The 66,476-nt window shown below is 31.7% G+C and overlaps 3 protein-coding genes and 6 non-coding genes across 10 annotated transcripts; 5 read left to right on the top strand and 4 right to left on the bottom strand.

Annotated features, from left to right (window-relative positions):
- Positions 1–2,644: 2,644 nt before the first annotated feature.
- On the bottom strand, positions 2,645–2,716 carry Trnad-guc. The gene has a single exon. It is a non-coding gene; the product is annotated as a tRNA-Asp (tRNA).
- A 794-nt stretch (positions 2,717–3,510) lies between these two features.
- Trnad-guc lies at positions 3,511–3,582 on the bottom strand. The gene has a single exon. It is a non-coding gene; the product is annotated as a tRNA-Asp (tRNA).
- A 203-nt stretch (positions 3,583–3,785) lies between these two features.
- Trnad-guc lies at positions 3,786–3,857 on the bottom strand. The gene has a single exon. It is a non-coding gene; the product is annotated as a tRNA-Asp (tRNA).
- Positions 3,858–18,028: 14,171 nt separating this feature from the next.
- Positions 18,029–18,100, top strand: Trnad-guc. Its single transcript has one exon. It is a non-coding gene; the product is annotated as a tRNA-Asp (tRNA).
- A 223-nt stretch (positions 18,101–18,323) lies between these two features.
- Positions 18,324–18,395, top strand: Trnad-guc. Its single transcript has one exon. It is a non-coding gene; the product is annotated as a tRNA-Asp (tRNA).
- Positions 18,396–18,644: 249 nt separating this feature from the next.
- On the top strand, positions 18,645–18,716 carry Trnad-guc. Its single transcript has one exon. It is a non-coding gene; the product is annotated as a tRNA-Asp (tRNA).
- A 15,628-nt stretch (positions 18,717–34,344) lies between these two features.
- Positions 34,345–46,680, top strand: LOC119613525 (myb-like protein AA). Its single transcript, XM_037969550.1, has 5 exons — positions 34,345–34,907; positions 43,418–44,085; positions 45,255–45,878; positions 45,946–46,391; positions 46,465–46,680. Exons 1-5 carry the CDS (start codon positions 34,717–34,719, stop codon positions 46,600–46,602), a joined length of 2,067 nt encoding a protein of 688 aa, XP_037825478.1. The 5' UTR covers positions 34,345–34,716; the 3' UTR covers positions 46,603–46,680.
- A 505-nt stretch (positions 46,681–47,185) lies between these two features.
- Positions 47,186–49,809, bottom strand: LOC119613526 (zinc finger protein 572-like). 2 transcript variants are annotated; one of them, XM_037969552.1, is made up of 4 exons: positions 49,475–49,809; positions 49,316–49,408; positions 47,706–49,252; positions 47,186–47,641 (listed from the first exon to the last, which is right to left on the bottom strand). In XM_037969552.1, the coding sequence occupies exons 1-4, from the start codon at positions 49,676–49,678 to the stop codon at positions 47,359–47,361; spliced, it is 2,127 nt and encodes a 708-aa protein (XP_037825480.1). In that variant the 5' UTR covers positions 49,679–49,809; the 3' UTR covers positions 47,186–47,358. The 2 variants fall into 2 exon arrangements, with proteins under 2 accessions (XP_037825480.1, XP_037825479.1); XM_037969551.1 differs by having other exon boundaries at positions 47,706–49,408.
- Positions 49,810–50,618: 809 nt separating this feature from the next.
- LOC119613527 (zinc finger protein weckle) lies at positions 50,619–54,113 on the top strand. The gene is made up of 5 exons (XM_037969553.1): positions 50,619–51,013; positions 51,078–52,145; positions 52,354–52,706; positions 52,774–53,415; positions 53,946–54,113. Exons 1-5 carry the CDS (start codon positions 50,822–50,824, stop codon positions 54,013–54,015), a joined length of 2,325 nt encoding a protein of 774 aa, XP_037825481.1. The 5' UTR covers positions 50,619–50,821; the 3' UTR covers positions 54,016–54,113.
- The last annotated feature ends 12,363 nt before the right edge of the window (positions 54,114–66,476 follow it).

The following is a 66,476-nucleotide window of genomic DNA, read 5'->3' as shown; positions in this document are numbered from 1 at the left end:
TTTTCCTTTAAAAGACTACAATACCAATTAAATCAAATATTATCAAACGAAGAAATAATTTAATATCAAGCAAAAATAACAAAAAAAAAGGACATCATCGACAACATTAACAAACATTCCTCTTTGCAATCAAAAATCTTGATAGGAAAATGAGTAATTCAAGCATAAAGAGAATAAAGTAGGGTTTCAAAAACAAAAAGCCTAAAAAAGGTGTTGAAAACAAAATTTAATAATAGTAACACAATAATAGTAGTGTAAAATGACAGAAAAAAAAATTAAAGAAAAATAACTATAGTTGAAAATTATCAAAAACCATTTGGTAGTCAGAGTCCTTTATTATTATGCAAATTGTTTTGACACCTAAGCTTCTGCTGCTGCTGCTACAGCCTGAAAGTATACTCTAAACAAAGCAAAAAACAATTTAGCATTTTATACAATAGGTAACAAACAAAAAGAGCAGAACAACTCATACCTCATCCTCCTTTTTTGTAATGGAGATCAAATTCTAAACAAAAGACCAAATCATTTTTAACAAAAAAATGCTTGGACAGACTCTTTCCTTCTCTTCTCTACCCATGGTTTCATAATCAGTATTCATTTACACTGTTTTTGTGGATATTAAACATTTTTAATCCTTAATGGTTTTTGTTACTGAACAAAATTGAAGACAAAAACTTTTCAAGCAGTGATTGGCAAAATGTGAATCTGCTGCTCGTAAATTTTTTTAAGAAACTTTTCCGATTCTGGGGTTTATTTTCTTTAAGCTTGTTTAATATATTATGATTTTTACTCGGCTCCTAATCACTAACAGAGCCGAGCACTACCTTATATTTGCTTCACACCTTAAAACACTGTATTGAACTCTAAAAAAGCTTGTTTGGTTTCTGTATACGTTTTGAGTTAGTAAAAATTTTCAGTTTGAGAGCATTAATGTTGGAAAAGGTTTTATTGTAAATAATAATTAACTATTGTTTGTTCTATTGTAGTTTTTCTATTGATCTTGATAATGTATCCGACTTGTGGTTGGGAGAACAGGTGTAATTACATTTACTACATTTTCAAAAGGGTAATTTGTTAACGGGAGTAAACAAAAAATAAAATTAGATGAAAGAATGTTGTGCGATAAGAGTCAAGGTTACTGAACTGAATTAATAAACAGTAACTTTTTAATTAAACATTTTTTAAAACATAAACTTAAGTAGAACTAAACTAGAACTGATCTAGAAGAACTGAAGAAGAACTGAACAGGAACAGAAGTAGAACCGAAATAGAACTGAAGTAGAAATAAACTAAAACTAAACTAGAACTGAACTAGAACTGAACTAGAACTGAACTAGAACTGAACTAGAACTGAACTAGAACTGAACTAGAACTAAAGTAGAACTGAACTAGAACTGAACTAGAACTGAAGTAGAACTGAACTAGAACTGAACTAGAACTGAACTAGAACTGAACTAGAACTGAACTAGAACTGAACGAGAACTGAACTAGAACTAAGCTAGAACTGAACTAGAACTGAAGTAGTTAGTTAGTTAGTTAGTTAGTTAGTTAGTTAGTTAGTTAGTTAGTTAGTTAGTTAGTTAGTTAGTTAGTTAGTTAGTTAGTTAGTTAGTTAGTTAGTTAGTTAGTAGTTAGTTAGTTAGTTAGTTTAGTTAGTTAGTTAGTTAGTTAGTTAGTTAGTTAGTTAGTTAGTTAGTTAGTTAGTTAGTTAGTTAGTTAGTAGTTAGTTAGTTAGTTAGTTAGTTAGTTAGTTAGTAGTTAGTTAGTTAGTTAGTTAGTTAGTTAGTTAGTTAGTTTAGTTAGTTAGTAGTTAGTTAGTTAGTTAGTTAGTTAGTTAGTTAGTTAGTTAGTTAGTTAGTTAGTTAGTTAGTTAGTTAGTTAGTTAGTTAGTTAGTTAGTTAGTTAGTTAGTTAGTTAGTTAGTTAGTTAGTTAGTTTAGTAGTTAGTTAGTTAGTTAGTTAGTTAGTAGTTAGTTAGTTAGTTAGTAGTTAGTTAGTAGTTAGTTAGTTAGTTAGTTAGTTAGTTAGTTAGTAGTTAGTTAGTTAGTTAGTTAGTTAGTTAGTTAGTTAGTTAGTTAGTTAGTTAGTTAGTTAGTTAGTTAGTTAGTTAGTTAGTTAGTTAGTTAGTTAGTTAGTTAGTTAGTTAGTTAGTTAGTTAGTTAGTTAGTTAGTTAGTTAGTTAGTTAGTTAGTAGTTAGTTAGTTAGTTAGTTAGTTAGTTAGTTAGTAGTTAGTTAGTTAGTTAGTATTAGTTAGTTAGTTAGTTAGTTAGTTAGTTGTTAGTAGTAGTTAGTTAGTTAGTTAGTTAGTAGTTAGTTAGTTAGTTAGTTAGTTAGTTAGTTAGTTAGTTAGTTAGTTAGTTAGTTAGTTAGTTAGTTAGTTAGTTAGTTAGTTAGTTAGTTAGTTAGTTAGTTAGTTAGTTAGTTAGTTAGTTAGTTAGTTAGTAGTTAGTTAGTTAGTTAGTTAGTTAGTTAGTTAGTTAGTTAGTTAGTAGTTAGTTAGTTAGTTAGTTAGGTTAGTTAGTTAGTTACTTAGTTACTTAGTTACAAAGTAGTACAAAGTAGTACAAAGTAATAGAAAAGTGGAAGATTATCTCTCTACCCGTAGTTACTAAAGAATAAGAAATTAGTACAAAAAATCAACATTCTCCCCGACGGGGAATTGAACCCCGGTCTCCCGCGTGACAGGCGGGGATACTAACCACTATACTATCGAGGATGCATAGAGAGCTGTTGTTACTTTAAACATTATAAATCAAGCGCACGTATTTGAACAGGTACAAAAATCAGTCCATATGAAAATATTAAGCCCCTGAAGTCCTTTAAACCCCATAAATTTCTCATACATGCAAAATATATTACAATGTACACTATTAGAACATTGTACCCAGGAAAAACTTACATTGAAAAGTAATGAGTTAAATAGCTAATAAAACCTCTTTTCACTACTTCTTCATTAGCATTTTAAGTCATTATTTTAACACGGTGATGTCATTGGAGGCAAGTACTTCTACGCACGCTTACAAATAGGGACTTAAAGAAGTACTTGCAATTTCCCTTCCAAAACCGTTGTTGAGTAAGTTGTTTTGTTTTTTAATAATAAAAAGAGCCAGCTAGAATACGAACCAGGGGCTTCGGTTTGTTAGTCAAATGTTCTACACACTGCACCACTGCTTAGCTATTTTATTGCGCGTCAAATAATGGTTTTCACAAACAAAACTAATTTTTTTTTATTTTTTTAAAACACAATTCTTAAAACGCAATTAAATAAAATGTGCAAACAAAATGACAAAGCCGAAAATAAAGTACTTCTATATCAGATTATAAGAAAGTCATTACTAGAGTATTTCTATGTAATGCAGACGGTAAGTAATAGTCATTGAAAAGTAAGTGGTTATGGAAGTACAACCCATTACCGAGTTTTTGCTGGGGTAGCTTTCCTGTTGTATCTGGCATTTAGCTCCTTAAAGATGGTCTTAACAGGAAAGGAAACAAAAATCTTATTTATCTTATCTCCCCGACGGGGAATTGAACCCCGGTCTCCCGCGTGACAGGCGGGGATACTGACCACTATACTATCGAGGATACATAAGAAAGATGGTGTTACTATTGAAACTGTAAGATAGAACTTTTGATTAGGGGCCATGTTAAGGGATTTTTCTGTTGAACTCATTATATAGTCCGAAACAATGAAGTTAGATCCGTAGAATTGATATAAAGATTTTTATTTTAATTAATTGTAAAAAAAGTTTAAATTCTTGAGAATTTAAAACAAAAAACCTTTTGTCCTCCCCGACGGGGAATTGAACCCCGGTCTCCCGCGTGACAGGCGGGGATACTGACCACTATACTATCGAGGATATATTTAGGATTTGCTTCATTAGTAATAAAAAGCAAAGAACAAAAATACGCTAATGTTCGTAAAAGAATTTTCTTAAATTTCCATCAGTATCATATTGCTAATTCACGGATCCTTCTACTTAAAGTTAGGATATCAGGTTATAAGTAGTATCTAAATTAAATTGCACTCCTTTCCATTTTTCCATAACAAAGTATTTACTTTGTAAACATATTAAATCCCTTTAAAAAATATATGCACATATGATTTTATATCTAAATGCCCAATATAAATAGTTGTAGTTTAGTACTATTTAAGTATTTGTACATATCCGTTTTAAGTATCCGACAATAATAAAGGCAACAACTAAAACAACAACGCTAGAAAAATATAACACTAAATACTCATTCAGCTTATGAAAGTTTAAAGTAACTGGGTACTTGAAAATGTTATAAGTACAAAGTGCTTTTAACTAAACTTTACTTACATACATACATACATACATACATACATACATACATACATACACAGTACAACTACAAATGAACAGATAAAAATCTAAATTACTTTTGTTGTTCAACAATAATTCTATATATTTGTAGGCAAATGCACTGCAAACTTCTATATATACAAGAGTACACAGCACGCATTAAAAAAATCTAAACTAAAACTATGGGCTTGAATTAAACAAATGTAGAGGGATTAAGAAATGGCAATATATAAACACTGAAAGAAATAAAGTGAGAGAAATTTTGGAATTAGCTAAGTATAAAGTTGAAACAGTAGTTGAGACTATAGCAGGGTAGTCGGGTCTATGATCGAGTCTATAGTTTAGTATATAGTCCAGTCAAGACTATGGTATATAGAATATAATCCAGTCTAGAGTCAAGACTACGATCCAGTCCATAGTCAAAACTTGACTATAGACTGGACTATAGTCTTGACTATAGACTGGACTATAGTGTTGACTATAGACTGGACTATAGTGTTGACTATAGACTGGACTATAGTGTTGACTATAGACTGGACTATAGTCTTAACTATAGACTGGACTATAGTCTTGACTATAGACTGGACTATAGTCTTGACTATAGACTGGACTATAGTCTTGACTATAGACTGGACTATAGTCTTGACTATAGACTGGACTATAGTCTTGACTATAGACTGGACTATAGTCTTGACTATAGACTGGACTATAGTGTTGACTATAGACTGGACTATAGTCTTGACTATAGACTGGACTATAGTCTTGACTATAGACTGGACTATAGTCTTGACTATAGACTGGACTATAGTCTTGACTACTATAGTCTTGACTATAGACTGGACTATAGTCTTGACTATAGACTGGACTATAGTCTTGACTATAGACTGGACTATAGTCTTGACTATAGACTGGACTATAGTCTTGACTATAGACTGGACTATAGTCTTGACTATAGACTGGACTATAGTCTTGACTATAGACTGGACTATAGTCTTGACTATAGACTGGACTACAGTCTTGACTATAGACTGGACTATAGTCTTGACTATAGACTGGACTATAGTCTTGACTATAGACTGGACTATAGTCTTGACTATAGACTGGACTATAGTCTTGACTATAGACTGGACTATAGTCTTGACTATAGACTGGACTATAGTCTTGACTATAGACTGGACTATAGTCTTGACTATAGACTGGACTATAGTCTTGACTATAGACTGGACTATAGTCTTGACTATAGACTGGACTATAGTCTTGACTATAGACTGGACTATAGTCTTGACTATAGACTGGACTATAGTCTTGACTATAGACTGGACTATAGTCTTGACTATAGACTGGACTATAGTCTTGACTATAGACAGGACTATAGTCTTGTCTATAGTCCTGACTATAGACTTGTCTATAGTCCTGACTACAGACTTGTCTATAGTCCTGACTATAGTCTTGACTATAGACTGGACTATAGTCTTGACTATAGAATGGACTATAGTCTTGACTATAGAATGGACTATAGTCTTGACTATAGACTGGACTATAGTCTTGACTATAGACTGGACTATAGTCTTGACTATAGACTGGACTATAGTGTTGACTATAGACTGGACTATAGTCTTAACTATAGACTGGACTATAGTCTTGACTATAGACTGGACTATAGTCTTGACTATAGACTGGACTATAGTCTTGACTATAGACTGGACTATAGTCTTGACTATAGACTGGACTATAGTCTTGACTATAGACTGGACTATAGTCTTGACTATAGACTGGACTATAGTCTTGACTATAGACTGGAATATAGTCTTGACTATAGACAGGACTAAAGTCTTGACTATAGACAGGACTATAGTCTTGTCTATAGTCCTGACTATAGACTTGTCTATAGTCCTGACTACAGACTTGTCTATAGTCCTGACTATAGTCTTGACTGTAGACTGGACTATAGTCTTGACTATAGACTGTACTATAGTCTTGACTGTAGAATGGACTATAGTCTTGACTATAGACTGGACTATAGTCTTGACTATAGACTGGACTATAGTCTTGACTATAGACTGGACTATAGTCTTGACTATAGACTGGACTATAGTCTTGACTATAGACTGGACTATAGTCTTGACTATAGACTGGACTATAGTCTTGACTATAGACTGGACTATAGTCTTGACTATAGACTGGACTATAGTCTTGACTATAGACTGGACTATAGTGTTGACTATAGACTGGACTATAGTGTTGACTATAGATTGGTCTTGACTGTAGACTGGTTTATAATCTTGACTATAGACTGGTTTACAGTCTTGACGATAGACTGGTCTATAGTCTTGAATATAGACTGTACTATAGTCTTGAATATAGACTGTACTATAGTCTTGACTATAGACTGGACTATAGTCTTGACTATAGACTGGACTATAGTCTTGACTATAGACTGGACTATAGTCTTGATTATAGACTGGACTATAGTCTTGACTATAGACTGGACTATAGTCTTGACTATAGACTGGACTATAGTCTTGACTATAGACTAGACTATAATCTTGACTATAGACTAGACTATAGTCTTGACTATAAACTAGACTATAGTCTTGACTATAGACTGGACTATATTCTTGACTATAGACTGGACTATAGTCTTGACTATAGACTGGACTATAGTCTTGACTATAGACTGGACTATAGTCTTAACTATAGACTGGACTATAGTCTTGACTATAGACTGGACTATAGTCTTAACTATAGACTGGACTATAGTCTTGACTATAGACTGGACTATAGTCTTGACTATAGACTGGACTATAGTCTTGACTATAGACTGGACTATAGTCTTGACTATAGACTGGACTATAGTCTTGACTATAGACTGGACTATAGTCTTGACCATAGACTGGACTATAGTCTTGACTATAGACTGGACTATAGTCTTGACTATAGACTGGACTATAGTCTTGACTATAGACAGGACTATAGTCTTGTCTATAGTCCTGACTATAGACTTGTCTATAGTCCTGACTACAGACTTGTCTATAGTCCTGACTATAGTCTTGACTATAGACTGGACTATAGTCTTGACTATAGAATGGACTATAGTCTTGACTATAGAATGGACTATAGTCTTGACTATAGACTGGACTATAGTCTTGACTATAGACTGGACTATAGTCTTGACTATAGTCTTGACTATAGACTGGACTATAGTCTTGACTATAGACTGGACTATAGTCTTGACTATAGACTGGACTATAGTCTTGACTATAGACTGGACTATAGTCTTGACTATAGACTGGACTATAGTCTTGACTATAGACTGGACTATAGTCTTGACTATAGACTGGACTATAGTCTTGACTATAGACTGGACTATAGTCTTGATCGGACTTGTCGAGTCTGTATCTATATAATCCTGAGAGATCCAAAATTCAGAATTTTCACTAAAATCAGCTTTTTCACTAAAAATGCAATTTTTCACTAAAATTCCAATTTTTCACAAAAAATCTAATTTTTCACAAAAAATTCAATTTTTTTATTAAAAATTAAATTTTCACTAAAATTTCGATTTGTACTAAATTTTACATTTTTCACTAAAATTTTTCTCTCAATGTATTTAAAATAAATTGTATTTTAAAAACGCCTCTTTTTTTGTAAAAGTCTACACCCTACAATTTGAAACTGTTACTAGCATTGTTTTAGTTTTTTTTTTTTACATTTAGTTCCTTTTTAGTCTAATACATTTATTTGTATTTCTTGTTTAACTTTGTGTATATATTTAAAAATCATTTAGTATAGACTTTCATTTCAATTACTTCCTCTATTAGTTTTTTCCCTTTTATTTTATTATTTTTGTTTTTGCTCTAGTTCATTGCTTTGCATGTGTATTTGTTTAAATTAAATTTATATATAAATTTGTTTTTGTTTTTTTATTTTAAATAACGACCACCATTTTGTTTTTGCTTGTTTTACAATGTTGTATTTTTACAATACAATACTGTGGTTTTTAATTTACTTCTGTGTTCTTGTGTTTTTTTTTTTTCAATTCTTTTTGCATTTGATTAGGTTTATGTTTCAGAAGATTTCATGTGAAGTTAAGATTTTAATTAATTTTCTTAAGTTTTATTTAGTAGTAATGTTTTTTTGCTGATGTTGTTGTTGTTTTCTGTACTCGGTCAAAAAGTTTTTGTTTTATAAATATAAAGACTACGCGATTTGTAAATGTATAAAGAAGTAACATAAACAAGATTAAAATTCAAATTGGTTTCTGAAGTTGGTTTTGAAATTGGAATTTATAATGACAGAGAGTTTTTGTGTTTTCTGAAGTTATAATGAGAAAAAAAAAAATAAATTATTTTTGAAATTGTTGTAGATAGAGAAAGGGGGAAGAGGAGTTATAATTAAAATTAGAAAATATTTTTTATGAGTGTATTATAAAAACATATATTAAAGTCTATAGTCTAGTCTATAGTCTAGTCTATAGTCTAGTCTATAGTCTAGTCTATAGTCTAGTCTATAGTCTAGTCTATAGTCTAGTCTATAGTCTAGTCTATAGTCTAGTCTATAGTCTAGTCTATAGTCTAGTCTATAGTCTAGTCTATAGTCTAGTCTATAGTCTAGTCTATAGTCTAGTCTATAGTCTAGTCTATAGTCTAGTCTATAGTCTAGTCTATAGTCTAGTCTATAGTCTAGTCTATAGTCTAGTCTATAGTCTAGTCTATAGTCTAGTCTATAGTCTAGTCTATAGTCTAGTCTATAGTCTAGTCTATAGTCTAGTCTATAGTCTAGTCTATAGTCTAGTCTATAGTCTAGTCTATAGTCCTAGTCTATAGTCTAGTCTATAGTCTAGTCTATAGTCTAGTCTATAGTCTAGTCTATAGTCTAGTCTATAGTCTAGTCAATAGTTAGTCTATAGTCTAGGGTCTATAGTCTTAGTCTATAGTCTAGTCTATAGTCTAGGTCTATAGTAGTATAGTTTGTATAGTCTAGTCTATAGTCCTAGTCTATAGTCTAGTCTATAGTCTAGTCTATAGTCTAGGTCTATAGTCGAGTCTATAGTAACTAGTCTATAGTCCTAGTCTATAGTCTAGTCTATAGTCTAGTCTATAGTCTAGTCTATAGTCTAGTCTATAGTCTAGTCTATAGTCTAGTCTATAGTCTAGTCTATAGTCTAGTCTATAGTCTAGTCTATAGTCTAGTCTATAGTCTAATCTATAGTCTAGTCTATAGTCCTAGTCTATAGTCTAGTCTATAGTCTAGTCTATATTCTAGTCTATATTCCTAGTCTATAGTCTAGTCTATATTCTAGTCTATATTCTAGTCTATAGTCTAGTCGTATAGTCTAGTCTATAGTCTAGTCTATAGTTTAGTCTATAGTATAGTCTATAGTCTAGTCTATAGTCTAGTCTATAGTCTAGTCTATAGTCTAGTCTATAGTCTAGTCTATAGTCTAGTCTATAGTCTAGTCTATAGTCTAGTCTATAGTCTAGTCTATAGCCTAGTCTATAGTCTAGTCTATAGTCTAGTCTATAGTCTAGTCTATAGTCTAGTCTATAGTCTAGTCTATTGTCTAGTCTATAGTCTAGTCTATAGTCTAGTCTATAGTTTAGTCTATAGTCTAGTCTATAGTCTAGTCTATTGTCTAGTCTATAGTCTAGTCTATAGGCTAGTCTATAGTCTAGTCTATAGTCTAGTCTATAGTCTAGTCTATAGTCTAGTCTATAGTCTAGTCTATAGTCTAGTCTATAGTCTAGTCTATAGTCTGTCTATAGTCTAGTCTATAGTCTAGTCTATAGTCTAGTCTATAGTCTAGTCTATAGTCTAGTCTATAGTCTAGTCTATAGTCTAGTCTATAGTCTAGTCTATAGTCTAGTCTATAGTCTAATCTATAGTCTAGTCTATAGTCTAGTCTATAGTCTAGTCTATAGTCTAGTCTATAGTCTAGTCTATAGTCTAGTATATAGTCTAGTCTATAGTCTAGTCTATAGTCTAGTCTATAGTCTAGTCTATAGTCTAGTCTATAGTCTAGCCTATAGTCTAGTCTATAGTCTAGTCTATAGTCTAGTCTATAGTCTAGTCTATAGTCTAGTCTATAGTCTAGTCTATAGTCTAGTCTATAGTCTAGTCTATAGTCTAGTCTATAGTCTAGTCTATAGTCTAGTCTATAGTCTAGTCTATAGTCTAGTCTATAGTCTAGTCTATAGTCTAGTCTATAGTCTAGTCTATAGTCTAGTCTATAGTCTAGTCTATAGTCTAGTCTATAGTCTTGTCTATAGTCTAGTCTATAGTCTAGTCTATAGTCTAGTCTATAGTCTAGTCTATAGTCTAGTCTATAGTCTAGTCTAGTCTATAGTCTAGTCTATAGTCTAGTCTAGCCTAGTCTATAGTCTAGTCTATAGTCTAGTCTATAGTCTAGTCTAGTCTATAGTCTAGTCTATAGTCTAGTCTCTATAGTCTAGTCTATAGTCTAGTCTATAGTCTAGTCTATAGTCTAGTCTATAGTCTAGTCTATAGTCTAGTCTATAGTCTAGTCTATAGTCTAGTCTATAGTCTAGTCTATAGTCTAGTCTATAGTCTAGTCTATAGTCTAGTCTATAGTCCAGTCTATAGTCTAGTCTATAGTCTAGTCTATTGTCTAGTCTATAGTCTAGTCTATAGTCTAGTCTATAGTCTAGTCTATAGTCTAGTCTACAGTCTAGTCTATAGTCTAGTCTATAGTCTAGTCTATAGTCCAGTCTATATTCTAGTCTATAGTCTAGTCTATTCTATAGTCTATGCTACAGTCCTGTCTCTAGTCCAAACTCTAGACTAGACTGTAATCGAGATTACAGCCCAATGTATAATATAGCCTGTATTCCATACTATAGTCTATTCTTTACTCTAGATAATTCTGGAATAGTGGTTTTGATCGGTATGGTGAGTTAATAAACCTTATTCCTTTTCTTTCTTTTTACTACAATTTATTACACATTCCTTACATCGCTCGGCATTTAGTATATTTACAGTTTATTTCTTTTAAATGTGATATAATTTCCTAAATGCACCTTTTGCTTTTTACCAATTTAATTCGATTTATAAGTTATTTTTTGTTTAGTTTTTCTATTTCTTGAAACAGCAATTTATATCCTTTTTACCACTGACCGGATAATGGTTAAACATTTTATACAACTTCATCACAATTTCTAACCTACATTTAAATGCAATACTATTATATACATACATATCCCTGAATACACCCTGCAGTTTTGATAGTAAATATGATGACTTTATGGTGCAAAATTTTCACTTGCTTAATCAAGGAGATAAATCGTAAGGTTTTTCTCCTATCAGCAGAACTGCTGGTCTATAGTATAACGTTTCCAAAGTTTTATTTATTCATTTATTGGTGAAGATATTTTTTCAAATGTTCCACTCTGTTTATGACTGTGTGTGGGGTCTCCTGCTCTTCTACGTTTATATGTATTAAGTTTTGAATTATCTGTGTCTTACTTCCTCTATATAAAGGATTTCCTATAAATATTCTACCATATTTTTTTTCACTTTACCCACCTAGCAAGCACTCCTTGCTGTTAGCTCCTGTTTTCCTTGCGTTTCATGCTATTTTCCATGATGGTCTATTGCGGCATTTTCACACTTGTGTTTACATTTTAATTGAAAAAGTTTTTCCGTTTGGTTTTCAATTAGATTTGTTTTTGCTTTTTCTCATTCGTTTGTTGGTTTGTTATTTGTTTGTTCTATTTTTATTTCATTGTTATTTTTAACGGGTTTCGATTCTTTATTATTATTTTTTCTATTACTAAATTTATTTCTAAATTGTGTATGGATGTTGTTCAGCTTAAAAGGAAAATGAATTGAAGAAATCATTGGATGAATAAAAGCTCTTAAGTGAAAAATAACCGAAGAAGAATTAATTTCTGTTCGGTAAAAAGAGAGTTCAATAAGTAGACTAAATATTAGTTCAGTTCCAGTTCAATTCTAGTTCAGTTCTAGTTCAGTTCTATTTCAGTTCTAGTTCAGTTCTAGTTCAGTTCTAGTTCAGTTCTAGTTCAGTTCTAGTTCAGTTCTAGTTCAGTTCTAGTTCAGTTCTAGTTCAGTTCTAGTTCAGTTCTAGTTCAGTTCTAGTTCAGTTCTAGTTCAGTTCTAGTTCAGTTCTAGTTCAGTTCTAGTTCAGTTCTAGTTCAGTTCTAGTTCTCTAGTTCAGTTCTAGTTCAGTTCTAGTTCAGTTCTAGTTCAGTTCTAGTTCAGTTCTAGTTCAGTTCTAGTTCAGTTCTAGTTCAGTTCTAGTTCAGTTCTAGTTCAGTTCTAGTTCAGTTCTAGTTCAGTTCTAGTTCTGTTCTAGTTCAGTTCTAGTTCAGTTCTAGTTCAGTTCTAGTTCAGTTCTAGTTCAGTTCTAGTTCAGTTCTAGTTCAGTTCTAGTTCAGTTCTAGTTCAGTTCTAGTTCAGTTCTAGTTCAGTTCTAGTTTCTTTCTAGTTCAGTTCTAGTTCAGTTCTAGTTCAGTTCTAGTTCAGTTCTAGTTCAGTTCTAGTTCAGTTCTAGTTCAGTTCTAGTTCAGTTCTAGTTCAGTTCTAGTTCAGTTCTAGTTCAGTTCTAGTTCAGTTCTAGTTCAGTTCTAGTTCAGTTCTAGTTCAGTTCTAGTTCAGTTCTAGTTCAGTTCTAGTTCAGTTCTAGTTCAGTTCTAGTTCAGTTCTAGTTCAGTTCTGGTTCAGTTCTAGTTCAGTTCTAGTTCAGTTCTAGTTCAGTTCTAGTTCAGTTCTAGTTCAGTTCTGGTTCAGTTCTAGTTCAGTTCTAGTTCAGTTCTAGTTCAGTTCTAGTTCAGTTCTAGTTCAGTTCTAGTTCAGTTCTAGTTCAGTTCTAGTTTAGTTCTAGTTCAGTTCTAGTTCAGTTCTAGTTCAGTTCTAGTTCAGTTCTAGTTCAGTTCTAGTTCAGTTCTAGTTCAGTTCTAGTTCAGTTCTAGTTCAGTTCTAGTTCAGTTCTAGTTCAGTTCTAGTTCAGTTCTAGTTCAGTTCTAGTTCAGTTCTAGTTCAGTTCTAGTTCAGTTCTAGTTCAGTTCTAGTTCAGTTCTAGTTCAGTTCTAGTTCAGTTCTAGTTCAGTTCTAGTTCAGTTCTAGTTCAGTTCTAGTTCAGTTCTAGTTCAGTTCTAGTTCAGTTCTAGTTCAGTTCTAGTTCAGTTCTAGTTCAGTTCTAGTTCAGTTCTAGTTCAATTCTAGTTCAGTTATAGTTCAGTTCTAGTTCAGTTCTAGTTCAGTTCTAGTTCTAGTTCAGTTCTAGTTCAGTTCTAGTTCAGTTCTAGTTCAGTTCTAGTTCAGTTCTAATTCAGTTCTAGTTCAGTTCTAGTTCAGTTCTAGTTCAGTTCTAGTTCAGTTCTAGTTCAGTTCTAGTTCAGTCTAGTTCAGTTCTGTTCAGTTCTAGTTCAGTTCTAGTTCAGTTCTAGTTCAGTTCTAGTTCAGTTCTAGTTCAGTTCTAGTTCAGTTTCTAGTTCAGTTTTCTAGTTCAGTCTAGTCAGTTCTAGTTCATTTTGTCAATCAATACTATAGTTGATTCTTTAATTAGGACTACAGTCGGGTCAGTAGTTAGTTTTCTAGAAAAAGTAGAAGCAGTGTCAGTTCCCAACTGCTTGTATTACATACTTATTCGAATAAAATGAAAATAGAATATCTCTTATCTCCCCGACGGGAATTGAACCCGGTCCTCCCGCGTGACAGGCGGGGATACTGACCACTATACTATCGAGGATTGTTAATTGGTTTGCGAAACAAATATACTCTTTAATATTTCTATATATGTAAGTATATTACAACATTTTATCTTTAATTATTTATGAATTTTTTTTCATTACAGATTCGTCAGTTCTTTTTATTTTAAAATTTTTTAATGTAACAGTTGTTTTTTGGTTTTAATTAACTTAAAAAATATTTTTATTTTATTGATATGGTTTTCGGTTGTAAAGTGTAAAAAATCCCCTTTATAATTTAAGCACAAAAGTGCTAAATGTAAAAATAAAAAACAAAAATAAAATTATATATTTATTTTTTGATACAATTGTAGTAAAAGTATAATAAATTTACATTTAAATTCATGTATTGATTACCCATAAGCTCGTTTTTATGGCATTTTGTAGCTGAGTATGTAGATTTTATTTTAATAAAAAAATAATTCTACAAACAAACGGATAAATGTAGTTATAACAAGATTGTTTGGTTTATATTGTAAAATTTATATTTAAGTTTTTTTTAAACATACATGTGTATGTGTAAGGTTTTTTAATATGGGTCAATAAGGCCGGAAACAGCACATACATACAAGCTCAAACAGCCATACCCACTTGTCTGACGATAAGTGGGAGTTTTTCGCATTCATATAAGTTACAATATGTGTGAATATGTACTTGTATTGGTGTATGTAACCAACGGCCTTTTTAAATGCAGAAAATATGCCGGTTTATGAGGGGTCTGCAAACGTATTAAAACAATATTAAAAACAATTTTATTTTAATATGTTAATTAACACTAAAGTGGATTGTATGATGGCGGTCGATGGTCTGTGGGGCTGAATATTAATATGGAATTGTTATGAATTGAAATTAAATGAAATGTCCTTAGCAGTTTTTTATGTTTAAAAGGCGTTAGCTGTAAGTCCACGAACAGATGCAGGAAAATTAATAGACGACTTTTTATTTCAATATTAATTTCAGTGTATTAATTAAGAAATGAGAAGCATTTGTTGAAGACATTTAAATTAAAGTTTTTGTGAAGAAACCATTAAGGAAGCAAGGGCATTGTCTTGCTAACTAATTAACTAACTAACTAACTAACTAACTAACTAACTAACTAACTAACTAACTAACTAACTAACTAACTAACTAACTAACTAACTAACTAACTAACTAACTAACTAACTAACTAACTAACTAACTACTAACTAACTAACTAACTACTAACTAACTAACTAACTAACTAACTAACTAACTAACTAACTAACTAACTAACTAACTAACTAACTAACTAACTAACTAACTAACTAACTAACTAACTAACTAACTAACTAACTAACTAACTAACTAACTAACTAACTAACTAACTAACTAACTAACTAACTAACTAACTAACTAACTAACTAACTAACTAACTAACTAACTAACTAACTAACTAACCTAACTAACTAACTAACGAACTACTACTAACTAACTAACTAACTAACTAACTAACTAACTAACTAACTAACTAACTAACTAACTAACTAACTAACTAACTACTAACTAACTAACTAACTAACTAACTAACTACTAACTACTACTAACCTACTAACTAACTAACTACCTAACTAACTAACTAACTAACTAACTAACTAACTAACTAACTAACTAACTAACTAACTAACTAACTAACTACTAACTACTACTAACTAACTAACTAACTAAACTAACTAACTAACTAACTAACTAACTAACTAACTAACTAACTAACTAACTAACTAACTAACTAACTAACTAACTAACTAACTAACTACTAACTAACTAACTAACTAACTAACTAACTAACTAACTAACTAACTAACTAACTAACTAACTAACTAACTAACTACCTAACTAACTAACTAACTACTAACTAACTAACTAACTAACTAACTAACTAACTAACTAACTAACTAACTAACTAACTAACTAACTAACTAACTACTAACTAACTAACTAACTAACCTAACTAACTAACTACTAACTAACTAACTAACTAACTAACTAACTAACTAACTAACTAACTAACTAACTAACTAACTAACTAACTAACTAACTAACTAACTAACTAACTAAACTAACTAACTAACTAACTAACTAACTACTAACTAACTAACTAACTAACTAACTAACTAACTAACTAACTAACTAACTAACTAACTAACTAACTAACTAACTAACTAACTAACTAACTAACTAACTAACTAACTAACTAACTAACTAACTAACTAACTAACTAACTAACTAACTAACTAACTAACTAACTAACTAACTAACTAACTACCTAACTAAACTAACTAACTAACTAACTAACTAACTAACTAACTAACTAACTAACTACTAACTAACTACTAACTAACTAACTAACTAACTAACTACTAACTAACTAACTAACTAAACTAACTAACTAACAACTAAACTAACTAACTAACTAACTAACTAACTAACTAACTAACTAACTAACTAACTAACTAACTACTAACTAACTACTAACTACTGTTCAGTTCTAGTCATTTCTAGTTCAGTTCTAGTTCAGTTCTAGTTCAGTTCTAGTTCAGTTCTAGTTCAGTCTAGTTCAGTTCTAGTTCAGTTCTAGTTCAGTTCTAGTTCAGTTCTAGTTCAGTTCTAGTTCAGTTCTAGTTCAGTTCTAGTTCAGTTCTAGTTCAGTTCTAGTTCAGTTCTAGTTCAGTTCTAGTTCAGTTCTAGTTCAGTTCTAGTTCAGTTTTAGTTCAGTTCTATTTCAGTTCTAGTTCAGTTCTAGTTCAGTTCTAGTTCAGTTCTAGTTCAGTTCTACTTCGGTTCTAGTTCAGTTCTAGTTCAGTTCTAGTTCAGTTCTAGTTCAGTTCTAGTTCAGTTCTAGTTCAGTTCTAGTTCAGTTCTAGGTCAGTTCTAGTTCAGTTCTAGTGCAGTTATACTTTAGTTCTAGTCTGTTACTTGAATACATAGTCTAGTGAAGACCGAAATTAATTTGTTAATCAACTCCAATAGTTTCAAATTTTGTGAAGTCTACAGTTTCAAAAATTTCTAAATCTATAAGTTTCGAGTCTATAGTCTCGGCTGCAGACTCCTCTATAGTCGAGATTATAGTTCAAATTTACTAATGGAATACTAACAAACTTGTAATTGCTTCCTAAATCTATTTTCTCACCTAATAATCATTCTTAAGAATGGAATTCATTACCTATTATATTTTATTATTTTAAAAAGTTTTTAAATTAATCTTACTACCCTTAATTTAATATTTAAATCTCATTTTGACAAATTGTTAACTGTCCTATACTTTAAATAAATATTTAAACAAATTTAATATAAATCTGTAATTACGTAGAGTTTTTTTTATTATTTTTTTTAATTAAATTATTTGCCAGACTTATTGACTTAACGTTTTAAAAACAAATTTTTATTATGTTTTTTTTTTTTTCAACTATTGTTTAAGTAAATCAGTTTTTTGCAAACAATTGACAAAAAATGACACAACTACGGGAAAAAAAACTATAAATTGTTCTATAGAAATTGAAAACACTGGGAATTGCAACAGCTGTTAATATTTCCCCAAACCTGCAACAAAAATCCAAACGTTTTAATATGATTATGGAAAAATTAAATCTGTTAAATAAATGCATTTCAAGGCAACAAAAAAAATATTAAAACAAAATGCCTGTATTCCCATATGACTATAATGAAATGTATATTTTAAATTAAAATTAACAACTGAGAGAGAGAGAAAAAAATAATTTATTTTAATAGGTTTAATGCAGTTTTTTTATTATAAACTGTTTAATTAGCAACTTTAGTATTTAAAAAAATATAAAATAAAATTAAACAATATGTTTATGAGACATTTAAACCACAATTAATAATAAAAAATATTATTAATATTAAATTAAAAAAATTAATTAATTAAAAAATATATTTTTTTTTTTATTTGATTATTAAAAAGAATCAGAAAATGTAAAATATTTACTAGTTTTACAACAATCCTCGATAGTATAGTGGTCAGTATCCCCGCCTGTCACGCGGGAGACCGGGGTTCAATTCCCCGTCGGGGAGATTTTCACAAAAACTTTTTGCTATAAACAATTTCTAATATTCTTAACATCAGAACTATTTTAATAATTGAAAAACCTTATTAGAACCGATTTTTAAAAGAAAAAAGTTATTTATATTTTAGAAAAGTTTGTTCTAAAATTTACAATTAACTTTTCTTATTTTAGTTTAATATGAAAACTATATGAGACTTGTAAAAATAGAATATTCTCCAGCTTTTCGTACATCCTCGATAGTATAGTGGTCAGTATCCCCGCCTGTCACGCGGGAGACCGGGGTTCAATTCCCCGTCGGGGAGAACAAATATTTTTTTTTATTTTATATTTAAAATTAAAGAACAATTTCAATACAAATTAAATTTCTAATTCAAAATCAAATGTTTCACCTCAAAGTTACCGTTTTCCCATAAATCTCAAATATTCACCTCAAATTTCTTAATTCACCTCAATAATGTTCTTTCGTAAAATACGCATTTTTAATAGAACCATTAATATGGTTCTATAGGCATATATTTAACATCACTAAAATGTCTACAGTTTTTTATATATCCTCGATAGTATAGTGGTCAGTATCCCCGCCTGTCACGCGGGAGACCGGGGTTCAATTCCCCGTCGGGGAGAAAATTATTTTTTCTTTCTTCTTAATTATTAATTTACTCTTTTTATTAATTTATTTTATATTTTTCGGCTTAAACCGAACTAGAACTAGTACTGTTCTAGTTCTGTTCTAGTTCTGTTCTAGTTCTGTTCTAGTTCTGTTCTGTTCTAGTTCTGTTCTAGTTCGGTTCTAGTTCTGTTCTAGTTCTGTTCTAGTTCTGTTCTAGTTCTGTTCTAGTTCTGTTCTAGTTTTGTTCTAGTTCTGTTCTAGTTCTGTTCTAGTTCAGTTCTAGTTGAGTTCTAGTTGAGTTCTAGTTCAGTTCTAGTTCAGTTCTAGTTCAGTTCTAGTTCAGTTCTAGTTCAGTTCTAGTTCAGTTCTAGTTCACTTCCAGTTAACTTCTAGTTCAGTTCTAGTTCAGTTCTAGTTCAGTTCTAGTTCAGTTCTAGTTCGGTTCTAGTTCTAGTTCAGTTCTAGTTCAGTTCTAGTTCAGTTCTAGTTCAGTTCTAGTTCAGTTCTAGTTCAGTTCTAGTTCAGTTCTAGTTCAGTTCTAGTTCAGTTCTAGTTCAGTTCTAGTTCTAGTTCAGTTTCTAGTTCTAGTTCAGTTCTAGTTCTAGTTCAGTTCTAGTTCTAGTTCTAGTTCAGTTCTAGTTCAGTTCAGTTTCTAGTTCAGTTCTAGTTCAGTTCTAGTTCAGTTCTAGTTCAGTTTCTAGTTTCAGTTCTAGTTCAGTTCTAGTTCAGTTCTAGTTCAGTTTCTAGTTCAGTTCTAGTTCCAGTTCTAGTCAGTTCTAGGTCAGTTCTAGTTCAGTTCTAGTTTCAGTTCTAGTTCAGTTCTAGTTCAGTTCTAGTTCAGTTCTAGTTCAGTTCTAGTTCAGTTCTAGTTCAAGTTCTAGTTCAGTTCTAGTTCAGTTCTAGTTCAGTTCTAGTTCAGTTCTAGTTCAGTTTCTAGTTCAGTTCTAGTTCAGTTCTAGTTCAGTTCTAGTAGTTCAGTTCTAGTTCAGTTCTAGTTCAGTTTCTAGTTCTAGTTCAGTTCTAGTTCAGTTCTAGTTCAGTTCTAGTTCAGTTCTAGTTCAGTTCTAGTTCAGTTCTAGTTCAGTTCTAGTTCAGTTCTAGTTCAGTTCTAGTTCAGTTCTAGTTCAGTTCTAGTTCAGTTCTAGTTCAGTTCTAGTTCAGTTCTAGTTCAGTTCTAGTTCAGTTCTAGTTCAGTTCTAGTTCAGTTCTAGTTCAGTTCTAGTTCAGTTCTAGTTCAGTTCTAGTTCAGTTCTAGTTCAGTTCTAGTTCAGTTCTAGTTCAGTTCTAGTTCAGTTCTAGTTCAGTTCTAGTTCAGTTCTAGTTCAGTTCTAGTTCAGTTCTAGTTCAGTTCTAGTTCAGTTCTAGTTCAGTTCTAGTTCAGTTCTAGTTCAGTTCTAGTTCAGTTCTAGTTTCTAGTTCAGTTCTAGTTCAGTTCTAGTTCAGTTCTAGTTCCGTTCTAGTGCCGTTCTAGTTCATTTCTTGTTCAGTTCTAGTTCAGTTCTAGTTCATTTCTAGTTCTGTTCGAGATCATTTAATTATAAGTCATCTTATAATCTCGCTTTTAAAATTCCCTTGTAACGAGTTTAATTATTTGTTTTAGCTAATTTGAGACACGCTTCGAGATTTTTTCTCTCTGTACATATATTTATTCATGTAATTTAAATATTTATTTTTGACATGACAAATTTCATTTTACCAATTTTCTTATTTTATCTGTTAATTCTAACACTTTGTTTAGCCCACTTTCTATTGAATGAAATCTTTAAACAATTCGATACTAATCAATTAGAATCTTGTATTTTAGAGCTGTGAAGCATGAAAAGGTCTCTAAGACGTAATAAGAAGGTTAGGAATTTTGAACTAAACTTTAAAACTACCGGAAGGTGTTAATTGAAAAATAATGTGAAAATAAATAGGTTTAATAAAAATATTGAAAATTAATGAAAATGAAGAGATGAAAATGACAAATCTTAGGCAAAGGTAAAAGAAAGTGAATTTAAAAATAAAATTTTAAATGACACATTTCTAGAATTTTCTATCACATACATATATAATAATTATAAAATGCCTTCAATCTGTTACACATATAACTTCCCAGAATTTGAATTACGAAGACAAAGTTTTCCACTATCATATATATTAATCAATGAATAATATTTTGTCTTCTTCATGCTGTATTCAAAAATGAGTTCTTCTAGTTCAATTTTAAACATTTTAACAAATATTTACCAAGATCGTATTTAGTTTGACTCGTGTCTAAATAATTTATAAAATAAATTACCGAGTTGAGATCAATTTCAGTTGTATTGACTGATCACTACTACATGTACTATAGTATGTAGTTAAAATAATTGTTGTTGGTGGTATTTTGTTTATTGATTTTAACAATTAGCATTAAACGATTATGAACCTTAGTTACTGGAGCAATATCATCATCGTCGTTAAATATATAGGTCATGGAAAAGAACTTTCTTTTTTAGCATGGCAGGTTTTTTTTTTCATGATCATTATAATTTGATTAAGAATTTAATAACAAACAAATAAGATACGATTTTTTCTTAAGCACTTTTACTTATTAATCTGAAACTGATATTTTGAAATCATTTAAGAAGAATCTTGTGGTCCACAATAATAAATTATCAGATATTATACTGCAAGATATTAAAGTTACTTAGGTTTTTTTTATAAAGATTATGTTTGCCAAAAATTAGAACACATCTGAACAAGAACTGAACTAAAACTGAACTTGACCTGATCTAGAACTGAACTGGAACTAGAACTGAACTAGAACTGAACTAGAACTGAACTAGAACTGAACTAGAACTGAACTAGAACTGAACTAGAACTGAACTAGAACTGAACTAGAACAGAACTAGAACTGAACTAGAACTGAACTAGAACTGAACTAGAACGGAACTAGAACTGAACTAGAACTGAACTAGAACGGAACTAGAACCGAACTAGAACTGAACTAGAACTGAACTACAACTAGAACTGAACTAGAACTGAACTAGAACTGAACTGGAACTGAACTGGAACTGAACTAGAACTGAACTAGAACTGAACTAGAACAGAACTAGAACAGAACTAGAACAGAACTAGAACAGAACTAGAACAGAACTAGAACAGAACTAGAACAGAACTAGAACAGAACTAGAACAGAACTAGAGCAGAACTAGAACAGAACTAGAACAGATCTTGAACATAACTAGTAAAGAACTAGAACAGAACGAGAACAGAACTAGAACAGAACTAGAACAGAACTAGTACAGAACTAGAACAGAACTAGAACAGAACTAGAACACATCTTGAACATAACTAGTAAAGAACTAGAACAGAACGAGAACAGAACTAGAACTGAACTAGAACAGAACTAGAACAGAAATAGAACAGAACTAGAACAGAACTAGAACAGTACTAGAACAGAACTAGAACAGAACTAGAACAGAACTAGAACAGAACTAAAACAGAACTAGAACAGAACAGAACTAGAACAGAACTAGAACAGAACTAGAACAGAACTAGAACAGAACTAGAACAGAACTAGAACAGAACTAGAACAGTACTAGAACAGAACTAGAACAGAACTAGAACAGAACAGAACTAGAACAGAACTAGAACAGAACTAGAACAGAACTAGAACAGAACTAGAACAGAACTAGAACAGAACTAGAACAGAACTAGAACAGAACTAGAACAGAACTAGAACAGAACTAGAACAGAACTAGAACAGAACTAGAACAGAACTAGAACAGAACTAGAACAGAACTAGAACAGAACTAGAACAGAACTAGAACAGAACTAGAACAGAACTAGAACAGAACTAGAACAGAACTAGAACAGAACTAGAACAGAACTAGAACAGAACTAGAACAGAACTAGAACAGAACTAGAACAGAACTAGAACAGAACTAGAACAGAACTAGAACAGAACTAGAACAGAACTAGAACAGAACTAGAACAGAACTAGAACAGAACTAGAACAGAAAGAACAGAACTAGAACAGAACTAGAACAGAACTAGAACAGAACTAGAACAGAACTAGAACAGAACTAAAGTAACAGAACTAGAACAGAACTAGAACAGAACTAGAACAGAACTAGAACAGAACTAGAACAGAACTAGAACAGAACTAGAACAGAACTAGAACAGAACTAGAACAGAAACTAGAACAGAACTAGAACAGAACTAGAACAGAACTAGAACAGAACTAGAACAGAAGTAGAACAGAACTAGAACAGAACTAGAACAGAACTAGAACAGAACTAGAACAGAACTAGAACAGACTAGAACAGAACTAGTACAGAACTAGAACAGAACTAGAACAGAACTAGAACAGAACTAGAACTGAACTAGAACTGAACTAGAACAGAACTAGACAGAACTAGAACTGAACTAGAACTGAACTAGAACTGAATAGAACAGAACTAGAACAGAACTAGAACAGAACTAGAACAGAACTAGAACAGAACTAGAACAGAAACTAGAACAGAACTAGAACAGAACTAGAACAGAAACTAGAATCGAACTAGAACTGAACTAGAACTGAACTAGAACTGAACTAGAACTGAACTAGAACTGAACTAAACTGAACTAGAACTGAACTAGAACTGAACTAGAACTGAACTAGAACTGAACTAGAACTGAACTAGAACTGAACTAGAACGGAACTAGAACTGAACTAGAACTGAACTAGAACTGAACTAGAACAGAACTAGAACAGAACTAGAACAGAACTAGAACAGAACTAGAACAGAACTAGAACTGAACTAGAACGGAACTAGAACTGAACTAGAACTAGAACTGAACTAGAACTGAACTAGAACTGAACTAGAACTGAACTAGAACTGAACTAGAACTGAACTAGAACAGAACTAGAACTGAACTAGAACTGAACTAGAACGGAACTAGAACTGAACTAGAACTGAACTAGAACTGAACTAGAACTGAACTAGAACTGAACTAGAACTGAACTAGAACTTAACTAGAACTGAACTAGAACTGAACTAGAACTGAACTAGAACTGAAATAGAACTAAACTAGAAATGAACTAGAAATGAACTAGAACTGAACTAGAACTGAACTGAACTAGAACTGAACTAGAACTAGAACTGAACTGGAACAAAACTAGAACCTGTAACGAATTTTAATTATGTATTCGTGAAATAACATAAAGGAAATGGAATAATGTTTCTAAAAATAGATTATATTGTTTAACAATTTCTGTAACGAGGCTATTTATTCTTGCTGAATTTCCAAATCCAAACATTTTAATTATTTTTAGTGCAAAATTTAATTTAATCAAAAACTTGAAATATATATTATATTAAAACTTGCGGTTTAGTATTTTTAATATAAAACAATTTCTAACAACCAAGAGTAGGCAATTAAAAAAACACTTTATTTAAACAAGTTTACAACCAAAACCATTACAAGTTTTTTCAATAAAATCTAACCCCTAAATGTACACTTTAAAATTAATTAATAATATTTATATAATGTGTATATGTAGTGCAAGGCTTTTGTGTTTTTTTCGTGTTAATAATCTAACCCTGAAACTATACAATATTTAATATAAATTTTATTGTTTTTTTGCTTTAATATGCATTTTTAAACAACAAAAATTTGTTTAATTTTATATTTAATAATGTTTTTATGTGTTTGGATAAATTATATTTTATTTAACAAATGTCACACATATGTATTGGTGTAGTTTTGTTTAATTTTACATTTTAAATGCCTAAAATTATATTACAACATTTTAAACACTTCACTATTCTACCACAACTAACTGCACTTGTTCAAATAACAACTAAAAACCTGGACTATTGAAAAAAAAATATTATGAACCAAACAAAAAAAACAATTAAATTGTAAGTGAAACCACATAGAAATAATAATAGAAAAGCCACAATAAATAAATATTTAATAAATATTATATCACAGCACTCTCACACACACACACATAAACACTCAAGCATTAAGTATATTTAATTGTTGTTTTAATATGAAAATTAAATTTTTGTATTTAAAATATAAATAATTTATAACATAAATATTGGATTTCTTTTGAGAGGTCAAGGTAATATAACAGTTAATTGTATATTCTGATTCCTTATAAATCGGAAAATAGTGTTAAAAATATGTATTCCTTTATCTCTTTGATGGAAACAACTTTCTGAACCTAGAGATCGGTTTTGGTTTGCGAAAAACTAGATTTTTTGTCTTCTAACGTTTTATTAATAACTCAGTAGGGTGTATCAGGTGCGGCTTTTTGCCAAATGAAAAGCGATTTAATTTTTTCTACTTAAGTTCCCTTTCCCCATAACACTACTTTTTTGTCCCTTTTCCCTTTCTCAGCATAACTATGACAACTTTGAAAAACACTAAAAACATTTTACTACCCAAATAGAATATGTTTACAGTGAGCAACAAAAGTAAGAAAATTAAAAAAATTATATCCTTTTTCAAATCTAAATCTTGCAATTAATTAATCTGATTTTCTTATAGTATCAACAAAGTACAACTATGTATAAAAAAATAAGTTGTCCACTTTTGCTCCGCACTGTAGTTATACTGTTTTTAAATCACATTTAAAAAATGTGTACACAAAATGTAAAAAAAAAACACAAAATGTAAAAAAAATATAATGCATATTTACGCCTGTATGTCATATACACGGAAATATTTATTTCTAAAATGTAAAAAAAAATACTAAATGAATTTTTACACTAAATATTTCCTGTTTTTTTTAATATATATTATAATTAAAAAAAAAAAACATAATTTATTTACAAAAAAATTTAGTTTTTAAACAAAAAAAAATTGTTAACCATTATTTATAACTGTTAAAAGCAAATTTTTTATATAATATTTTAATTAAAACAAATCTGATTATGTTTATGAAATCGAAACTAATTTTATGAACTTAATCAGAATTATAACAAAACATAAATGGAACTAGATCAAAAAATGAACTGAAATAAGTTTAGTTCTAGTTTAGTTTTAGTTCTGTTCTAGTTCTGCTCTAGTTCTGTTCTAGTTCTGTTCTAGTTCTGTTCTAGTTCTGTTCTAGTTCTGTTCTAGTTCTTTTCTAGTTCTGTTCTAGTTCTGTTCTAGTTCTGTTCTAGTTCTGTTCTAGTTCTGTACTAGTTCTGTTCTAGTTCTGTTCTCGTTTTGTTCTACTTTTTCTAGTTTTGTTCTAGTTCTAGTTCTGTTCTAGTTCTGTTCTAGTTCTGTTCTAGTTCTGTTCTAGTTCTGTTCTAGTTCTGTTCTAGTTCTGTTCTAGTTCTGTTCTAGTTCTGTTCTAGTTCTGTTCTAGTTCTGTTCTAGTTCTGTTCTAGTTCTGTCTAGTTCTGTTCTAGTTCTGTTCTAGTTCTGTTCTAGTTCTGTTCTAGTTCTGTTCTAGTTCTGTTCTAGTTCTGTTCTAGTTCTGTTCTAGTTCTGTTCTAGTTCTGTTCTAGTTCTGTTCTAGTTCTGTTCTAGTTCTGTTCTAGTTCTGTTCTAGTTCTGTTCTAGTTCTGTTCTAGTTCTGTTCTAGTTCTGTTCTAGTTCTGTTCTAGTTCTGTTCTAGTTCTGTTCTAGTTCTGTTCTAGTTCTGTTCTAGTTTGTTCTAGTTCTTCTAGTTCTGTTCTAGTTCTGTTCTAGTTCTGTTCTAGTTCTGTTCTAGTTCTGTTCTAGTTCTGTTCTAGTTCTGTTCTAGTTCTAGTTCTGTTCTAGTTCTGTTCTAGTTCTGTTTAGTTCTGTTCTAGTTCTGTTCTAGTTCTGTTCTAGTTCTGTTCTAGTTCTGTTCTAGTTCTGTTCTAGTTCTGTTCTAGTTCTGTTCTAGTTCTGTTCTAGTTCTGTTCTAGTTCTGTTCTAGTTCTGTTCTAGTTCTGTTCTAGTTCTGTACTAGTTCTGTTCTAGTTCTGTTCTAGTTCTGTTCTAGTACTGTTCTAGTTCTGTTCTAGTTCTGTTCTAGTTCTGTTCTAGTTCTGTTCTAGTTCTGTTCTAGTTCTGTTCTAGTTCTGTTCTAGTTCTAGTTCTGTTCTAGTTCTGATCTAGTTCTGTTCTAGTTCTGTTCTAGTTCTGATCTAGTTCTGTTCTAGTTCTGTTCTAGTTCTGTTCTAGTTCTGTTCTAGTTCTGTTCTAGTTCTGTTCTAGTTCAGTTCTAGTTCAGTTCTAGTTTCAGTTCTAGTTCAGTTCTAGTTCAGTTCTAGTTCTGTTCTAGTTCTGTTCTAGTTCTGTTCTAGTATTGTTCTAGTTTGTTCTAGTTCTGTTCTAGTTCAGTTCTAGTTCAGTTCTAGTTCAGTTCTAGTTCAGTTCTAGTTCAGTTCTAGTTCAGTTTCTAGTTCAGTTCTAGTTCAGTTCTAGTTCAGTTCTAGTTCAGTTCTAGTTCAGTTCTAGTTCAGTTCTAGTTCAGTTCTAGTTCAGTTCAGTTCTAGTTCAGTTCTAGTTCAGTTCTAGTTCAGTTCTAGTTCAGTTCTAGTTCAGTTCTAGTTCAGTTCTAGTTCAGTTCTAGTTCAGTTCTAGTTCAGTTCTAGTTCAGTTCTAGTTCAGTTCTAGTCAGTTCTAGTTCAGTTCTAGTTCAGTTCTAGTTCAGTTCTAGTTCAGTTCTAGTTCAGTTCTAGTTCAGTTCTAGTTCAGTTCTAGTTCAGTTCTAGTTCAGTTCTAGTTCAGTTCTAGTTCAGTTCTAGTTCAGTTCTAGTTCAGTTAGTTCAGTTCTAGTTCAGTTCTAGTTCAGTTCTAGTTCAGTTCTAGTTCAGTTCTAGTTCAGTTCTAGTTCAGTTCTAGTTCAGTTCTAGTTCAGTTCTAGTTTAGTTCTAGTTTAGTTCTAGTTTAGTTCTAGTTCAGTTCTAGTTGAGTTCTAGTTCAGTTCTAGTTCAGTTCTAGTTCTGTTCTAGTTCTGTTCTAGTTCTGTTCTAGTTCTGTTCTAGTTCTGTTCTAGTTCAGTTCTAGTTCTGTTCTAGTTCTGTTCTAGTTCTGTTCTAGTTCTGTTCAAGTTCTGTTCTAGTTCTGCTCTAGTTCTGTTCTAGTTCTGTTCTAGTTCTGTTCTAGTTCAGTTCTAGTTCTGTTCCAGTTCTGTTCTAGTTCAGTTCTATTTCTGTTCTAGTTATGTTCTAGTTCTGTTCTAGTTAGTTTCTAGTTGTTTTAAAGTTCAGTTCTAGTTCTGTTCTGTTCTTGTTTTGTTTTAGTTTTGTTCTAATTCTTTTTTAGTTCTATTTTATTTTCGTTTCAGGTTAGTTTAAAATTATATTCCCAGAATTTATAAAAGTTTAAAAAAATACATATTTGTATATTTTCCTTTATTTTTCTTAAATTTTTACCTTAAATTTCTCTTTATAAATTTTTCTCATATTTCCTTTAATGTCCTCATAAACTATTTAAATCTCTATAATTTCAATTTCAATTCCCTTTTCATGCTTTCTGTAAGCTGCTTAAGTCTATAATGTAACTAATTTAGTTTTTATTTCGGTACTGTTTGCAGGCCAAGAAAAATACTAGTAGTAGTTGAAAATAAAAAGAAAAAGTAGGAAAATAAATAAAATAATATTTGTAATTTAGTACGCCCATTGAATTTATTATTTAATGCTTAAAACCGACAACTAAACCAAACACTCTAGTCACACAGTCTTTACCAATTACTGGACAATGTTTCCGGGCGCTCAAGTACACTCTTACACTTGCCAGAGTTTAACCATGTATAAGTGGTTTAATTATCTGGTGAAAAAACACACCCCCTGCTTGACGATTCCTCCTTTGAAAATAAGTTTGTTTTCCATTTATTAAGCATTTGCCTGGTAGATAATGTCAAGGCTAGATAATAAAGTGTTTATACTCGGGAAGAAGTGATTAGGGCAACAATTTGCTTAGCAAAGATCTATGATAATTTTTAAATGGATAACACTATACTAGAGCTGGATGTAATTATGATTGTGATTTTTGAAAATATAGAAATTAGAGGGATCTATGGACAATTGAATCTGTTATCTTTTATTTCACAGTGTAACTTTGAAAAGTCAATCATGTTTGCTGGAAATAAATAAAACAGAATTGAAATGTTTTGTATGTTTCTCATATTAAATTTATTTATATTTATTTCCCAGGAATGAGACAAATAAATAAATAAAAACATTGTAATAAGAAATGTGGTAGAAACTTGTGGACAACAACAAATATTAAATAGAAATCCTTTATATTTATACTAGAACATAAAATTGTTCATACTTCTTTCTGTATTTACAAAGCTATTAGAAGGTGGCATTAATCTTGAGGCCCTGTTTGCCACACCATCAACAAGTAAATGGGCAAAAAATGAGGCACGTTTCGAATACGAAATTTGTTTGACATTAAAGGAAATACAAATTTATTTATAAGGATGGTGAGATTTTGTTTTTATCCATTAAAAAGCTTATTAAATAAAGCTTATAAATATAATGGTATATTTATTGAAATATAAAAGTATACTTTACCTAAATGTAAAGAGCAAATTATATAAAAAAAGGTTTTCCTAGAACCACACAAGGTAGTTTATTTTAATATTTTGTTTTGTTTTTATTTTACAAAACAAACCAAATATAGACTTAACATTTTTTAATTATTTTATAAAATAAACAAAGCTGAGAAAATAATAAGTATGCAGTATATAAAAAACAAACTAAAAGCCCCCCGAGTATGCTGTACAGTTTGTGTTTGTTTTATAAATAACCTTGAAAGTAGACATTGGTTTGAGTAAAAACTTAAAAATAAATTAACTTAAATTTTAATTATACATTTGTTGGGCAAGCAAAATGTTTTAATAAGATGAAAAAAGGAAACTTAATCTCAGGAGTATATATCGGGCGAACAAGGATATTAATTAAAGAATATTCAAACTATGTTGGTTAGTTAGAGTTTGAATAGAAGCAAGAAATAACACTAGAACTGCGCCAGAAGTAAACTAGAACTAAAGTAGAAATAAGCTAGAATTGTACTACAAATGTTTTAGCACTGAAATAGAACTGGACTAGAACTGAACTAGAACTGAACTAGAACTGAACTACAACTGAACTAGAACTGAACTAGAACTGAACTAGAACTGAACTAGAACTGAACTAGAACTGAACTAGAACTGAACTAGAACTGAACTAGAACTGAACTAGAACTGAACTAGAACTGAACTAGAACTGAACTAGAACTGAACTAGAACTGAACTAGAACTGAACTAGAACTGAACTAGAACTGAACTAGAACTGAACTAACTAGAACTGAACTAGAACTGAACTAGAACTTAACTAGAACTGAACTAGAACTGAACTAGAACTGAACTAGAACTGAACTAGAACTGAACTAGAACTGAACTAGAACTGAACTAGAACTGAACTAGAACTAACTAGAACTGAACTACAACTGAAAGAACTGAACTAGAACTGAACTAGAACTGAACTAGAACTGAACTAGAACTGAACTAGAACTGAACTAGAACTGAACTAGAACTGAACTAGAACTGAACTAGAACTGAACTAGAACTGAACTAAACTGAACTAGAACTGAACTAGAACTGAACTAGAACTGAACTAGAACTGAACTAGAACTGAACTAGAACTGAACTAGAACTGAACTAGAACTGAACTAGAACTGAACTAGAACTGAACTAGAACTGAACTATAGAACTGAACTAGAACTGAACTAGAACTGAACTAGAACTAGACTGAACTAGAACTAGAACTGAACTAGAACTGGACTAGAACTGAACTAGAACTGAACTAGAACTGAACTAGAACTGAACTAGAACTGAACTAGAACTGAACTAGAACTGAACTAGAACTGAACTAGAACTGAACTAGAACTGAACTAGAACTGAACTAGAACTGAACTAAGAACTGAACTAGAACTGAACTAGAACTGAACTAGAACTGAACTAGAACTGAACTAGACCTGAACTAGAACTGAACTAGAACTGAACTAGAACTGAACTAGAACTGAACTAGAACTGAACTAGAACTGAACTAGAACTGAACTAGAACTGAACTAGAACTGAACTAGAACTGAACTAGAACTGACTAGAACTGAACTAGAACTGAACTAGAACTGAACTAGAACTGAACTAGAAACTGAACTAGAACTGAACTAGAACTGAACTAGAACTGAACTAGAACTGAACTAGAACTGAACTAGAACTGAACTAGAACTGAACTAGAACTGAACTAGAACTGAACTAGAACTGAACTAGAACTGAACTAGAACTGAACTAGAACTGAACTAGAACTGAACTAGAACTGAACTAGAACTAGAACTGAACTAGAACTGAGCTAGAACTGAGCTAGAACTGAACTAGAACTGAACTAGAACTGAACTAGAACTGAGCTAGAACTGAGCTAGAACTGAACTAGAACTGAACTAGAACTGAACTAGAACTGAACTAGAACTGAACTAGAACTGAACTAGAACTGAACTAGAACTGAACTAGAACTGAACTAGAACTGAACTAGAACTGAACTAGAACTGAACTAGAACTGAACTAGAACTGAACTAGAACTGAACTAGAACTGAGCTGGAACTGAACTAGAACTGAACTAGAACTGAACTAGAACTGAACTAGAACTGAAATAGAATTGAAGAAAAACTAGAACTGAACTAAAACTGAATGCAACGTTGTCAACATTGCAACAATTCGTTGTCGAAATCTAAATTTTATACACTTCCGTTGTCTAAATGTTAACAAACGTGGTAAGCTCACTATAGGCAACGGATTGTTTGTCAACAGTGAGCTTACCACGTTTGTTAATAGTTAGACCACTGATGGGTATAAAATTTAGATTTCGACAACGATTTGTTGCAAAGTTGTCAACATTACATAATGCTGTCGTACGTATGTACATATATCTTTGACAACGAATGGTATTGAAAAATTATAAACAGTTTGGTGTCAATTTAGTACCAGGCTTGTATATTTCTTTTTCCCTATGTGTAGAACTGAATTAGAACTGAACTAGAACCGAACTAGAACTGAACTAGAATTAGTACTTAACTAGAACGATTAAGTATGTATATCAATGTATTAAATTCTTTAGTCCTTTCTAAAATTCATAATTTTATTAAAAATTTTCTGTTTCTTAAATTTTGTATTTCATATACCACGTTCTACATTTCTCTTTTAAAAATTCCACTAGGACTGCTTGTAAATGTTTATCCTTTATATTCTGGTGTTTTGTTTCTCAACCATTTATCATTATTATTAATATTTTTCTGTATGTTTGTTATTTAATTTACCTGTTTATTAACTTTTTCTTATTTTTGCATACCTTTTCCCTAAACATACCAGTGTACCTATGCTCCTTTTCAAAATAACTGTTTTTTTTTTTTGTTTTTTGGATTTTAAATCATGTTTTTCCAAGTTTTCCTGCTGAGGTTACATGAGGACAAAAAAAACACGAACAATTTTGACAAGTAGCAGAGAGTTTTGCCCCCAAAAAAATACCTCTACAGTTTAACAGAAAAATATGGAGAAAACAAAAAAACTGAATGAATGCATGTATTCAAACATACAACAGAGAAAAATACCAAACCACAACATGTCTGTGCCACATACCGCAAGCCACTTAATTAACAAGTATTGCTGTGTGTGGACTAGTTGAGTTTGGATGGATATGTCCCTCTAGTGGTGGCATATATTTTGTTGTTTTCTCTCCTGCTCTCTATATGTTCTTGTTGTTGCAGCCAAAAACTTTAAAAATATATGTATAATGACCAACACAACAAGGAAAAGGATTGTTGTAGGAGCGTAAGGACTTTTGAGGAAAATATGTAATATTTATCCAAAGTCAAGAAAAAAAATACAGTTTTTACTTTGTTGCTTTATTTGTGTTTGTTCTTGGTTTTTTGTTTGTTCTACATATGAATTTGAATTTGGTTTGTTAATTTTAAAGTTATGAATAAAAAATGTTCTGAAACAAAATACATATGTAAATGCTTTTAAATATTATACATGTATACGAGAACAGAACTAGAACAGAACTAGAACAGAACTAGAACAGAACTAGAACAGAACTAGAAGAGAACTAGAACAGAACTATAACAGAACTAGAAGAGAACTAGGACAGAACTAGAACAACTAGAACAGAACTAGAACAGAACTAGAACAGAACTAGAACAGAACTAGAACAGAACTAGAACAGAACTAGAACAGAACTAGAACAGAACTAGAACAGAACTAGAACAGAACTAGAACAGAACTAGAACAGAACTAGAACAGAACTAGAACAGAACTAGAACAGAACTAGAACAGAACTAGAACAGAACTAGAACAGAACTAGAACAGAACTAGAACAGAACTAGAACAGAACTAGAACAGAACTAGAACAGAACTAGAACAGAACTAGAACAGAACTAGAACAGAACTAGAACAGAACTAGAACAGAACTAGAACAGAACTAGAACAGAACTAGAACAGAACTAGAACAGAACTAGAACAGAACTAGAACAGAACTAGAACAGAACTAGAACAGAACTAGAACAGAACTAGAACTAGAACAGAACTAGAACAGAACTAGAACAGAACTAGAAGAGAACTAGAAGAGAACTAGAACAGAACTAGAACAGAATTACAACAGAATTACAACAGAATTACAACATAATTACAACATAATTACAACATAATTACAACAGAATTAGAACAGAATTAGAACAGAACTAGTACAGAGCTAGAACAGAACTAAAACAGATCTAGAACTGAACTAGAACAGAACTAGAACAGAACTAGAACAGAACTAGAACAGAACTAGAACAGAACTAGAACAGAACTAGAACAGAACTAGAACAGAACTAGAACAGAACTAGAACAGAACTAGAACAGAACTAGAACAGAACTAGAACAGAACTAGAACAGAACTAGAACAGAACTAGAACAGAACTAGAACAGAACTAGAACAGAACTAGAACAGAACTAGAACAGAACTAGAACAGAACTAGAACAAAACTAGAACAGAACTAGAACAGAACTAGTTCTCGAATTTATTTAGAGCTAAACTTTAATCCCGCCTAAGACAACTTTTCTTTTGTTAAAATTTCGCTAAATCGCAATTTCGTTTAAAATTTTCTTTCTTAGTGAATCTATTTTTAATTTCCCAGTAAATAATTAACATTCATTAGCTCGTTGCAATGACAACAATGGTGGCAGTAGGGTATTGAAAAACGCTACCAACCCATTAGCACGTGCTCCAAAGAACCCCAAAGAAATAAAGTAAAGAAAGAAAGTATTTCAATTTTAAACTTTTCTCAAAAGTACACACACATATACATTAAGACTAACTACTACTACAGCCACAAGCTAACAATGAAAAAAGTTTAACTTAGAAGTTATTTGGCTAAGAAAATGCGTACAAAAGTAGTAAGCAACGATAAATAACTGAAAAGGTACTTTATTAGTGTAATTTAGTATATTATTAAGAAAAGTACAAATACTAATAGAGTAAAGTAAATAGTAGTACATAGCACAAGAAACAAAAAATCAGGGCATTTACCACTGCAGTTTTAATACAATTTCGTACTACTACCAGCAAAGTTAACAGTCAGTGCTCACCGCCTTTAACCAGTGATCATCACACTTATTTTAGTTGTTTTACATGCGAGAATAAAAATAAAAACTTTTCAATACAATGATTTCAGTTTGAAGTTCATATTTCAGTTGTAAATAACCTCGAGCGTTGTGTGAACGTGTTTTTTTTTCAAACTATTCGACCGAGTTAAAAAAAAAAATAGAATAAAATAAATATTACACAAAAAAAAACTAAAACCCACAAAATTCATACAATTTATAAATAAAATGTTATTATAACGGAAATGTAGAACAAACAAAAGGAAACGGAAGTGCATTTGAGAAATAGTTCAGTTTTTTTATAAAACGAAAATAAAAGTGAAACAAACAAAAAATAGAAACGAAATAAACATAAATATACGAAATAAAATTTTTAACGAAAAAACGTGCATATTTTAAAGTTTAAAAAAATACGAAAAAAGTTTATAGTGTTTTATTTAAAAAGATTTATTTGACAAATATGATTTATACGAAAGCGGTTTATATACTGCTGATAAATATAATATTATTACAATGTTGTGTCCATACTCTGGCCTACACACAAATTTCCTCTAATATGGGAAGTGGAGGAACAGATGATAGAAGTGATGGCGGAGGTGGCGGTCCAAAAATATATAAAGCAGTCAATTTTGATTTAATATTTCCAAAGAGGTAAATTTTAAGAGATAACAAATTTAATAACGTTTTAAAATTTTGGAAAAACTAAGTCCACTTAGAATGAACCCTGTGTAGAGAAATTTCAAAAAGTATATTAAAACTAAACCACAACAAATTTAGAACTGAATTTAAACAATTTAGAACTCAACTAAAACTGGACTAAATTAGAACTCAACTAAAACTGGACTAAATTAGAACTGAACTAGAACTGAACTAGAACTAGAACTGAACTAGAACTGAACTAGAACTGAACTAGAACTGAACTAGAACTGAACTAGAACTGAACTAGAACTGAACTAGAAACTGAACTAGAACTGAACTAGAACTGAACTAGAACTGAACTAGAACTGAACTAGAACTGAACTAGAACTGAACTACAACTGAACTAGAACTGAACTAGAACTGAACTACAACTGAACTAGAACTGAACTAGAACTGAACTAGAACTGAACTAGAACTGAACTAGAACTGAACTAGAACTGAACTAGAACTGAACTAGAACTGAACTAGAACTGAACTAGAACTGAACTAGAACTGAACTAGAACTGAACTAGAACTGAACTAGAACTGAACTAGAACTGAACTAGAACTGAACTAGAACTGAACTAGAACTGAACTAGAACTGAACTAGAACTGAACTAGAACTGAACTAGAACTGAACTAGAACTGAACTAGAACTGAACTAGAACTGAACTAGAACTGAACTAGAACTGAACTAGAACTGAACTAGAACTGAACTAGAACTGAACTAGAACTGAACTAGAACTGAACTAGAACTGAACTAGAACTGAACTAGAACTGAACTAGAACTGAACTAGAACTGAACTAGAACTGAACTAGAACTGAACTAGAACTGAACTAGAACTGAACTAGAACTGAACTAGAACTGAACTAGAACTGAACTAGAACTGAACTAGAACTGAACTAGAACTGAACTAGAACTGAACTAGAACAGAACTGAACTAGAACTGAACTAGAACTGAACTAGAACTGAACTAGAACTGAACTAGAACTGAACTAGAACTGAACTAGAACTGAACTAGAATTGAACTAGAACTGAACTAGAACAGAACTAGAACTAGAACTGAACTAGAACTGAACTAGAACTGAACTAGAACTGAACTAGAACTGAACTAGAACTGAACTAGAACTGAACTAGAACTGAACTAGAACTGAACTAGAACTGAACTACAACTGAACTAGAACTGAACTAGAACTGAACTAGAACTGAACTAGAACTGAACTAGAACTGAACTAGAACTGAACTAGAACTGAACTAGAACTGAACTAGAACTGAACTAGAACTGAACTAGAACTGAACTAGAACTGAACTAGAACTGAACTAGAACTGAACTAGAACTGAACTAGAACTGAACTAGAACTGAACTAGAACTGAACTACAACTGAACTACAACTGAACTACAACTGAACTACAACTGAACTACAACTGAACTACAACTGAACTACAACTGAACTACAACTGATCTAGAACTGAACTAGTACTGAACTAGAACAGAAGTTTTAATGAAATATTTCGTGAAGACTTGATTTTTAATAAAATTGAGGAATTTTTAGTAAAAATATAAATTTTTGGTAAAAATTTGAATTTTTAATAAAATTTTGTTTAATTTAGTTTTTGGTGCAAAATTTTAATTTTAGTGAAAATTTTTATTTTTAATGAAAATTTAAATTTTTAGTAAAAAAAATAATTTTTTCCAAAACTGTCTGTCTATCCGTCTGTTTGTTGATATATATTAACTTTTTGAAGACCCCATATTCTTTTAGATATGCTTTCGAGAAGTTTCCTATTTAAAATCAGCCAAATTGGTGCATAAATAACAGAGACATAAGCAAAAATCAGAGATAACTTCTGAAAATTATATAAAAAATTTAGATTTTTTGGTGCTTGCGGAGACATAAGTTATAAACAAACAACAACAACACGGTAAATTTTGATCTTGTACTTGCTTGTTTATAAAAAGAAAACAAAGAAAGAACTACGAATGAAGCAGTGTATTTGAAGTGTTGTGACCAAAAGTAAAAATAATATAAAGAGAAGAAAACATTATAAAAGGACAAAATTAGCTTAAAATTAGCCTTAAAATAGTCTACACTATTTCAATTAGCAATTAAAGATAATTTTGCCTTCAACTATTATAACATTGGGCAAATTATATGTTTAATTACGTATATAATATATAAGCTTGAGCAAAATCTAAACACATAAAATCCTTAACATACCTTAAGGGTTTAAAAAAACTAATAAAAATTCATCATATAACAAACCCAAGCAGAACAAAAACAACGGCCAAATTTTATAAACGCAACAACCAAAACAAAACAAACAACAAATTGCACGTTGTTTTTGTAAAGTTAGTATTTATTGTATAAAAATCCCCTATACACAAACAAATGACAATTGTGACAATAACAAAACAAACACACAAACAAATTTCATAAACAACAACTACGACAGCAGATTTTAACAAGTCACTGAATGATGCCATACAAAACCTTTGAAACAATAACAATGCTATGTATAACAACAAATATTAGGAAGTATACAAACAACAACAATAATAAGAAAGTTTTGTTTCCCAAAAATCATACAATTATGAAAAAATTGTTAAATTTGCTAAATCCTTATAAATAATTAACCCGCAATTTCATTTTCTTGTAAATTTTACAAAAACAAACTTACCTTTGTACCTATTTGAAGTTGCCTGTACAAAGTAATAGTGGGTGGCGGCAGCAATCTAAAACTATTTAATTTCTTATGGGGGAAAACACTAAAACACTTAATTACACATTTCTTTAACATTTTCACTTAATAAACACTATTTTCAATAAATTATTCAAAAAAAACTAAATTTTTACTTGCGTCTTCATAAATTTTAACAAATTTGCAAACGTTTAGTTTGAAGATTAAAGGAGAACTAACAAGAACAAAGAAGAAGATGAATAAAAGAGAAAAATAAAGAAATATAATAAGCATTTTTTATTCATTTATTAACCTCCTTAAGCTATACTACGAATCTGGAATATTGAGCCTAGAAACATGAAATTAAGCATGTAGTGCGTAAGAGAGAAAGAACTAGGGTTCTATAGTTGAAACGAAAAGTCGACTTTTCGACTTTTTGCATTTAGTTAAAAGTCGACTTTTCGACCTTTCGACTTTTTCCATTTTATGAAAAGTCGATTTTTCGACTTTTCGAACTTTTTCATTTATTTAAAAGTCGACTTTTAGACTTTTCGACTTTTAGTATTTTATAAATGGTCGACTTTTCGACTTTTTCCGACTGTTCGACTTTTTCCGACTTTTTTCGACTTTTCGACTTTTTCCGACTTTTTCCGACTTTTTTCGACTTTTTCCGACTTTTTTCGACTTTTTTCGACTTTTCGACTTTTTTCAACTTTTCGACTTTTTCCGACTTTTCGATTTCTTACGACTTTTTGACTATTTTCGACTTATTTCGACTTTTTTCGATTATTTTTTACTTTTTTCGAGTTATTCCGACTATTTTAGAGTTTTTGACCTCTTTTCCACTTTTTTAAAATTTTCGACTATTTTCGACTTTTCGACTTTTCGACTTTTCGACTTTTTCCGACTTTTCGACTTTTTCCGACTTTTCGACTTTTTTCGACTTTCTTCGACTTTTTTCGACTTTTTTCGACTTTTCGACTTTTTTCGACTTTTCGATTTTTTTCGACTTTTATTTACAAAGTCGACTTTTCGACTTTTTTCATAGACGATAGTCGAGTTATCGACTTTTTTGGAACAAAATAGTCGACTTCGACTTTTCGACTTTTTTCGACAAAAAGTCGATTGTTCGATTATTCGAAAGTCGATTTATAGAACCCTAGAGAGAACTAATAAAGCGGGACTTTTTGGTACTTTTTCCATTTGGAAAAAGGTACCTTTTGAATTTTCTATAATATTGAACCTAGAAACATGATTGTTTTGTTAAAGAAGATTTGAGAATTGATCAAACATTAGTTTTCTTTTCACAGGAGATTTCCATAAATCACTTTATGTTTAAAAGTATTTAAACATTTAATATGAAAAAAAAATGGCGTTTATTGTTAACAAAATAATCCTACAACTATTTATGTAACTGTTAATTTGTTAAACATTTCCTTTAGCATTTTTGTAGATGACAACTTTATGTAGAAATGTATTTCTATGTTGAAAGTTTTATTTCAGAATGAATAATTTATAAATATTTTTTCATACAATATTTCAAAAACCTACTTATACAAAATTTACAAAATTCAATCAATATTTAACAAAGTATATAAAAACAAGTTTGTATTAACAATATTCCAATACCCTTCCTTAATACGACTTCAACAAATTTCTAAATTTTGAAAATTTAATATAGGACAGAGGTTTTGTCAATATGTCTGCTTGCATTTCATCTGTAGGGCAATATAATAATTTCAAAATATTTTTATTTTTAAGATCTCGTACAAAATGATATTTGGTATCCACATGTTTTGTTCTTTTGCTGAATTTTTCGGAACCAACTAACTTTATGCAACTTTGGTTATCTTCAAAAATTGTAGTAGGTTCGTGGAGTTTAATACAAAAATCTTCAACGAGTTTTCTTAACCATATCGTTTCCTGTGTTGCTTCAGCTAGCGCTATGTATTCGGCTTCTGTAGACGATAGTGATACGCACTGTTGTTTGTGACATGACCAGCTTACACAACCACCATTATATTTAAAAACGTAACCGCTAAAGGATTTTCTGTCGATTCGGTTTTGTGCCCAATCAGCATCTACATAACCAACAAGTCCTTCACATCTATTACCTCCGAGTTTTAATTTCAAACATTTTGTTCCATTTAGGTATTTTATTAATCTTTTCAACTCCGTCCAATCTTCTTCAGCTGGCTGACTGACATGCTGACTTAATATGGAAACGGCTGCTGAAATATCTGGACGGCTATTTACTAAAAGGTATATTAGACATCCAATTAGCTCTTGATATTTTTCGTTGTTTTCCATAAATGTAAAATCTTTCCGATCTAATGCAATATAGCCGACATCCATTGGTATTTTAGAAACTTTGCTTTCTTGTAAACCAGTTCTTGAAACAATTGAATCAACATATTGACTTTGATGAATATTATAAAAACCATCATCCGCCCGCTCAATTTTGACACCAAGATAAAAATGTACATCTCCCAGTTTTGTATGTTCAAAATTGTTCTGAAGTATCGTTTCAACTGTTTTAAAATGTTCATCAGCTTTGGCTGTTACCAAAATGTCATCTACGTAGACAAGTATGAAAATGAATTCATTTTTAATTTGCATTTTTAATAAACATGGATCTGCATTTCCTTGAACAAACCCTTCCTGTTTGAGTACCTCAAACAGTTTTGTGTTCCAGCATCGCGCTGCTTGTTTAAGGCCATACAAACTTTTTTGTAGTTTACATACCATTTTATCTTTTCTATTATTTGATACTTCATATCCAACTGGTTGCCGCATGTATATTTCTTCATCAAGTTCTCCGTTTAGAAAAGCAGTTTTTATGTCGTAGTGTTTGACGTTGTAATTTTTAGAACCAGCAATTGTTAGAAACATTCTCAATGTAGACTGTCTGGCGACAGGAGCAAAAACTTCGTCATAATCCACACCGTACTTTTGGCTAAAGCCCTGCGCAACCAATCGAGCTTTGTATTTTAAAATTTCGCCATCTGAACCACGTTTTATTTTGTAAATCCACTTGCATCCAATGGCTTTTCGTCCCTCGGGCAATGGTACTACCTTCCAAGTTTTGTTGTTTTCTAATGATTTCATTTCCTCATTCATAGCTTCTACCCATTTTTCCTTTTCGTCACATTCTATGGCTTGTTTGTATGTACTGGGTTCAACGTTTTGTATTAAATTTACGTACCTCTTTGGCAATACACCCAAATTCGAACGATTAGATCTTCTCAAATTTACTTGTGGGTCTGAAATAAGTTAGATTCGCTAGTATTTGAAATTACCGTTAAATCGTTTGAATCACTGGAACCATTAATAGTATCTTCATCTTCAGATTGTACTGCAAACTCTTCATCTGCTGAGAAATAATCTTCATTGTTAGAGGTTGAACTTTCGTGATATTGAATTAGTGTGTCTGAATTGTTGCCGTTTAAATTTACTTCAACTTCTTCTGAATTCGATTGTACCATTTCGATTTTTCTTGAAGTAGATTTAAGTATTTTGTAATCTCGGCTTATTACAATCTTTAAATTCGTAAGATTCAAAAAACGTAATGCTTTTGACTCTTCTGAATATCCCACGAATATCAATACTTCAGTTTTCTGATCCAATTTTTTACGTTTTTGCGCTGGTATAAGTACATGTGCTTCAGAACCAAAAACTTCAAATTGGTTTACATCAACCTTCTTATTTTCCCATATCTCAAAGGGAATGTTTTTGTTAGACCTTGTCGTAATTCGATTTTGAACAAAGTTTGCTGTTACCACTGCTTCTCCCCAAAAAATGTTTGGTAAATTCGCATCCGCTAGCATACACCTTACCATCTCAACCAAATACCGATTTCTCCTCTCTGCCACTCCATTTTGTTGCGGAGTGTATGGCGCGGTTAGATGTTGTTGTGTACCCATGCTTTTTAGAAACTGTTTAACATTGTCTCCAAGGTATTCACCTCCACGATCTGAACGTAATATTTTAGGAATTTTATTAAATTTGGTTTCAACATAATGAAAATATTCTTTTAGTTTCATAAAAACATCACTCTTATTTTTCAATAAGTATATTACGCAATATCGGCTAAAATCGTCGATAAAAGTAACGAAATACCGATAACCACTTGGAGTAGACACATTCATCACGGCCACATCTGTATGTACCAGATCAAGTAAATCTTTTGACTGCTCACCTGATTTATTTGGAAATGACTTTCGAGACATCTTACCACTGAGACATATTTCACATTCTCCATTATTTCCGCATTCATTTAACTTAATATTTGCATCCTTCAAGATATTCTTTACAGCATTTACATCTCTATGACCCATCTTGCGATGCCATTCATGTATGCATCCATTGTGTTTGTCATTGTTTATTAAATTGACTTCATTATGCTTCACCCTTAGTCTGTATAGATCTTTCACCAAATCACCAATCGCCACAATAATGTTATTTTTTAAAATGTTGCATATTTTATTATAAAAATATACACCGTAACGTTTTTCGGCCAACTTTTTTACTGATAAAAGATTACATTCAATCGATGGAACGTAAAGAACCTCTTTGATAAAAATTCTTTCGGTTGAATTATCTTCTTTTATTACTTCGATATAACCCGAACCTTTACCTTGCGAATTGATTTGGTAACCATTTGCCACATTTACCGACTCAATATGATTTTCATCCAGACTCGTAAAGAAATGTTTCTGATTAGATATGTGACATGTAGCCCCAGAGTCTAAAAACCAGTCCTCTTTACCACATTTACCAAGCCAAAAACAATGCTCTTGAATGCTTTGTTTTGCCTTTGAATTTCCAGCCACGTTTATTTTATTCTTCTTAGCCAAGGCTTCTTTATAAATTCTACAGTCCTTCTTAAAATGACCTGCTTTATCACAGTAGAAACACTTCTTGGAATTGTTGTGTTGTTCTTTCTTCTGGTTTACCTTTTGCACTTTCAACACCGATGTGTCTGATGATGACCTCTTATGAACCTTACGAGTTGCTTCTTCCATCAACTTTCCTTTGACAAAGTTAAAATTTAGATGGTCATCGCTACGAGCTTCTAAAGCAACAATAAGTGGATCATATGTATCTGGAAGGCTTCTCAATAACATAGCTACAGCCCACGAATCGCTTAGTGGGTCACCCATGACAGCTAATTGATCTATGTAGGATATCATCTCATTAATGTGAGCTTCCATTTTTTCATCATCTGTCAGTTGCATCTTGCATATGGTCTTCATTATATGTACCCTTGTACTTAAAGATGGTTTCTCATAATGATCTTGCAAATTTTTCCAATAATTCAAAGCATTTTCCGAATTCTTGAAATGTATTAATTGTGCATCTTCCACCATGAGACCAATACATGCCTTTGCCTGTCCGTCTCTCTTTATCCAGTTAGCATCCGGTACTGCGGGTTTAGGTTTTGAAACAACATCCCACAGATCTTCTTTAATTAAAATTAATTCCATTTTAATCTTCCAAACTGAATAATTGGCTCCATTGAGCTTTGTGACGGTTGATTTAATTTCTTCTCTTGAAAACATTTCTAAATTTTTAATAGCCCATAACCTGTAGAAATGTATTTCTATGTTGAAAGTTTTATTTCAGAATGAATAATTTATAAATATTTTTTCATACAATATTTCAAAAACCTACTTATACAAAATTTACAAAATTCAATCAATATTTAACAAAGTATATAAAAAAAAAGTTTGTATTAACAATATTCCAATACTTTAACCCGTTTATTTTCTAATCTTGTTTGGTTTCGTTTCGTTTTTTATAGTTTTAATTCAAGTGAAAATGTAATCTCTACAACACCTGAAACGATTCCCTTGCCAACAAAGACTTCGTCGAGTAGCAGTGGTAGTACATATGTTGGTCAACCATATTATCCTTTGCCACAATCATCAAATGAACCAGCAAGAGACGTTGAACGACAGGAGCCAACTCTATTTATTACACCAGCACCACCACCACTAGCATTGGCAACGACAGCACCATCTAATGAGGCTGGCATTTACGACACACAACAGCAACAACAACAACAACAACAACAAAACTACAATGCACAAGTGGTGACACAAAATGCCATAAATATTCAGCAGCAACAGCAACAACAACTTAATGATAATAACAAAGCCGAAAAGGAGCTAAAGCAACAACAACTACAACAGCAGCAGCAACAACAACAATATTTAGCTACTGGTCGTGCTGTCGATTATCATGCTGGTTATCCCTTTGGTCAACTTATCACGCCATTAATCAAAAATGCACCACGTCCTGTGTATCGCAAACCCGTAACATCGTATTCAACATTCCCATCGTCATCATCATCGGTAGCAGCAGCAAAGTTAGCAGCACCATCAAATGTTGGCAAAATTATCTATCCTCAGGCTATGTATCAACAAAAGCCACCAAGCCAAGCAGAAATTGATAAGTTACGCGGCAAAGGTAAGCAAGCAGCTTTGAATAAATGAAATACTTTTTTCCGTTATCGCCCTTAGGTGTGACAGTCACACAAACATACATACAACAACAAACAAATATTCCTACTGACAGGGGGAGGGGGGGGATTGTTTAAGACAGATGTAATGAATTTACAAGAATAATTCGTTTAGGATAATTTTAAATAAAAAGAATTTATAACTCTTGTATGTACATTGGGGAAATGTGTTGTGGATGAAGTGTAAACTTATCTAGTCTTTAAGTTTTAAGTAATTGTCAATTTTTATACCCTACACCACTTTAGTGGGGAGGGTATATTGGATTTGTGCTGATGTTTGTAACATATAAAAATATTGGTCCTAGACCCACCTTAAAGTATACCAATCGGCTTAGAATCGTTTTCTGAGTCGATTAAGCTATGTCTGTCCGTCCGTCTGGCTGGCTGGCTGTCCATGTAAACTTTGTGCGCAAGCTACAGGTCGCAATTTTCAAGATAATTGGATGAAATTTGGCACGCACGTTTTATTTGACCCAAGGACGAAGCCTATTGAAAATGGTTAAAATCGGTCCATTATTTCACCTAGCCCCCATAGAACAGAACCTACCGAAAAGGGCTTCTGAGCTCATAATTATGTTAAATATACAGATATATCGATAAAATACGGCACAACTAAGTTTTATAGAAGTCTTGATAACCCTGCCAAATTTCATAAAGATCGGGCCCCATTTGACCCTAGCTCCCATACAATGTCCCCTTCAGAAAATTACTTGAATGTCCCAAATTAACTTATAAACACAAATATCGCGATGAAATTCAGCACAATAAAATATTATGTAAATATAAATATATTCACAAAATTTTATCGGGCTTGGTCCATATTTGCCCCTAGCCCCCATATAAAGCCTCTTTCAGAAAATTAGTTTTTCATCCATAAATTGCTTAAATGTATCGGAACAAGGGAATATTAAAGATAAATGCGATATTATGAAAAATAAATCACATTTAATATTCATAACTGGTGTAGGGTATCATATGGTCGGCCACGCCCGACTATACTTTCTTACTTGTTTTTCTTTTTATTTCATTTTACATAACTGGAAATGGTGTATTGGTTAAGCTTTACAGCTTATATCACAGATTTTTACTTAATTTAATTAGACAATTTGTTTTACAGGTACTTTTGGCGATCGTTTTTCACCCAGTGAAGGTGTAGCTTCACATACTTTCAAATCAAATCATGATCATTCGCATGATCACTCACACGACCACAATCATCATAATCACAATCCCACCTATACGCAGGCTGGAAAAACAGCCTCCGCTTCTAATATGGTAAATTCTTATGTGGCTCCCAGCAATTTGTATTCGTTTCCACCCAACAATGTTAATTATCCTACACAAGCACAAGATACAAAAATCGCCTTAGCCTCAGGCACAGTGAATTCATATTCTGCTCCAGCATCGGGACCTTTGAAAAATTCGAATTATAACTTAGATACATCTAGTAGTAATAGCAGTCCGTATCAATATAATGGACCAATTAGTGCTGGTTATTTACCACCCTCGAATGACAACAGCAACAATGGTGATGCTAAAGAAGAGGGTAAAAATACAGATGGTGGAGGTGATGGTGATTTGGATAATGGTGGTGGCGATGATTCAGTGGGTGTTCTACCGGCCAGTGCTATGGATCAGATTAATGATGGTGGTAATTCAGATGGTAATGGTGATATGTCCGGTGATATGGGTGGTGGTGATATGGCAGGAGATATGGCTGCGTCCATGGATTCACAAGATGGTTTGTTTAGTTTAAATAATATTAACAAAATTTAACTTATTTTCTATTTAATTCTATTCCACTACAGCTCCCGATGATAGTTCTTATGATACGGGAAAAGAATATCCCACCCCTCCTCCTAGTTGGTTGAAAGAACATCCTGAAGCGGCTCAAGAACATCCGCCTAGGAAACCCGATATAGAATTTGATCATTCACATGATCATCATCATAAACCCGATATTATATTTGATCATGATTATTATCATCATTCCTATCCCTCGTATCCCATATATCATCATCATTATCCCGAAGTTATTTATGATGATCATCATCATGATCATTCTCACGTAGAGCCACCACCACCTACCACTACTACAGAGGCTCCGCCACCAGAACCACCACCAGAGCCACGTGTTAAGAAATACAGTTATTTCTATATTGGCCGTAAACTTTGGTATATTCCCTTGTATTTCACCATTTGGTTTAGTTTTTATGTGCTCTGGTTGATTTTAAAATCCATAGCCAGACATAAGGTAGGATTTAAAAGTTTTTAGCTTAAAACATTGTTTATAAAACGGTATTTTTTTGAATTTTTCTTTTTTTCAGGTTAATTTGCCCAATCATTATGTTTCGCGTCGAAGTGTGAATTATGATTTTTCCAAAAATAAACAGGAAACCTTAAATCAACTTACAGTTTCGGTTTTAGATCAAATCGATAAATTTAAGAGAAAATACTTGAATTGAATAAATCGGCGAAAAACAAATACGTGTACAAAGTTAAAATATTAATAAATAATTAAGAATTTATATATTAAAAATTAATTTTAATTGTTGTTTAATTCCAATGCATGTATAGTAGTAGTGCACGATTAAGATTTGTTTTCTAATGTAGAACAAAATCATATAACAGTAGTTCAAATATTTGATTTCTATAGACGTTAAGGACATTCAAGATGTTATAGAATTCCTTGATATAAACGTATTCCTGTTATCGAATACATTTTGTTTCGCTTGTATCTACTTTTTTCTTTTTATTTCATTTTACGTGGCTGGTAATTTTGAATATGTGTATTTATTATTTCACTTCATAGCTTGCACTTTGACAGAAGTGTCCCTGTTATCGAATACATTTTGTTTCGCTTGTATCTACTTTTTTCTTTTTATTTCATTTTACGTGGCTGGTAATTTTGAATATGTGTATTTATTATTTCACTTCACAGCTTGCACTTTGACTGAATATATTTGTTATATTCAAATTTGTATAACACTTTGCAATACACTTTTTGTTGTCAGATTTTCAACACATCACTAAATACCATTTCTTGTTTATATATATTTTATTATTCAAATATTACTTGTTATTTAAAACACATATTAAACTAAACGTTATAACTAATTATAATGAATTATTAGAAACATATTATAACTAAAAAAAACTAAAGATTTGTTTATACATACAGTTTCACGTACAAAAAAAGGTATTGGTAATACAATTAAGGATTATATTTCATCAATAATTTCATATATAACAGTTTCTTCACATTCCTCACTGGGATTATCGACCAGTGATTCAGTTTCATCGACTTCTGATTTATCCATTTCATAATGAAAATGGGTATAAGTTTCATAATTCTCAGCGGCTGCTGCTGTAGCACCATCATCATTTTCATATTCCTGAGAATTTTGCAATTTGCGTTCCTCAGCCGTTTGCAGTAGTTGTATCACACGATCAGACAGACCACCAGATTTTCTAACTTTTCGTGGTTGCACTAAAACCCCTTTGCTAAAATTTTAAAAGAATATATGTTTGAATTCTTTTATAAAGTAAAAAAAAAATTAATACTTACACTGTCTTAAGTTCCTCTAATTTCGGTATGGGTACACGTTCGGCTACCTTACCATTTGCCTCTTCCTCCTCCAATTCTTTGCGATGTGCACGTTTTTTATGAGCCCTACAATTCGAACCATTCGAAAAAGCCCTATTACAAAAATTACATTTATAAGGTCTCAGACCCGAATGCAAAATCAAATGATTTTTTAAGGCCTTTGATCTTTTAAAGGCGGCATCACAAAATTCACATTTAAAACGCTTAACATCACTGTGCACTAAGCGATGTTGCAATAAAGTTCTTCTAGTATTCAATTCCAAATCACAGTCGGGACATTTGTACAGTGATTTAGTGTGTGTGTCCATATGAGATTTGAGTCTAGGTTTATTTTTAAAACGTTTATGACACACCTCACACTCAAAGGGACACTCATCGGTGTGTACTAATTGATGTTCGGTTAGAGCCGCCATTGTTTTGCACTCCCGACCACATTGATCACATATGAAGGGTTTCATTTGATGATGTATACCCTTAACATGCTGTTTCATGGCACCCACTTGGGAAAATTTACGCTCACAATACGGACAGGGTACATTGTATTTCTCCTCATCGGGCAAATGATTTCGCATGTGTAATCTTAAGCTACTTCGGGTTAAGAATTCTTTACTACAAATGCTACATCTGTTGCTGGGCAGATGTGAATTTGGTAATTCTACTATGACATCGTGTAGGGTAATCATGTGTTTACGGAAGATAGTGGGATTTTTATATCTACGTTTACATTCCTTGCATTCATAGCGATAGGTGGAATCATTGGAATCCATTTTTTTAGAGCCAAAGGGACGACCTCTTTTGCCTTTTAATAATTCGAAAATATCGGGTTGGCCATTATTTTTACTATCACTAGTATTAATATAATTATCGTTGTTCCCTTCCTCTAATACTTCTAACGAATCGCCCATATCTTCTTCGAAATCTTCCTCATTTTCTTCTTCTGTGTGTTCTGTTTGTTGAGAATCTTGATATTCTACTTCCACCTCTTCTTCGGCGGAAATAATTTTAAACCTTTTAGGTTGTTGCTGGTGTTCATCTTCTTCCTCCTCTTCATCATCTTCTTGTTTAAATTTAAGTTCTTTAAAAAGATCACTATCTTGCAGTTCCTCTTCATCCTCCTGTTCTTCGGCTTGTTCAGTTTCCTCTTGGGATGACTTAATTACCTCAGTGTGTGAACTTCCTGAAGGCACTATAAATTCTTCATTATTTACAAAATCAACTTCATTATCCTCCTGCATACTGTACTCATAGACATTAGTATCATGTTCTGTTTCTGTTTGACTTTCATAGTCATCATTCTTATCGGGTTTCTGCAGAATGTCTATTAAATCCTTTTTAGCTTTAGAGATGGAAGTTTGAGCTTCTGTTTCTTTAATTTCTGTAGTAAATAACAAATCTGTTTGTACTTGTTGATCTATTAGCAACGGCTTTGGTACTTCTTGTATTTTTGGTGGTTCCGGCTTTATTATATGCTCCCAGCCCTCTTCACTTAGGCCAAATTGTCTACGAAACTTAACAGCCTCTTTTATAGTTTTGGGTTTCATAGTTTGCAGTAAAACAAATAAAGTTTGTACCTTATTAACGCGTTCGGTGAAAGTGACCAACTCCTGCACCAGTTTCCGACACTCCCGGCACAAGCACTGGGAAATCTCATCCTCAGCTTTTATCTGTAGTAAGAGATGCAAAAACGTTATTTTATACTTAGCGGCAGTTTTATCTACAAAAAAACTTACATTAACCCAAAAATACTTTCCCACCGAAGTGGCCAAATCTGCTTCGTTTGCTCCAGCTTCATTTTTGTCAAATATTGAGTACTTCCTTTCATCATTTAATTCACTTTTTGCACACAGCCGACACCAATTTAGCCATGATGATGACTCGCTTGGTTGCTGTACATCTTTCGGGTTATTTATGTTTGTTAAATGTTTACCACTCATTTTAACAGAGTTTTTATGTTTAAAAACATGTATATTTTTTATATTTTTAATGATTTTTAAATATTTTTGTTAATTTTCTATTAATTATTGCAGCAAGCTGTAAGCAGATACCTGCGTCGACAAAAATTAACAACGGCGTTGGCTAACGCTAAAAATAACGACGGTGTTTTATAATCGGCACTAAGACGGCTAATTTATCAGCTGTGTTTTGAAAATTTTCAACGATTTTAAATTAAAAAAAATTATTAAAAAGTAGGATTTTGGAAGCAAATATTTAAAAAATCTGGATTGTTTAAATTGTAATGCTTAAAATCGGGATTTAACACAACCATATACAAAAAAGCAATATTCTGATTTGTCGAACATCATGTTTGATGTTTTTTTGTCTTATTATTACAAAAATCTAAAACACATCTATAATTCTTTTTTTGGATATCAGTTCGTATGCAGAACATACCGTTTGTATTATGTATGTTGAAAAACAATAACAATCAATCAAGATTTTCTTCAAAATTTAAATCGTACCTTTGATAATTGTGGACCAATTCCTTTCTCATTATTTTAATAAATCCAAAATGCACTAGTTGAAGAGCAAAAAAGTACCAAAGAATGATTTTATGTTTCTAGGTTTTTATATTGCAGATTTTTAAAAAGTACCTTTAGAAGAACGAAAAAGTAGCAAAAAAATATAATCCTTTGTACCTGATTTACAAATAACAGTCCATTAGCGTATTTAGATTTAATTAATATACCAATTTTTTAAATTATACCAAAATTAGCTCAACAATCTTGTATCAAATCAAATATCCGGTTTTAATCGATAACCGTATGTATCGATAAGTATCGAATGAATTAAAACATATTATTTCTATTCCCTATTTTTTCCTTAACTGGCATCATCTTCCATCTGGCAACTTTGAACAAAATAAATCAAAACACAGAGAGAAATGTCAATAAATACTAAAGACAGCTAAATAATTTTGTTTTTCTCAACAATTTGTGCACAATTTATAGAAAACTGAAGATTTTTGGTGAAAATTCTACCAAATTTTAATAAAAACTTAAAAATAAATATGTAGAAAATAAAAATAACTTAAACTCCAAACAAAATAGTAAAAAAAACTGCTCAATAATAACACAAAAATGCAGTCAACTTTTGCTACTCCCTCAATAGAGGATTCCTTACCTAACTGTTGGATCAACTGGTGTCGTTTGTGTGCCAAGGAGGATCCAGCAAATAATATAAACTTTTTATATGCAAGTGAGCATAATGAAGAAATGGAAAATAAGGAATTAAGTCTGCAGGAGGCATTGTCCAAATATTTTTGGGTGCAGGTACCATTAGCTGTAAATAAACCGTAACAATCCCACTCACACATATTTTTTGCACACATTTCAGACTTCCCTGGATGATGTTTTACCCAAAATGTTATGTACAAATTGTTTATCTCTAGTCTCTTCCATGATTAACTTTAATGAACGTGTAGAAAGGGTCCAGCTCATGTATTTACATTTGGCTGAAAGTCAAAGTCATGCCCAGGCTTTAGATCTAAATGGAATACGTTTAAAATTTGATGTTACCGAAACGGAAAGAGATAATTGGTTTTCAAGGTATTTTCCATTACATAAACCAGAAGAGACCACAACTGATAAAAGCCTGCTAGCTTCTCAAGAGGACAATTTTAAAGTACAAATTAAACAGGAAAATGCAGAGAAGTTCTTGGCCATGGATTATGATAATTATATGGAAGAAGATACAGACCTAGAAAAAGAAGAAATTATATTTGATGAGATTAATCATGAATCTTTAGAGGAAGATGATGAAGAAGATCCTTTTCAAGCTAATGATAAAGAAACAACATTTATGGGAAATGCTTCCTCAGCAGAAGAAGAAGTAGATAAAGAAACACCTACAGAATCTTGCACCCTTAGAAACGAAGACCAATCACCGAATTCCCCCTTAGAAAAAAAGAAAAGAAAACGAAAAAAACTAAAACAATATTCTCTGGGAGATTGCAAGAAAAAGAAACCGAATATAAAAGACTTTAAAATGGAATCCAAGTGTAAAGAATGTGGTGAAAATTTTACCAAATACATGCTTTATCGTGAACACATGCAACAACAGCATAATCACAGCCGTAGCAATAAACACTGGCCTTGTCCGGCTTGCGATAAAGTTTTACTAAGTCTTTTCAATCTGGAAAGACATGTACGTATACATGTGCCATTGGAAGTGAGGAAAAGTGTAAAATGTCCCGAATGTGATAATCGTTATACATCGAAAGCCCAGTTGGAAACGCATATTAGGTATAAACATAAAAATGAAAAACCATTTATTTGTGAAGAATGTGGTTTGAGTCTGAGGACAAATTCGAATTTGAGACAGCACATGTTGATACATACCGATGTGGCGCCGTTCGAGTGTGAAGTTTGTAAAAAGAAATTTAAAAATAAAACCAGATTAAAGGTGAGTTATCAGAAAGTGAATAGAAAGACTAGACTATAGGGTAGACTATGGACTAAACTATAGACTAGACTATAGAATATACTATAGACAAAACTATAGACTTGAGACTAGACTATAGACTAGACTTGACTATACACTAACCTATAGTTTAAACAAAATCTTTGAAATTTTCTATAGAAATATTTACAAATTCTTTTGTTTTCTCTAGACTCACATGGATATTCATAGTCCCAATAAACATGTATGTAATATATGTGGTTTACAACTGAATTCTAGAGCCACCTTGAATCGTCACTTCCTAGTGCATTCCGATGAAATGCAGCATAAATGTGACTATTGCGGTAAAGCCTTTAAAAGAGCTAAAGCCTTGAAAAATCATTTGCTACTGCACACGGGTCTCAAACCATACTCCTGTGATTTTTGTGATCGTACATTTGCCAATGGATCGAATTGTCGTAGTCATATGAAAAAAATGCATCCAGAAGAATTGGCTGTACTAGAAGCTTCAGGCAATAAGACACATACAAAAAATATACCAAAATTGGAAACATTAAAAGCAGTGTAAGTTGGAAGAAAATACAATTAATGGAAGAAAGTTTTATATGGAGTTTTTATTTAATATTTACAGCACCAAGGCAGCCGATAATCTAACACCAGTGGTAACCAAATTTAGCGGTTGCTTTGCTTTTGGTAAAAAGCCTAAAAATCTAGAAGCTCTCGATGCAAAACAAACACAAAAATCATCTCAAAAACTTAAAAAACCTGCAACCATCCCTCATAATAGTAATAATAGTGAAAAATTAGCCATGGCCTCACCTTCCTCTACACCCTTAGATTTACAATTTATACCGCTGGCCGGTAATAATACAGCTTCTTCCAATTGTCTCCCTGATGCCAAAAATCTGGAAAATGATTTAAACACCACTACAACAACTCCCATACCAAATTTTGATAATATTTATCAACATTTAATGAAACAAAATCAAACAGATCTACAAATCAAACGATCCCAAACACAACTCTCACCCCAGCCATCTCCTAGTAATGTTAGTACACCACAACACAATCCATTTTATCAACAAACTCCTAATGATATTATAAATCACACTCTGAGGCCAACACATCCTAGCAATGATTTGCTACACAGTCCGAATAGTCATCATAGCTCAATGACACCCTCCCTAACACATGAGGATCATTCTAATGCCTCATCAATACAGGCCAATTTTTATGGACCAATAAGAACAGCTCTACCACCGGGTAATTTTATGTAAGTTTTTGTTGTATTATTTTTTTTCGAATAAAATTAAAAAAAAAAAATATTAAACTTTTATTTTAATATTTGAAAAAATATGAAAATTTGTTTTCAGTCTGAGTTTTTCTATCGAAAAAGTATATTTTAGAGTGATATTTTCTATAGAAAGCATTTTTCTGAATATTTATATTCTAGTTTATACTGTGTTGTATAGTTTAGTCTATTGTGTAGTCTATCATCTAGTGTAGTATATAGTCCTTAGAAATCCTTAAGATTCTTGGATCGGATGAAGGGTGTTGCCAATTTTGTTATTCTAAACCAGTCCAAGGAACCTGCTGGTGTTGCAGATATACCTGCATCATTATGAGGCAGCTTCTGCAAAATTGGTAAACTTCATCAGTCGATCCAAGAAGGACGTAATCCTAATCCATAAACCTAGGAAAAACAAAAATAAGATTTGTGGATTAGGCATTAAGGGTTCGCGCCGTGCCCTGTGACACGTTAGCAAAAACTGAGCTAAATTTTCTAATATCTCATTCTTTCAGGAGCGGTGATTTCACTGTCATTAATAGAGAGGCCAAGGGTAAACGACTGTTTACAATGGCCTCTGTGTAAATGTCTATATAAGCTATAGAGCCGCCTGGCAATGAGGTGCTGTAGCTTATGGCATTTGCTAATCGAAAAAGCGCCATCCGTCAATGGGGGAGTGCTGATAGCAAAAGGGGTGAGTGATTTTTTATATCTTCTTACTGCGAAAACTTTTATAACCTAAAACAGGGGCACCACACCAACGTTTAGGAATAAAGATAGGTACGCAGTGATAGACATTTCACTAATGAACCGTAGTGATGATTTGATATGGTAAATTTAATTCCCAAGGCTGGTAGGGCATACCGAAGGATTTTAGAGCTATGAGCTTATTGTCTTTTCTATTGAAGGAGCAATATTGATATCCATCTCATTAGCAATACTCAACATGCTTATCTTAGAGGTAAGTAGGTTGAAAGTGCGCTTCATGAGGTGGAGGATTGTATTAAGCACGGCCTAGAACAAAAAGATATAGAAGAAGCTTCAAATAATATTAAAATAGATGAAGTTAAGGAGTCGTTAGTTACACTCAGGGTCTAGGATTTTCTAGTGAGTTGGATAGGACAGGAAAAGGGTTACCAGGGGTACACCACATGCAGAAGTGTTATTACCTTTGTTTTGGTTACTAGCGGTTAACTCGATTCTAAAAATCTTCGAATCCAAAGGTAGTAAAATGGTTGCGTACGTATGTTGAGAGTGACGTGGCTAGGAACTTCTTTAACCAATTCTGGTACTGTATGACGGTATTCAAAGCCTTATCGATTATAAATTTTAGACATACAAGCCTTTTTAAACTAGTCTAATCTGTAGTCTATAGTCTAGTCAGTAGTCTCGTCTATAGTCTAGTCTATAGTCTAGTCAATAGTCTAGTCTATACTCTAGTCTATAGTCTAGTCTATAGTCTAGTCTAAAATCTAGTAGTCTAGTCTATAGTCTAGTCTATAGTCTAGTCTATAGTCTAGTCTATAGTCTAGTCTATAGTCTAGTCTATAGTCTAGTCTATAGTCTAGTCTATAGTCTAGTCTATAGTCTAGTCTATAGTCTAGTCTATAGTCTAGTCTATAGTCTAGTCTATAGTCTAGTCTATAGTCTAGTCTATAGTCTAGTCTATAGTCTAGTCTATAGTCTAGTCTATAGTCTAGTCTATAGTCTAGTCTATAGTCCAGTCTATAGTCTAGTCTATGCTTATCTTAGAGGTAAGTAGGTTGAAAGTGCGCTTCATGAGGTGGAGGATTGTATTAAGCACGGCCTAGAACAAAAAGATATAGAAGAAGCTTCAAATAATATTAAAATAGATGAAGTTAAGGAGTCGTTAGTTACACTCTAGTCTCTAGTCTATAGTCTAGTCTATAGTCTAGTCTATAGTCTAGTCTATAGTCTAGTCTATAGTCTAGTCTATAGTCTAGTCTATAGTCTAGTCTAGTCTAGTCTAGTCTATAGTCTAGTCTATAGTCTAGTCTATAGTCTAGTCTATAGTCTAGTCTATAGTCTAGTCTATAGTCTATAGTCTAGTCTATAGTCTAGTCTATAGTCTAGTCTATAGTCTAGTCTATAGTCTAGTCTATAGTCTAGTCTATAGTCTAGTCTATAGTCTAGTCTATAGTCTAGTCTATAGTCTAGTCTATAGTCTAGTCTATAGTCTAGTCTATAGTCTAGTTATAGTCTAGTCTATAGTCTAGTCTATAGTCTAGTCTATAGTCTAGTCTATAGTCTAGTCTATAGTCTAGTCTATAGTCTAGTCTATAGTCTAGTCTATAGTCTAGTCTATAGTCTAGTCTATAGTCTAGTCTATAGTCTAGTCTATAGTCTAGTCTATAGTCTAGTCTATAGTCTAGTCTATAGTCTAGTCTATAGTCTAGTCTATAGTCTAGTCTATAGTCTAGTCTATAGTCTAGTCTATAGTCTAGTCTATAGTCTAGTCTATAGTCTAGTCTATAGTCTAGTCTATAGTCTAGTCTATAGTCTAGTCTATAGTCTAGTCTATAGTCTAGTCTATAGTCTAGTCTATAGTCTAGTCTATAGTCTAGTCTATAGTCTAGTCTATAGTCTAGTCTATAGTCTAGTCTATAGTCTAGTCTATAGTCTAGTCTATAGTCTAGTCTATAGTCTAGTCTATAGTCTAGTCTATAGTCTAGTCTATAGTCTAGTCTATAGTCTAGTCTATAGTCTAGTCTATAGTCTAGTCTATAGTCTAGGCTATATACTAGTCTCTTGTCTATTTAAAAGCCTAGTCTATAGTCTGGTCTGTAGTCTAGTCTATAGTCTAGTCTATGGTCTAGTCTATAGTCTAGTCTAGTCTATAGTCTAGTCTAGTCTATAGTCTAGTCTATAGTCTGGTCTATAGTCTAGTCTATAGTCTAGTCTATAGTCTAGTCTATAGTCTAGTCTATAGTCTAGTCTATAGTCTAGTCTATAGTCTAGTCTATAGTCTAGTCTATAGTCTAGTCTATAGTCTAGTCTATAGTCTAGTCTATAGTCTAGTCTATAGTCTAGTCTATAGTCTAGTCTATAGTCTAGTCTATAGTCTAGTCTATAGTCTAGTCTATAGTCTAGTCTATAGTCTAGTCTATAGTCTAGTCTATAGTCTAGTCTATAGTCTAGTCTATAGTCTAGTCTATAGTCTAGTCTATAGTCTAGTCTATAGTCTAGTCTATAGTCTAGTCTATAGTCTAGTCTATAGTCTAGTCTAGTCTATAGTCTAGTCTATAGCCTAGTCTATAGTCTAGTCTATAGTCTAGTCTATAGTCTAGTCTATAGTCTAGTCTATCTAGTCTATAGTCTAGTCTATAGTCTAGTCTATAGTCTAGTCTATAGTCTAGTCTATAGTCTAGTCTATAGTCTAGTCTATAGTCTAGTCTATAGTCTAGTCTATAGTCTAGTCTATAGTCTAGTCTATAGTCTAGTCTATAGTCTAGTCTATAGTCTATCTATAGTCTAGTCTAAGTCTAGTCTATAGTTCTAGTCTATAGTCTAGTCTAGAGTCTAGTCTATAGTCTAGTCTATAGTCTAGTCTATAGTCTAGTCTATAGTCTAGTCTATAGTCTAGTCCTATAGTCCTAGTCTATAGTCTAGTCTATAGTTCTAGTCTATAGTCTAGTCCTATAGTCCTAGTCTATAGTCTAGGCTATAGTCCTAGTCATAGTTCTAGTCTTATAGTCTAGTCTATAGTCTTGTCTATAGTCTTGTCTATAGTCTAGTCTATAGTCTAGTCTAGTCTATAGTCTAGTCTATAGTCTAGTCTAGTCCTATAGTCTAGTCTATAGTCTAGTCTATAGTCTAGTCTAATAGTCTAGTCTATAGTCCTAGTCTAAGTCTATAGTCTAGTCTATAGTCTAGTCTATAGTCTAGTCTATAGTTAGTCTATAGTCCTAGTCTATAGTCTAGTCTATAGTCTAGTCTATAGTCTAGTTTATAGTCAGTCTATAGTCTAGTCTATAGTCTAGTCCTAGTCTAGTCTATCGTCGGTATAGTCTATAGTCTAGTCTAGTAGTCTAGTCTGTAGTCTAGTCTGTAGTCTAGTCTATAGTCTAATCTATAGTCTGTAGTCTAGTCTATAGTCTTATCTATAGTGTAGTCTATAGAGTAATCTATAGTCTAGTCTATAGTCTAGTCTATAGTCTAGTCTATAGTCTAGTCTATAGTCTAGTCTATAGTCTAGTCTATAGTCTAGTCTATAGTCTAGTCTATAGTCTAGTCTATAGTCTAGTCTATAGTCTAGTCTATAGTCTAGTCTATAGTCTAGTCTATAGTCTAGTTATAGTCTAGCTTATAGTCTAGTCATAGTCTAGTCTATAGTCTAGTCTATAGTCTAGTCTATAGTCTAGTCTATAGTCTAGTCTATAGTCTAGTCTATAGTCTAGTCTATAGTTAGTCTATAGTCTAGTCTATAGTCTAGTCTATAGTCTAGTCTATAGTCTAGTCTATAGTCTAGTCTATAGTCTAGTCTAGTCTAGTCTATAGTCTAGTCTATAGTCTAGTCTATAGTCTAGTCTATAGTCTAGTGTATAGTGTAGTCTATAGTCTAGTCTATAGTCTATTTAAAAGTATTGTCTATAGTCTAGTCTATAGTACATACAAAATATTAACTAATTGACTAACAAACAGTATGGAAATATTCTAATGAACTGAAAATACACAAAAGTAAAAGAATATTTAGTTTATTAGAAACATTTTCTAATATTCAACTTTGTAAATAAAGGTTTAAAAAACACTTGTTTGTCGCAAACACAGCAGAAAAGTTTAATAACATTATAGACACAGTTGTAACATACATTTTTGGTTACAGACATGCTTTTACCAAAAAACCTTTTCAAATACCAACTGCTGTATTTGAAAAGGTTTTTTTCAACATTTTGTTATAATGTTGACTCAATTGTTCTATTTAAGAATAGTTCTTTTATATGGAAAATTAAAATGCTTTTAGTTTTATGTTTTTTTTTTTTACTCATTATATGCTTTATTTGTAAATTTCATTTGATGTCATTGCTTTTTTTTATTATTATTTATTACTATTATTTTGAAGTTAAATTTTTTAGTTTTTGTGTTTTTTTGTTTTTTTAATTACTATAAAAATTTTCTTTATTTTTTTAAGCAGTTTTATTATTCATACATTATTTAACATTATTTCTTTGAAATGTTTTAATATTTATTACTATTTTTTGTAATGGCTACTTTTTTTATTTTGGAGTTAAAATGGGAACAAGTTTTTTTTATAAGCCTTTTTTGTTACTTTTGCAAATTTTTTTCTATTATTCAAAAGTTAATTTGCAAATATTGTTATTTTTATAGTTTATTAAGGAAATTAAAGAAAATTAGAAATGAAAATTATAATATTTTGAAACCAGTTATTTGATTTAGCTTTCAAAACGATTTCCTTTTCAAACGAGTCAATTCATTACGTTAGTAGTTTAAAGAAATTTCAAAAAATTACGCTTGATAATGAAATTTTAGTACTAACTTTTAATAGTTTTAAGTCCAAACAATAGGAAATTGTTATCAGATTTTTCAAATCTCTTCTAGTTGGGAAGCTATAAAAAAAGATATTTCGAAAATTTTTATTTTCAAAATTTGAAAAGAAACTTAAAATTTGTTGGTTTATAAGTTAAGTTAGTTTATAATGTTGGAACTTTATAATAGTTTTTATAATTTTCAAGTCGTCTCTAGTTTTCGAGATATGTATGTGACTTAAGAAATTTCTCCAAAGAATGTAAAATATAGCGAAATTTAATTTTATAAAGATTTTTGTAAAATGTGTTTAATATTGAAATTTATGTACATAAACATATTAGTACTAAATTTGCTCAAATCAAATTTGCTCAAATCAAAACTGTTACTAGATTTTTCAAGTGTGTTTTTGTTATTGAATTATAATAAACAGAAAGTTGTAATATTTAAAGTTTGAACTTTTTTAAAAGAAATTCAAAATATTTCAAAATCGAGCTGACTCTAGTTTTCGAGATATATGACCACAAGAATTTTTTTCAAAAATTTATTTTAATTATAGAGTCTAAAGTCTAGTCTATAGTCTACTACATAGTCAAGTATATAGCCTAGTCCATAGTCTACTCTATAATCTAGTCCATGGTCTATAGAATAGACTCCACAGTCCACCCTATAGTCTAGTATATAATCTAGTCTGGACTATAGTCTAATCTATAGTGTAGTCTATAGTCTAGTCTTTAGACTATAGTCTAAAGCCTATATGGCCTATTCTATATCCTAGTCTATAGTTTTGTCTATAGTCTAATATATAGCCTAGTTTATAGTCTGGTCTAAAGTCTATGTTATAGTCTAGTCAATAGTCTGCTCTACAGTATAATTTAAAGTCTAGTCTATTGTTATTCAAGTTTATAGAATGGTCTACAGTCTAGTTTATAGTCTAATCTATAGTCTAGTATACTGTCCAGTCTATTTTCTAATTTATAGTTTAGTCTATAGTAATAATTTACATTCTAATCTATAGTCGACTCTATAGTCTAGTATATAGTCTTGCCTATAGTCTGGTCTGTAGTCTAGTCTATAGTCTAATTTACATTCTAATCTATAGCCGAGTCCATAGTGTAGTCTACAGTCAAGTCTATAATCTGGTCTATAGACTAATATATATACGGCCTTAAGTATAAGACCGTTATAGTCTAATTTACATTCTAATGTACAGTCTAGTCTATAGTCTAATATATAGTCTGGTCTATATTATAGTTTAGTCTATTGCCTAGACTATAGTCTAGTATATTGCCTAGTCTACAGTGTAGTCTAGTCTATATTCTTGCCTATAGTCTGGTCTGTAGTCTAGTCTATAGTGAAATTTACATTCTAATCTATAGTCGAGTCCAAAGTTTAGTCTACAGTCAAGTCTATAATCTGGTCTATAGTCTAGTATATATATAGTCTAATTTACATTCTAATGTATAGTCGAGTCTATAGCATGGCCTATAGTCTAATATATAGTCTGGTCTATATTATAGTTTAGTCTATTGCCTAGACTATAGTCTAGTATATTGCCTAGTCTAGTATAAAGTCTAGTCTATAGTCTAGTCTATAGTCTAGTCTATAGTCTAGTCTAGTCTAGTCTATAGTCTAGTCTATAGTCTAGTCTAGTCTATAGTCTAGTCTAGTCTATAGTCTAGTCTATAGTCTAGTCTATAGTCTAGTCTATAGTCTAGTCTATGGTCTAGTCTATAGTCTAGTCTATAGTCTAGTCTATAGTCTAGTCTATAGTCTAGTCTATAGTCTAGTCTATAGTCTAGTCTATAGTCTAGTCTATAGTCTAGTCTATAGTCTAGTCTATAGTCTAGTCTATAGTCTAGTCTATAGTCTAGTCTATAGTCTAGTCTATAGTCTAGTCTATAGTCTAGTCTATAGTCTAGTCTATAGTCTAGTCTATAATTTAGTCTATAGTCTAGTCTATAGTCTAGTCTATGTCTAGTCTATAGTCTAGTCTAGTCTAGTATAGTCTAGTCTATAGTCTAGTCTATAGTCTAGTCTATAGTCTAGTCTATAGTCTAGTCTATAGTCTAGTCTATAGTCTAGTCTATAGTCTAGTCTATAGTCTAGTCTATAGTCTAGTCTACCATCTAGTCTAAATAGTCTAGTCTATCATTCTAGTCTATATACTAGTCTATAGTTTGTCTATAGTCTAGTCTATAGGTAGTCTACGTAGTCTAGTCTCTGTCTAGTCTATATATCTAGTCTATAGTTCTAGTTCTATAGTCTAGTCTATAGTAGTACTATAGTCTAGTCTATAGTCTAGTCTATAGTCTAGTCTATAGTCTAGTCTATAGTCTAGTCTATAGTCTAGTCTATAGTCTAGTCTATAGTCTAGTCTATAGTCTAGTCTATAGTCTAGTCTATGTCTAGTCGTATAGTCTAGTCTATAGTTCTAGTCTATAGTCTAGTCTATAGTCTAGTCTATAGTCTAGTCTATAGTCTAGTCTATAGTCTAGTCTATAGTCTAGTCTATAGTCTAGTCTATAGTCTAGTCTATAGTCTAGTCTATAGTCTAGTCTATAGTCTAGTCTATAGTCTAGTCTATAGTCTAGTCTATAGTCTAGTCTATAGTCTAGTCTATAGTCTAGTCTATAGTCTAGTCTATAGTCTAGTCTATAGTCTAGTCTATAGTCTAGTCTATAGTCTAGTCTATAGTCTAGTCTAGTAGTCTATAGTCTAGTCTATAGTCTAGTCTATAGTCTAGTCTATAGTCTAGTCTATAGTCTAGTCTATAGTCTAGTCTATAGTCTAGTCTATAGTCTAGTCCTATAGTCTAGTCTATAGTGTAGTCTAGTCTATAGTCTAGTCTATAGTCTAGTCTATAGTCTAGTCTATAGTCTGGTCTATAGTCTCGTCTATAGTCTAGTCTAAGTCTAGTCTATAGTCTAGTCTATAGTCTAGTCTATAGTCTAGTCTATAGTCTAGTCTATAGTCTAGTCTATAGTCTAGTCTATAGTCTAGTCTATAGTCTAGTCTATAGTCTAGTCCATAGTGTAGTCTATAGTCTAGTCTATTGTCTGGTCTAGTCTAGTCTATTGTCTGGTCTATAGTCTAGTCGATTGCATAATCTATTGTCTAATCTATAGTCTAGTAGATAGTTTAGTTTGTAGACTAGTCTATAGTCTAGTCTATAGTCTAGTCCATAGTGTAGTCTATAGTCTAGTCTATTGTCTGGTCTATAGTCTAGTCAGTAGTCTAGTCGATTGTATAATCTATTGTCTAATCTATAGTCTAGTCCATAGTTTAGTCTAGTCCCCAAAATAACAGAAACTGAATATTTTTAAATTATAATAATAACAAAATATTCAAATCTTTAAAAAATCATAAAGAAAATAAACCAACAAAATTGCAGTATAATTTAAAATATTGTAAATTTATTAATAACTAGCTATACCCAGTGTGCTTCGCTACCCTCATCGTAATGGAATAAAATAAATATTATTGTAAATGTATATATATCTGCAATATCAAAAAGTCCCCTATTTAAATTTATTGTTTATATATTCAATATTTTAGAAAACTCAAAAAGTACCAATGAAGTACGAAAAAGTAACAAAGACCTCTTTTATTTAATTTCATGTTCCTAAGTTCAATATTATAGAAAATTAAAAAAGTACCAGTTGAAGAACGAAAAATTACCAAAGGGTCCCCTTTTATAGATTCTCATTAACTCCGGGCTCCACATGGTTAATTTCATGTTATAAAAAACACAAAAAGTACCTTTTGAAGAACGAAAAATTACCAAAAGTCCTCTTTTATATGTTCTCACTACTCCGGGCTCTACGTACTTATTTCATGTTTCTAGGTTCAATATTATAGAAAATTCAAAAAGTTACCTTTGAAGAACGAAAAAGTGCCGAAAAGTCCCCTTTTATAGGTTATCACTTAATCTTGGCTGTACTTGCTTAATTTCATGTTTCTAGGTTCAATATTATAGAAAATTAAAAAAGTACCTTTTGAAGAACGAAAAAGTACCAAAAAGTCCCCTCTTATAGATTCTCATTTACTCCAGGCTCTATATGCTTAATTTCATGCTTCTAGGATCAATATTATAGAAAATTCAAAAAGTACCTTTTGAAGAACGAAAAAGTACCAAAAGTCCCCTTTTATAGATTCTCATTTAATCCAGGCTCTACATGCTTAATTTCATGCTTCGAGGATCAATATTATAGAAAATTCAAAAAGTACCTTTTGAAGAACAAAAAAGTACCAAAAAGTCCCCTTTTATAGTTTCTCACTTAATCCAGGCTCTACATGCATACTTTCATGTTTCTATTTTCAATATTATAGAAAATTCATAAAGTACCTTTTGAAGAACGAAAAAGTACCAAAAAGTCCCCTTTTATAGATTCTCATTTACTAAGGGCTCTACATGTTTAATTTCATGTTTCTAGGTTCAATATTATAGAAAATTCAAAAAGTACCTTTTGAAGAACAAAAAGTCCCCTTTTATAGTTTCTCACTTAATCCAGGCTCTACATGCATACTTTCATGTTTCTATTTTCAATATTATAGAAAATTCATAAAGTACCTTTTGAAGAACGAAAAAGTACCAAAAAGTCCCCTTTTATAGATTCTCATTTACTAAGGGCTCTACATGCTTAATTTCATGTTTCTAGGTTAAATTTTATAGAAAACTCAAAAGTACCATTCGAAGGACGAAAAAGTACCAAAAAGTCCCCTTTTATAGATTCTCATTTACTCCGGGCTCTACATGCTTAATTTGATGTTTCTAGGTAAATTTTATAGAAAAACTCAAAAAGTACCAGTCGAAAGACGAAAAAGTTCCAAAAAGTCCCCTTTTATAGATTCTCATTTACTAAGGGCTCTACATGCTTAATTTCATGTTTCTAGGTTAAATTTTATAGAAAACTCAAAAAGTACCAGTCGAAGGACGAAAAAGTACCAAAAAGTCCCCTTTTATAGATTCTCATTTAATAAGGGCTCTACATGCTTAATTTCATGTTTCTAGGTTAAATTTTATAGAAAACTCAAAAAGTACCAGTCGAAGACGAAAAAGTACCAAAAAGTCCCCTTTTATAGATTCTCATTTACTAAGGGCTCTACATGCTTAATTTCATGTTTCTAGGTTAAATTTTATAGAAAACTCAAAAAGTACCAGTCGAAGACGAAAAAGTACCAAAAAGTCCCCTTTTATAGATTCTCATTTACTCGGGCTCTACATGCTTAATTTCATGTTTCTAGGTTAAATTTTATAGAAAACGAAAAAAGTACCAAAAAGTCCCCTTTTATAGATTCTCATTTAACCGGGCTCTACATGCTTAATTTCATGTTTCTAGGTTAAATTTTATAGAAAACTCAAAAAGTACCAGTCGAAGACGAAAAAGTACCAAAAAGTCCCCTTTTATAGATTCTCATTTACTGGGCTCTACATGCTTAATTTCATGTTTCTAGGTTAAATTTTATAGAAAACTCAAAAAGTACCAGTCGAAGACGAAAAAGTACCAAAAGTCCCCTTATAGATTCTCATTTACTGGGCTCTACATGCTTAATTTCATGTTTCTAGGTTAAATTTTATAGAAAACTCAAAAAGTACCAGTCGAAGGACGAAAAAGTACCAAAAAGTCCCCTATTATAGATTCTCATTTACTCTGGGCTCTACATGCTTAATTTCATGTTTCTAGGTTAAATTTTATAGAAAACTCAAAAAGTACCAGTCGAAGGACGAAAAAGTACCAAAAAGTCCCCTTTTATAGATTCTCATTTACTGGGCTCTACATGCTTAATTTCATGTTTCTAGGTTAAATTTTATAGAAAACTCAAAAAGTACCAGTCGAAAGACGAAAAAGTACCAAAAAGTCCCCTTTTATAGATTCTCATTTACTCGGGCCTACATGCTTAATTTCATGTTTCTAGGTTAAATTTTATAGAAAACTCAAAAAGTACAGTCGAAAGACGAAAAAGTCCAAAAAGTCCCCTTTTATAGATTCTCATTTACTCGGGCTCTACATGCTTAATTTCATGTTTCTAGGTTAAATTTTATAGAAAACTCAAAAAGTACCAGTCGAAGGACGAAAAAGTACCAAAAAGTCCCCTTTATAGATTCTCATTTACTAAGGGCTCTACATGCTTAATTTCATGTTTCTAGGTTAAATTTTATAGAAAACTCAAAAAGTACCAGTCGAAGGACGAAAAAGTACCAAAAAGTCCCCTTTATAGATTCTCATTTACTCTGGGCTCTACATGCTTAATTTCATGTTTCTAGGTTAAATTTTATAGAAAACTCAAAAAGTACCAGTCGAAAGACGAAAAAGTACCAAAAAGTCCCCTTTTATAGATTCTCATTTACTCGGGCTCTACATGCTTAATTTCATGTTTCTAGGTTAAATTTTATAGAAAACTCAAAAAGTACCAGTCGAAGACGAAAAAGTACCAAAAAGTCCCCTTTTATAGATTCTCATTTACTAAGGGCTCTACATGCTTAATTTCATGTTTCTAGGTTAAATTTTATAGAAAACTCAAAAAGTACCAGTCGAAAGACGAAAAAGTACCAAAAAGTCCCCTTTTATAGATTCTCATTTACTAAGGGCTCTACATGCTTAATTTCATGTTTCTAGGTTAAATTTTATAGAAAACTCAAAAAGTACCAGTCGAAAGACGAAAAAGTACCAAAAGTCCCCTTTTATAGATTCTCATTTACTCTGGGCTCTACATGCTTAATTTATGTTTCTAGGTTAAATTTTATAGAAAACTCAAAAAGTACCAGTCGAAGGACGAAAAAGTACCAAAAAGTCCCCTTTTATAGATTCTCATTACGGCTCTACATGCTTAATTTCATGTTTCTAGGTTAAATTTTATAGAAAACTCAAAAAGTACCAGTCGAAGGACGAAAAAGTACCAAAAAGTCCCCTTTTATAGATTCTCATTTACTAAGGGCTCTACATGCTTAATTTCATGTTTCTAGGTTAAATTTTATAGAAAACTCAAAAAGTACCAGTCGAAGGACGAAAAAGTACCAAAAAGTCCCCTTTTATAGATTCTCATTTACTGGCTCTACATGCTTAATTTCATGTTTCTAGGTTAATTTATAGAAAATTCAAAAAGTACCTTTTGAAGAACGAAAAAGTACCAAAAAGTCCCATTTTATAGATTCTCATTTACTCCGAGCTCTACATGCTTAATTTCATGTTTCTAGGTTTAATTTTAAAGAAAACTCAAAAAAGTACCTGTGTAGAACGAAAAAGTAGCGAAAAGTCCCTTTATTATTAATTTCATGTTTCTATTTCAATATCATAGAAAACTCAAAAAGGACCAGTTGGAGAATGAAAAGTACCAAAAAATATCACTTGTACCGGGGTTCCAAATAACACCCATTAGGATATTTAGTGTTTTAAATTTAAAAATTTTATCTAAATTGGATCATTGTGGTTGAATAAAATCAAATTTCCCGTTTTTACCCCTTTTGGTACTTTTTTCCTCCCCATTAACGAAATAAAATTCTATTCCAAAAAGTTGCAACATCGTAGTGGGAGCCCGTTATT

The sequence above is a fragment of the Lucilia sericata genome, unplaced genomic scaffold (genome assembly GCF_015586225.1).
Source record: "Lucilia sericata isolate MDLA Ls3-8-SP2 unplaced genomic scaffold, ASM1558622v1 Contig002166F_arrow, whole genome shotgun sequence".
NCBI classification, from domain to species: Eukaryota; Metazoa; Arthropoda; class Insecta; order Diptera; family Calliphoridae; genus Lucilia; species Lucilia sericata.
The sequence above is the reverse complement of the archived record's forward strand: the minus strand, read 5'-3'. Positions and strand labels throughout refer to the sequence as shown.

Bases quoted from the DNA above. Each gene is read 5' to 3' on its own strand.
- LOC119613527 (XM_037969553.1), top strand. From the start codon at position 50,822: ATGCAGTCAACTTTTGCTACTCCCTCAATAGAGGATTCCTTACCTAAC. The intron at 52,146-52,353 runs GTGAGTTATCAG...TGTTTTCTCTAG, and splicing joins AAAATAAAACCAGATTAAAG to ACTCACATGGATATTCATAG. The intron at 52,707-52,773 runs GTAAGTTGGAAG...TAATATTTACAG, and splicing joins TTGGAAACATTAAAAGCAGT to CACCAAGGCAGCCGATAATC.
- LOC119613525 (XM_037969550.1), top strand. From the start codon at position 34,717: ATGATTTATACGAAAGCGGTTTATATACTGCTGATAAATATAATATTA. The intron at 44,086-45,254 runs GTAAGCAAGCAG...TTTGTTTTACAG, and splicing joins TGATAAGTTACGCGGCAAAG to GTACTTTTGGCGATCGTTTT. The intron at 46,392-46,464 runs GTAGGATTTAAA...TCTTTTTTTCAG, and splicing joins AATCCATAGCCAGACATAAG to GTTAATTTGCCCAATCATTA.
- LOC119613526 (XM_037969551.1), bottom strand. From the start codon at position 49,678: ATGAGTGGTAAACATTTAACAAACATAAATAACCCGAAAGATGTACAG. The intron at 49,409-49,474 runs GTAAGTTTTTTT...CTCTTACTACAG, and splicing joins GAAAGTATTTTTGGGTTAAT to ATAAAAGCTGAGGATGAGAT. The intron at 47,642-47,705 runs GTAAGTATTAAT...TTAAAATTTTAG, and splicing joins TTAGAGGAACTTAAGACAGT to CAAAGGGGTTTTAGTGCAAC.